The following is a 55,021-nucleotide window of genomic DNA, read 5'->3' on the forward strand; positions in this document are numbered from 1 at the left end:
ACTGTGGAGACCAAGAATCAAAGATGAAATCAGCTTAAACTAAGTTTGTCCCAGCTTTTAATTTCCATCAGACACAGTTGACCAAGTAAATAAATAAGAAAAATCATGTTCTAGATTTTGTGGATCTTGTCCATGCAGTCTTAAATGGATCATATTGTCACAGTGGTTGACAAAATCAATCAGCCTCAAACCAAAAGAAATGAATTTGTTATCAACCTAAATAAGTTAGGAACTTTAGATCAGATGGAGGGTACAATTAAGCAAACAAGTATCAAAATGATTAATAAGAAAGAGAGAGAGAGAGAGAGAGAGAGAGAGAGAGAGAGAGAGAATTATTTTAATAAGAAGTGTCATAAATTTGGTATAATTGTTATGGAACTTAATAATAAGCCTAAATGATTTCCAATAAAAGGGATAAAGCTTTTATTCACCAGATGCTCTCTCTATCACAATTGATGTACTAGTATCAACTTGTGCCTCGTTGATATATTTTTATTTTTAATAATAAGAGAAGTATTCATCTTCAATAAAAAAAAAAAATCTATTATATGAAATATTTCCTATAATTGTAAGTGGCCAGGGAACTATCTATGAAAAAGGTAAAATTGGATATGGTAATTGATTTCTATTATCTCTCTCCTTGTTACTTAAGTTACATCAATCTAACTTGTCATCGTAAGGATCACTCATATCAGGAGTCCACTTCCGACATTGATCTTTATAAGCGAGCAAATCAAGATTATATCATCTCAAAAGCTTCCAACTTTGGACGTGATCAAGAAGATTATATAATAAATTGAAAATCTTATATGACTATATATATATATATATATATATATATATATATATATATATATATATATATATATATATATATATATATAGACTGAAATGAAAACTCTCACAGCAAAACATTATATGTACTAAAAAAAATCCTAAAAGAAACAACAATTGCTGGTCTAACCAAACCCTAAAACGGATATATTTTTAAGAAAAATAACATAATAATTGTAATATTATAGAAAATTATACTTTTAGAATGGCCTTGACAATTATGTCGCTCGTATTCTCTTACTTCGGTTATCCGGTCTTTCTTATGCATAGTGAATATAATCCAAAAATGATGAACAATTCCTTCTCATATAATTGATATTTGAAATTAAAATAAAAATAAAACTTGACAATTTCTTTAGATAGCATCTCAATAAAAAAATTCAATGTTTTTTTTAATTAAAATGATCATTGTACCCCTGTTGACCACCATCCTCCACCCAGCTTCTAGTTGTGCCTCCGCCACATCGACTACCCCATATGTTGGACCCTTCAATAACAGAAACCCAATGGCCCTCGTTAGATCCCATTGGACCAACGACAAAGGTGCAGCCTCCACGACCAGTGACAAAGGCTATGAGCAAAGACGGGTCGAGCCCGAGGGGAGGGAGGAGAGAGAGGAGGCTCACTATGAGCAACAGCGAGGGTGCACCCCACCCTTCTTCATCGACGATCGATGATGAGGAGGCTACATGACTCCTTCACGGCTAATGACAGAAGCTGCGGGCAAGGGTGAGCTACCCCTCCTTCCTTGACTAATATGGAGGTTATGTATCCATCGTTGGATCTGATGAGATCGATGAAGGGACTTGCTAAAAAATAAGGATGATCGACGACGGTGTCGATCCAACAAAGTCAATGGTGGATTCGATAGAGGCAATGGTAAAATGATCTTTTTACTTGACTAGGGAGTGCTCTGCAAAATTTTTTCAAAATTGTGATGATCTATGATAAATTCTCAAACTTAAAGGTTTTTTTTCAAAAATTCATCCATTAAAATAATCTAATAAAAAATATTTTTAAGAATAAAATAAAAATTAAAAAATTTAACTTAAAAAAAACTTTAAATAAAAAATATGCATAAAATATAAAGCAAAAAAAAAAGATGGCTTTAAGTAAAAAAATTTATAAATATTAAAAAAAAACAAAAGGTAAAAAATAAATTAAAACATAAAATTAGATTAAGCCATAATGTGGGATTCTATTATACGGCCTCGCTATTAGATATTTCTATGAAATGATCAACATATTGTTATCAAACGTATATTGTGCAAGAAATTCTCATATTTAGTAGATTTACTTTTTTTTTTCTAAGATTCTATAGGAACTTCTAAATTGTCCACTTGTAATATATTTAAGGCCACCACATTCGTACATAAATCAAGTGCGTTATCATAATTTATTATCTTTTCTCTCAGCTCCATGATTCCATTAGATTTGCACCAAATCAGAAACAAGCCAATGGCTCGAAATAGAGAAAGATTAAGGTAATGCCGCCTTTTGACTCTTCCCACGTAGTTTTCAACGCATTCTCCAAGACATGCAAACGACGCACAGCGCGAAGCGAAGTGCCCGTAAGGTTGAACGTCGAACCCCGAAGTTTCACCTCCAATCACATTCGCGAAAAGCTGGGCTCCACTGAGTGTGGGTCCTACCCATTCTCTGTGCCCCGAGTGTTGGGTGTCACGGCGAGTCCGCTTCCACTGGTCTCTCTCCCCGTTGCGTACTCGTACAGGTACGTAATGTATACGTGCATGCATGTGTATGCGAGCATGGCGTGAACGCAGTTAATGACGAGGAGTCCGCTTCGTCTCTCTCTCTCTCTCAGAGCATTGCACACCACCGCAGCGGCTCAGAGCCATTAAATGTGGGGAAGTTGAAGGGAAGAGGGAGAGGGAGAGGAAGAGGGAGGGAGGGCTCTCTTCACAGGAATGCGGCACGGGCTCATTTAATTGGGGGAGTTGGGGGTCTCTCAACAGGAGAACAGGAATCCCAGGCAAACCCCACGCCACCTCTCTCCACCACCACCACCATCATCATCATGAGAGTTGGAAGTCTTTTAGGGTTTGTTGCCGTGCTCAGAAGAACTAGGGCAACCGACTGGTGAAGAAGCTCTAGCTTTAGAAGCTTAGTACAAACATCAAAGCCACCATCTGTAGATGCTAAAGATAAAAATCCTGTATTATTCTCAGAATGAGAATGAAATATTAGCAATCTGTTGATCTCCCTATCAGTTCTTACACTATAACATCACATGATTTGCTAGATGTATGTAAATATGGACTCATACGACATTCTCATTTGACTTTGTTCCAGAAATTAATGTGTCTCACATTTGCTGTGAAGCTCATAGACAATAAGTCTTGACACAACAACAAGACTTGGTAACATTTGTTGTAGCTCGATCACATAAATGATCTCTTTATCTGTATGCACTCAAACAATCAGAGACATTGAGTTGGATATTTCTAGTTTATTGGATCAAGACATTACTATAAATCACTTGAGACTGTGTTCTCTATCTTCAACATTGTTTCTCTGATAGATGTGATGTAATAAACCTGTATCTCTTACGTAGTGCCTGGTTCATGTTCTTAATCTTCAAGAAATGGTAATGAATGAGCAGCTGAGTTTGATTCAGATGTCGTTGTTCTTATCACTGCATGTGTATATCTTCCAACAAGAACACTATAAATTCCTTTAGCAGCACATGATGCAGTAATTCTAGTTTCTTCAACTTAGTAATCTCTAGAGTTTTGTGTATGGCCAATCGTCCCTTTCATCTTATGCCCATCTTGTGGAAGAATTCAAAGCACATAGCTGCTCTCTCTCTCTCTCTCTCTTTCTCTCTCTCTCTCTTCTACCCTAATAACACCACCCTCTCAATAAATGCAGTTGCACCCTCTCAATACGCTCTGCAATAACTCCTCCTCGCCACTTCCTCTCCACCTGTTCCCTTTCCTCCTTTCTCCCTTTCCCTTCCGCTCCTTCCGTCCCTCTAATGGCCTCTCCCATGGTGCCTTCTTCCCTGAACCCACCTCAACCTCTTTCTTGCATGCACTGAGCCCTAATCTCTTTCAGTTGCTCTCCGCCTGTTGGAGAACGAGGAGAGGAGGAGAGAGAAATGTATATGTGCGTGTGTGCATGTCCCAGGAGTAGATCTTAGTCATATGAGCCTCTAAGCTTCGTTCTTTGCTTAGATATCAAGTTACATGGCGTTAATCGCCGTGTATCTCGTCTTTCTCTCTCCTCTGCGTCTATAAAACTTGCAGGTAGTTCAGAAACCCAACCATAGTCCAATCTGCAGTCCTCTGGCTAAGAGGAATCGACACCGAGAGAGAGAGAGAGGAGGGGGAAGGATCAGGGTTTGGTCAAGAGAAATATGCCTGTGGGGATCATGATACCAGCAAGACAAGCACCGTCCATGATCGGGAGGAACGCCGGCACCAGTTATGGATCCTCATCAGTGTTGTCGCTCAGCCAGGTCAACAGAAACTCCATCCATGCCTCTCTTCTCTATCATCCTTTTGCTCTAACACTCTTCGTAAGTTGTATTCACGATCTTGTCCATGATACGGTGAGAAGTGAAAGATCTGAGGACTCCTGTACTGCACAGGTTTTCCGTCTTTATGTTCTTTTTCGGCTCCTAATCTCCTTGCTCCCTTGAATTCTCTCCGTGTTGCCTCTAGCCTTATCTTTCCTTGACAGATCTACAGATTACAGAAGAAGAAGAGGATTAAATGACTCCTTTTGTTGCGTTGCTTGCAGCCGAACTTGTTGGAGGGGCAGCAAATCCCACTTCAGTACCAGCATCACAACCAGCTGATGGAGCTCGCACCGACGACCACAGGAGAGAGCGAGATGCCGAGGGCACGAGAGGAGGACTTCGAGAGCAAGTCGGGAAGCGAGAACATCGAGGTTGCGTCCGGCGATGACCAGGACCAGAGCCAGCGGCCACGGAAGAAGCGCTACCACCGCCACACACAGCATCAGATTCAAGAAATGGAAGCGTAATGCCCTCTTTTGCTACTGCTGCTGCAGCAGCTGCCTTTTTATGCACTAAGAACACCACCACCAAGAAACCAGAATTGGTTTCAGTCCTTTCTACTAGTTTTCTAGGGTTTGATCCTCTAAAACCATTTCTTTCTTTACATATGATATCCAAGGGGAAAAAAAGAAATTGCTAGTGATTGTTCTTGTTCATGGAATAACACAGAGGACCTTTTGTTCCCCATTGTTCTTAATACCTCCTTTTTCTTGATTTGCTTATATTATCTTTTCTAAGAAAATATGCTATTTAGTTGTCTTCTATGTATATATATATATATCATCCATTTTCCCCCTCATTTTTTAAATGTATTTTTAACAATTTCTTGATTATATTATACTGAAAATTAAACTCATATACATATATGAATAGTTTTTTATAAACCATTTTTCATAGTTTTTAATGCTTTTATAACAAGTCCTTGACATATCCCACTAATAGTTAACCTCTCTCTCTCTCTCTCTCTCTCTCTCTCTCTCACACACACACACACACACATTGATATATGATATCCAGGAACAAATACAAATAAATAAATCCTAGGTGTTCTTTTTCATGGAATAACACAACAGACCTTTTTGTTTCTTTTGTTGAATTGTTTATATTATTTTTTCTTAAAAAAATACTATATTATTGATCCTATGATATATGTATATAAACCAATTCTTGACATATTACACTGATTTATGAATGCATATATAGGTAGCTTTCTTCTTAGATCTATTAATGGATAACAGATCATATTACATGCTGCCATGTTGCTTTCAGTTTCTTCAAGGAATGCCCTCACCCTGATGACAAGCAGAGGAAGGAGCTCAGCAGAGAGCTCGGCCTCGAACCTCTCCAAGTCAAGTTCTGGTTCCAGAACAAACGCACCCAGATGAAGGTACACCTCCATGTCTCCAAGAACTGCCACCGTGATACCTTTGACCTTCTCATCGACAACCCCATCATGATCCACTAATCTCTGGTTTCCGAGTTGTTTCATGGGTGCAGAACCAGCACGAGCGGCAAGAGAACAACCAGCTGCGAGCCGATAACGAGAGACTCCGTGCTGAGAACTTACGGTATAAGGAGGCCCTCAGCAACGCCTCGTGCCCCAACTGCGGCGGGCCTGCCTCCCTCGGCGAGATGTCCTTCGACGAACACCACCTCAGGATCGAGAACGCTCGGCTTAGAGAAGAAGTAATCTTCCTTCATTTTCACCACAAGGCTTCGATTGGCGCCTGACAGGGCTAATTGCACCCTTCCTTCCTTGACAGATCGATAGGATATCAGGGATCGCCGCCAAGTACGTCGGCAAGCCGATGGCGTCGTACCCGCTGCTCTCGCCTTCCGTCCCTTCCCGCCCGCCGTTGGATCTCGGCGTCGGAGGCTTCGGCGGCCAGCAGGGCGTCGGCGGGGAGATGTTCGGGCCGGGAGAGCTGATGAGGAGCGTGTCGGGTGCGGCCGAGACGGACAAACCGATGGTCGTCGAGCTTGCGGTGGCCGCCATGGAGGAGCTCATCCGGATGGCGCAGCTGAACGAGCCGCTGTGGATACCCGCCGGGCTTGACAACGCCACCGAGGCCCTCAACGAGGAGGAGTACGTCAGGACGTTCCCGAGAGGGATCGGTCCACGGCCGTTCGGGCTCAAGTCGGAGGCATCGCGGGAGACGGCGGTGGTGATCATGAACCAGATGAACGTGGTGGAGATCCTCATGGATGTGGTACGTAAAGTCGCAGTCTTAGCAGGTGTTTCAGGGAAGAAGGCTCGATCGGATCATACATGCGCCTAATTCTCGTCTTCCACAGAATCAGTGGTCGAATGTGTTCTCGGGCATCGTGTCGAGGGCCATGACGCTCGAAGTGCTCTCAACTGGAGTGGCAGGCAACTACAATGGGGCTCTGCAAGTGGTATGGCTTCTTCCCTGCCCTGGAAAAACTACATCTCCATGAAGGGGGGATTGTTATTATTTACTTCATGGAATCCTCAGATGACAGCAGAGTTCCAAGTGCCATCTCCACTCGTCCCAACTCGACAGAGCTTGTTCGTGAGGTACTGCAAGCAGCACGCTGATGGAACCTGGGCAGTGGTTGACGTTTCCCTCGACAGCTTGCGCCCCAGCCCAGTCCTGAGATGTCGAAGAAGGCCATCCGGTTGCCTGATCCAAGAGATGCCTAATGGTTACTCGAAGGTGAAGAATCTAGTCCACTAAAAGTGGATTCCACCCCAGAATGCATCTGTCTGTAACATGTTCAACTTGCTTCTTCTATCGTGCCGCAGGTTACTTGGGTGGAGCACGTCGAAGTGGATGACAGGTCTGTTCACAGCATCTACAAGCCATTGGTCAACTCGGGCCTGGCGTTCGGTGCAAGGAGGTGGGTCAGCACCTTGGACAGGCAATGCGAGCGGCTCGCGAGTGTGATGGCCAGCAACATACCCTCAGGAGACGTCGGTGGTAAGCCAGCCATCTGTTGACATGATCATCGACAAGCTTGAGGTAGATTGAACTCTCTGTTCTTTGCGCAGTGATAACTACACCGGAGGGCAGGAAGAGCATGTTGAAGCTGGCTGAGAGGATGGTGATGAGCTTCTGCGGCGGTGTCAGTGCTTCGACCACACATCAATGGACTACTTTGTCTGGAAGTGGTGCGGAGGACGTGAGGGTTATGACGAGGAAGAGCGTGGATGATCCCGGTAGGCCTCCTGGTATCGTCCTCAACGCCGCCACCTCCTTCTGGCTTCCGGTCCCGCCGAAGAGGGTCTTCGATTTCCTTCGTGATGAGAGCTCGCGCAGTGAGGTACTCGAACTTCAGCGTGGTTCTCTTGGAATTGCTGCAGTTGCAGTGAGTTCGTCACTCACATGGTGTTGTTGGTGCAATTGCAGTGGGATATCCTGTCGAATGGGGGTGGCGTTCAAGAGATGGCTCACATCGCCAATGGCCAGGATCATGGGAACTGTGTCTCCTTGCTGCGCGTCAACGTAAGCATCATCTGCATCTTTTGCCGGCCTCTGATCACTGTGGTTGACTCGATGGTGGTTTGCAGAGCACGAACTCGAACCAAAGCAACATGCTGATACTGCAGGAGAGCTGCACCGACGCGACGGGCTCGTACGTGATCTACGCGCCGGTGGACGTCATCGCCATGAACGTGGTGCTCAACGGCGGCGACCCCGACTACGTCGCCCTCCTGCCGTCAGGGTTCGCCATTCTTCCCGACGGGCCATGCGGCGGCGGAGGAAGGGTGGAGGAAGTAGGCTCCGGTGGCTCCCTGTTGACTGTGGCGTTCCAGATCCTGGTCGACTCCGTCCCCACTGCCAAGCTCTCCCTCGGATCGGTCGCGACGGTGAACAGCCTCATTGCTTGCACCGTCGAACGGATCAAGGCTTCAGTTGCAGGCGAAGTGGCTCGCTGAGAATAGCAAGCACGCGGCATGGATAGGTAAGAAAGAACCCAAGCTTACTCATCTACCTCCTCGTCGACCTACTTGGTAATCTGCGACTCGCTACCATGAGCAGGAGGAGAGGAAGTTGGGGGAGGGTGGAGATTAGGACATCATCTGTGGGAAGTCAAGAACGCACCTCACGCTAACCTTGGCTCTCGGCCACCGCCGCCGCCATGCAAGGAGGGCTGGTTCGGGTATTGACTTCCCCCCATTTCATGACTACAACCACAGTTCTCTCGCTCTGTCTGTGTCTCTCTCTCCTATCGATCCTTTTGTGTTGCTGGCCTTGAAGTGTTCGTTGAAGTGTTCGTTTTGAGCTTTGGTTTAGCTTTGGTGTTCCTTGCTTTCAGAATCTTGTTTGCTTTGGAACCTGCATTGGTGTGAAGGATAGTATTGAAGACATGCTTTGGAACCTGCTACATCTTAGTCCTACTTGAAGCCATGAGTGTTTTACTCTTTATGATGCAGGATACCATTATACAAAATAGATAAAGCCAGTAGGATTTTTAGTCCAGTATAAAAATATACAAAATTTAAATACCAATCAGTAAAAATATTCCACCATAATTTTTGGCTAAAAGCATGTCATCAACCCTAATGTATTCTTTAGCAAGGACATCACTTGAAAGAATGTAACTTACTGGATACTGTAGCGGCTTTTGACTCCAAGTTAATGAGATGGAAGTCCAAATCATGAGTTCCTACAGTACCGATTGCATTAGGTCAGCAAAGAGAGAGCCCACCAGTAATGCAACAATAAAGTTCCATGCAGCAGTAAAGTTTCGGCCAGAAAATAAATTGGAATGGAGAATATATAGAGGTGCTTCTACCCTTGCAATTTGTGTTGGAAGAATACATTACATTACATTGCAATTTGTATCACTTCTCACAAATACATTTGCTGGAACATGTATCATTTGTACGCAGCTACAGACTGCACCATCTCTAACCCGAGTGATGGGGCAACTATAGCTTCAATCATTTGTATGCAGCATCAGACTGCACCAGCTTTTAACTCGAGTGATGGGGCAACTGTAGCTTGGATGGTGCTCCCTCTAAAAAACACTCGCACACATGCCTTTCCGATTAAAATCCTGCAAATCTGATCTCTGAAACAACAGCAATATTAGTTTATTCTGCAGAAACACAATTAAAGAAATAATGATGCATTTGACATTTCTAAAATGGCCATACAAAGGCAGAAGGATGTCTCTTAAGGAAAAATATACATTGAATCACTATTCACAGAATGTGCAAGTATTGTACTGTTATTTGTTATCCTGAAAAAAAGCTTGGGGTCATAGAAACTCAATATTTGCTTGGGCATACCTTCTGTGTACAGCATCTCTCATTTTTCTGGGATGATATCAGAGAAAGAAAAATCATGAAATGGTGGACCTGCAACAAATAACTTCCAAATTGTCAGTGTCATGGGTAGAGAAGGTTGATTTTATTAACCTCATCTAGCAAAAATAGATGAAATTACAGACAGCTCTACTTGTAATGCAGAACTGTGGATAATTCAGTGTTCTCTTTGAGAAAAATACAAGCATGACATTTGCTAGAGTTGTGCCAGAATTCTCTGAGACCACTGTATGTATATTTCACTAAACACTTCATGCATAACCAATGGAACCGATAATGAGACATGATATAGTGCTGGGTAATCATCAATCTAGCAGGAGACAAAAAAAGGCTCAACAGTGTTATTTGCTCTCGAGGAGTAGAAAAGTAGCATCTGACAATATCAACTGAGTCGGGGCCAAGACCTGTTGGGTTCAATGAATGATGATATCCGCATAATAAAAATTCTTTTAAAAATATCCGACATCCAAAATTCCAGGAGAACACCACATGCTGCCTGGTGGTTGGCACATTTCAACATGCCGCAGGCCAACATAGATGCACTGGTGGCCAATGGAAAAGTGAGGAGAAAATATAAAAGGGGGAGAGGAAAAATAGAAGGGAATCGGGCAGATTCTTCTACTCTGTGGTCTACTGTGGACGCCAATGCCCTAATGCAGCTGCCAATTCCAAATCTTGAAGGCTAATTTGTTTAATTTAAATATTATCAGGTCAACTCAATGACTCAAACAGGTTCTGCGGCAGAAGATGCAATTAATTGCAGATGGTTCTTACTTAGTATGATAAATTAATTGGTACTAGTAACAGATCTGTAGCAGAAACACTTGAATCAACAAAAAAGAAGCACCACTTGAAAGATCCAGAATAACTTTAAAGTTTAAACCACAGGTTGCTGATATCTGCTGTCAAAAACTTTAATCATTGTTACATATGCATGAGAGACCTTTGACAGGCTCAGAAATGATAGGTAAGATATCATCATATGAACAATAGATCCCACAATTTTTCTCAAGATTAAAGAGGGCTCACAGGCTCTCATATAGCAACTATTTAACAAAAAGAAATGTATGGATACAAAAAAAAGCATGATTGTTAAAGTGGAGAAGCACCTAAAATGTTTTTCTGATTTCACCCTTATATTAAGTAGGTTAACCTGCATTACAGGTTCACATATAGGGAAACAAAATGCCAGATGTTAGGATAGATAACTGCTTTTGATAGGACAGTATTAAATGGTTGCTTCGGTATATTGGAAAAGGAATGTCATTTGAGATGCTTCAGACATTACAAAACTAACGGGAGGAGGCAGTTAAAAGATGAGTGCCGAATATAAAAGACCAAAGAAGACTATGGCTTTCTGTTAATGCAGAATGTGGCACTTGATAGAGCTAAATGACAAAAATGGTGATAATAATGTAACCAACTCCCTAATAGTATGAAGTTAATCAACAGAAGTTTGCCCGTATCATTGTTAAAGCATGTTAATTCGGAACTACTATTCACATTAACAACTGCAGATTACTCATATTGATAATCACAATCAGTTAGAAGCCTGCATGGTCTGAATACACTGAAATTGACCTTCTGGAAGGGTTTATAGGTATAGTTATCCAGGTGCTGGACAGCTTGTTAAATAATTTTTTTGTTTATAAACTCTGACTATGTTGCTATGTTCTAATTTGGCCCACACAACCCTGGAACCTTTTTTTATTACCTTAAATTTAACAATCCAACAACACCCTTGGGACAAAGGCCAAGCCAACTCATTAGACAGGCTGCATCCTTTTTTGTGAGTTGAATAAACTTATCTCCCTCATCCTACAAATTTGGCATTCGTACATGCTTCACAAATCCAGAGTTGTCAAAGTTGAACTCTACATAAGAGCTTGAACAGAGATTTAGTCAAAGCCAACAAAAGATACATATATGTGTAAGAAAATTCTGTATGCACAAGAAACCACATCTAGAAGCAGAATAAACTGCAGATGTAAGTACATGAAAGCTCAAATCACTAACCCTCTTGTTCGCTAAGAATGTAAAATGGAACATGAGCAATCATCTTGGATCCTCCCTCACTCCAATTGATAATGCCAGGAACTTTGGGCTTCTCTGTTGAAGGGCCCAAGATAGACAAACATATTGCTGGTTCACTCATCAACCCCAGATAGTCACAAGCACGTCTCCAAACCCTCCTGTCTATATTTCGAGAGCGTGCTACCTAACAAGTAATAGAAACAAAAGTTTGTTAGCAATCTGACCATATAGTGGAGTAAACAAAAAATCTTATAAGCATTCTGCAGTTTTATAAAAAGTCCAGCTTATTATTACATACAAACCTTAGCTAAAGATACTCGAGCCCTTGGAAGTAACTCATTATGGCACGTTGCTAACTTTGCAATGGCTGTCACCACAAAGCAGAGAAGCCTAGCTTGAGAAGATTTTCTAAAAGCCACATTGTTTGGCTCTATATCTGATTCCTGGCTCAAGCCCAAACGACTGCCCCAGAGAAGAAAGAAATGCATCAAAATTTACTCTTTACATTGCAGTGTTTTAGAAAGATTACTTTTGGCTATGTCAAGACAGACCTAGATAAAAGATTCTCATATAAAAGCAATTCTAAGTTTTCAAAAAGTTCTCGAGCCACATCTTTGTAAGCTACTCCTCCAGCTCCATGCTCCCCGATAGCCCAACATAAATGCAATGCCAACTCTGTCTGATTGAACCAATCAAAAAAATTAAGAAGTGCTTGGTTTATTTAAATAACTTCAACCTGAAAGGTGTTGATAGATTAAACGAAGAAAGCAATAGGATAATCACTTATCATAAGGTCGAAGTATCTCTAAAGTAATGGAACTATATTTGACATTCTATGAAGTATGTTCTTGCCTTCGCAGGATTGTCATAAGCTTCTCCTAGTCTGTCAGTGATAGGCTTCTGCAAGTGCATTAGAAGTGGACCATAAAAAGTAGTTGCATAATTAGTTCACATGAATGAAAAATGTCAATAATTAGTTCTAATGAATGACAAATGTCAAGTAACAAATAAAATGAAATTCAGTAACTTCTGGTATGCATACTAAGTATGTTATTGCCAGTTGGCATATCTTTATGCCTCGAGGTTGCAGAAACTGCCGCAGCAATGTAAATACAATTTTCAAAAGGATAGACAACTTTAATATCATAGAGATCTTAATAAGATTCTTCCTTCTCAGAGTGTTACAACTTCCAAGTAATTACATGCTACAGAATTATGGGCCCTCAATAGGAACAAAAACCTAAAGCATACAGAACATATGCCATATGTAAGGAGCTATGCTAGAATTGCACAAGTAAACAAATATATGAAAGCAAGCTTCGACTTGTCAATGAAGATGGGCTGCAGTTGTACCTTCAGAAGTGCAATAAATTTAGGACATTGTTGAAATGCAGCTAGCATGAAATCTGAGAGCCTCTTCTGAACCTACAAAAAGAAAAGGCACTGCTGATTGAGGAAAAAAAAAAGACGAAAGCTATTTCATTCTGTTTTAAAACATATTTTCTAACCATGAAAACTAACTGGAAACAAAGGAATGACTTACCATTGCTGATTCAGCAAATGATATGCATCAAATTAACTATGAAATCCATGTTAGCTAATTTATTTAATTAGCAGAATCAAATGATGTATTAGGACTACCAAGACAAACTTCAAGTGGGGAATCATATTTGTATATGATAGTTGCAGCTAGAACAAAAAGCAAATCATTAGTATAATGACCATATCCCACTGAAGAAGGTAAACATATAAAAGAACATAAAACTAAATTTACAGACATTAAACTAAATAGAGAAATCTGTGAATTCTTGATTATTTAGTTTCACATTATTCGGCTAATGCTTTTAATATAGTAAAGGATGGCTTAGTGCATGTTGTGGGGGAGTTACAATTTTGATTCTAAGACTATTTCTATCAGTAGTGAGATAATAAAACATTTCAATTCAATTCATTGCTATTCACCTACCTCATGAGAGAAAACCTTGTCAGGGAATGTTGTAGCATACCTCGACATAACCAGTGGAATTAATGCACACAGCAATGCTGCAAAATGATATGCAAAAACAAATGTCATGTCCACTAAAGAAAAAGCAACATAAAAAAGAAAAGACTACATGCAGATATATGATTCAGCCAAGGTGAAAAGCATACAATCATTAACATCACGCAAAGCGATTGAAAAATACAGAGCTAAGAACTGAGGTGTCATATGAAGCACTTGTTTTAGCCTTTCAGATTGTGTATTATTTATAGCAGCCTGAAACATTGCTGTCATAGCAGGAGATGTCCAGGGGCGTTCCTGAAATGCAAAATGTGATTACGTGTAAGGTTTGATCAAACATTTATACAAAATAGGCAAATCAACACGAGATCATGGAGAAAAGGGATAACTCAAGAAATATCCAAGCACCTTGTCATGAAAGATCTTTATAGATGATCAGAAAATGATGAAAAAAACTGAGCACGTTGTCACTAAAAGATCTAATAGCAGCTAATGTAAAACAGAATATTGTCACTTATGGTTGGGTAGATCCAGCATGATTATATTCTCAATTTATGCACAACTACATCAATGCTCATCAAATCATGAGGACTCCTTAGAAGTTGGCAGTCCATAGCTCATAATACCGAGGCCTGAAACAGCAAAACATGTTCGGCTAACCAGTTCATAGATCTAATCAAAGAAGAACAATGTTCCATAATATTGAGGCCTGTCTATTCATAAGAAAACATGAAAATGATCCTTCTGCTACTTATTTCTGAAGGCGGCACATTACATGCAAGAAACCATTTGGTAACATTTGTGGATTAGACAATAAACATAATACAATGTAACTAATGATATCATATAACTAACTGATGATTCTAGTTCCTCTCTGCAAGTTACAAGGCCATGGATCTACCAGCCCAAATCGTGAGAATTGGTACCGAAGCACTAGGTTCAGCCGATGGGTATTAGAGGAACGATGGGTATTTATGAAACTGGTTAGAGCTGGAAATGCAACATCAGGATTACCTTGCACATATCAAGATGCTTCAGACCTATGATAATCTTAAAGGGGGAATATCAGGCCTTGGTGAGTATATCAGGCCTTCGAGTGAGAGAGATTGTGATGCCACATAAGTCCATATTGCAGATAAACGGTGGATTCTAGTATATAAAGCTAGATTGCTACTACTTGTAAATCGAAATTGCATTTCCAGCTCTAACCAGTTTCATAAATAAGTAAACCTGTCAAGCCGAATCATAATAGTTTATATGATAAGTAAAAAATATTGAACAAATAAATCAAGATGGCAGAACTTTATTGAATATGGCTTAAACTAAAGTAATCATAAGCTGCAACCTTAAAATAATCATAAACTGCTCAGATTCTAATAATCTGATAGAATAGTTATCTGAAGAACCTAAAATAAGCATATAGCCACTACCCATTTTTTTAAGATTGAAAAGAAACCATGTATGATAACTTAAAGAGATCCCATGTTAAATTTTCTATTGCAAGTTAGATGAAAACTTACAGTGATCCCATCATTTTCATCCTTAAGAATGTCAAGGAACACCGGATCAGAAACATCAATGTCGTTATTATCATCAGATCCAGAGTCCCCACCTCGATCTTCTATGGCAGATCCAGTATAAGCTTCATCCATCAGTGCAAGTAGCATCTGCCATACAATTCAAGAAACGGAAATCATAACCATCCTCATCGCCCAGATAAGTATTTTATTCTCTGAAGCACAAGGTTGTAAGTTAACAAGTTGAAAATATATAAATATGACCTCAGGTGCTGCACTCTTCTGTATTGAAGCTATGCTGCTGCCTATCAGAGACCCAGAACTCTTTTCCACTTTTTCCAAAGATGCCACTAGTACTGATTAAAAGAAACATAAAAGCATAGAACATTTCAGAGTTCTCAACCTTCCACTGGATGCTACATGGGAGATGCAAATCTCTGCCACAAATCATAGAACAATGAAACTGTGCTTTCCAAGCAAAAATATGGAGGCAAAGATATTACAACTCAAAGTTGAACATGGTCTAACTCTAACTACAGGATTCAATTTTGGCACTGATGGTGAAAGAAGGAAGAAGAAGAAGAAGGAATAAGGAAGAAAGGAGAAGAAGAAAGAAGAAAGGAGGAGATGAAGGAGGAAGAGACGATGTACCATTTGGGCAGTTTCCAATTCCTAAGTCATAATTACCGTATACAGCCAACTTGTAAGGTATGAACAACAAAAGAAAAATTGAACTCTTTCATCATAAACATTGATTGAAATTGCTTCCCCAAAGAATTGTATGAGCATAAGCTTGAGCTTATTGTAAGGGTTGGATTCCAAGAAAGTACAAAATCATAAGCTTGACATTTAACACCTACAACTTCACATCTAAATAAAAATATAGCTGCAATTCTTGTGAGCCGAATAAATTGTTCGGTAGATATTCTCATGTATCAAGAAATTTACTTAAAAGCGAATATGCATTTTACAACGAATTTGAAGAGTAAAATATGGACATATATTAAGCCCTTAGGGTATGAACCCAGCATATTATCATAAACTGTTAATTAGCACTTCATAAACTCACATTTCATAAGAAGATCTCATGTGGCTTGCAAGGTAAAACAAGAAATTTCTAGCTAAAACAGAATTCAGACCTACACTTACGGTATATGGGCACACACTCCTTTGATAAAAGAGCAATCATCCAGCAAACGGTCACATCTTTTGAGAAGCTACATTTCAAAGCTGAAAGTTTTCTGACTTGTATAAAGTTTTAAATTGTAACAAGGTGATTTGACCCTAACAACCATGCTACACTTTACCTTCATAACATCGATCAAAACCCATGTGTTAAAATTTCCACTTCCAGTGTGTACTTTGTGCTTCTTGTAAAAGGAGTTTTGATATGAACGTTATAATGCTGGCCAAGGTCCACAACAACACGTCATCATCAAAATATTTCTTGTTATACGTGGGAAACCTCCCTTTCTTCTTCACCATCACCACCTTTTCCGACAACCATCCTTCATCCTCCTTTCCATCTCAACCAAGATTGTTGTTGCCCCTTAACTATCCACCACTCTCTAGCTGTCCCATACCCCACCAGTTAATTAGTTTTGCTTGCCTGCCTATCTCATACTGCCCCAGCCCTCATCCGACTAACTAACCACTCTGCATCTCTCCCATCATCCTACCAGTAAGTATCAATACTCCATTGCCCACCACCACCAGATTCTCACATCCAAGCAGCAGCCTACAAACTGTAGGTGAACTAGTTAAAATGCAAATTATTCCTTAAGAAGCATTCCTTAAACTTCTTCTACACATGCATGGACCATCTTAAGAAATCTTTCCTAAACTATCTTCTGTTACCGAATAATTTACCATGATAGCAATAATTTCTTACCAACTTTCTTTGGCATATAATTTAACTAATCTCAAAGTCCTTTTCATCCATGCTAACCTTTTTTGTTCCCATTTTTTATTATAAAACAACATAGAAATTCACAAACTATGCTGGCTCTGTAGATGTCTAATAAAATTTAATTTCAACCAAATGGATTTTCCACTAGTGTATAACACAGAATATACACCTCCTTCCATTCCAATTCTGTTAGCAACTACGAAGCAATATGCATCTCCCAAATTCTCTATTCCAATCTGATTCTATCAGCTACTATGAAACAGTGATACGTGAAACTGCTTGCCAGATCCATAACAGAAACCAACACCAAAAGTATGTTTGAATTAGAAATATTGAATACTTTATCATATTTGAGAGATACTTCATATATAGTTCATGACTTAATTTATTTTCCTTGAATGTTCATCATTTGACTATGACTTTCTTAAATGTTGATTGACTATGACAAGATGGATATATAAATACTAACATATTAAAATATTTGCTTTGTTTTGAGATTGCAATTAATGGAATAAAAAACAATTTTACTTTATTGTCACAAGTTCATGGTAAATTCTTTAATTTCTTAAAGTTACATGTTACTAGCGACAATTTCTTTCATGATAATAAGTAACAGGTAATAGTGAATTACTTATCATTTTATCATGATCTATAAGTGTATAATCTAACAATTTAAATGTCAAAATTTGTCACGTAGAATATTATATATTTTGAAAGATTTGTGTTGTACCTATGCAGTTCGTGTCCTGTTCCCCATGGTTCGAATCATGTCCTGTTTCTTATAATTCGATGCTTCAGTGTACCCTTAGCATGTCAAATTGATATTTTCACATGTCAAATTGTCAACTATCCTTTTGGTTCCAGTTTCATTTTAGTAAAGTTGCCTCACTACTATTTTTCTTATTCCTTAATAATCTTCATTAAGTTTATTAGATCTAATGGATACCTTTTCCATCAAATCTAATGGATACCTCTTCCTTCAACCACAAAGTTAAACATGTAGAGACATATGTGTTTTTTAGATCAACAAAAATCATGTACAAGTCTCTTCTTTTTTAGAACTCCATCGAACTGGCTCTTAGTAAACATGTTTCATATATAAGTCTTTCTACAATGAATCCCTCCTAAGTTCGTGATAGCCTCATAGCAAAGTTCCTTTCCTCCACTGATCTAACATTCATAGGTTCAGTATCATCTCTGTATATATATTGCATATCTTTTTCTTGACCAGTTCCAAGGGATTTTGCTAAAAAACAACAAACAAACATTCCTAAAAGGGAACAGATATTGCACATCAGAGAATCAACTCATAGAGGGTTGCAACGGTAGCTAATAGCTGACATAAAGCATTGTTAGGAAAAAGATAAACATAAGGAATAACTAGAAAGAAGCACAATTTAGTATGCAAACAGTAATTAAAAACAAATCATTAAGAAAACACATATTAATTATTATCACCCTTCACCCCCTTGAAATATACAGTTATAGGTTCACTGCAATAAGCTTTGGAAAGGTTCTCTGTCTAAACTTATAAATGAATCACACTACTCAACAAAGAACAATGAAGAAAAGCTAAACTCACTTGGCAAATCCATAAGTGAATGGAAAAGTGGAAGAAATGATCCAATTGACATCATTGCTGGAAAAAGCATCATAAATAATTTTTCCAATCTGAAAAATAAACACAGATACATGTCAGCTATCCATCACAAGGGAACTTTATGCAAACATGACGTGTTACTAGCAATGTCTCAAATATGTCATGTTATAGAGACTACTTGCATGTGGACTGGACAATTTTGCATGGTCCGCTTCAAAAATGGGATGTAACCTACACACATACAAACTGGGTGATAAGCTTACCACCTTATTTTTGGAACACCACTCAAATTTAAACCAGTCCAATCAATTTCCCCACCCTTTTTCAGATTTTCTCCCAGATTCACTTCCCAAACTCACAATCTGCTTCAAGTCTTAGCATATTGAGGATCAAACTCAAGAAAGGAAGGGTATTTATCTTAAAATCAAGGTAAATCTGAAACTAAAGCTAGCGTTTTTTTATCATTTTTTCTCGATTAAAGCTTTGTCCTTGGGATAGTTATTTTAAGATCATAGTTTTTGCACCTCATTCCAAGCTGGATCTATGCAAATATTGTAGATCTAGATCAATGCTGGAGAAGCTTGAATCTGACCAAGATCCCTTCGGATCTGGCCGAGATCCTTGCAGATCTAGCCTAATTTTGGTACATATGGCCTTCATTTGCAAGATTTAGCCTTATCTTTGTGAATCTAAGTTAGATTCATATGAATCTAGCCTAGATCTACATATATCTTTCATAAATTTACGTGGATCCGGCCTAGATTTGTGTGAATCAAACTTAAATATGCACATATCTGCCTAAATCTAAGCATCTAGATTCAATCCATGCAGATCTGACTTTAATTTTTAACATTAAACGTAATTTTATAATTATGCCTCTAAATGAGATTGATATTTTTGTAGAAAATGAAACCAAAGCAACAAAGTATCTATATGGTTTGGCAGCACCTCCATTCCCCTTACATAAATGCCAAATCTACTGTGATTAAGTTAGAGTGAATTTTCTGGCATGCTCATCCACAACAGTACCACAAGTGATAAGATGAACTTTCATGACAAAGTTGGAAGTCCAAAAAACATAATACAGAAAAAAAAGTAGAATGGAAGGACATGGATAAGCTAACATCTGAGATAAGTAGTAAAGCCATGAGAACGCTGTCCACGATGAATGATTCCAAGCTTGCAACTGAGATTTGTGCATTCTTGGAGTATTAGCACATGCATGAGCATGCTATGAGACATTTACCCATGAATTTCAAGTATAAGTATGGCAACCACAGTGATAATGGGTGGTGTCAGACAGTTCAGCCTCTCTTCCACTATGATGCAGTTGATGACAGCAACACACAGGGTTAGGGAGGAGTGCTTCAGTAAGCTAGCTTAGCAGTGCACATGAGCTAACCAGGACAACCAGAATGAGACAATCCCGATCAAATGGCATACAGGATTTCCTTAGTTCATGCAGCATGAGACCAGCTCCTCATATTGTCATCCTAGATTTCATGACTTTCCAACCATGGATTACAAAGCAAAACAATAAAAAGGATGCCTATCCTAAAGAGAAGAAAAGGATATAAGAAAAACAATTGCAAACTGGTTCAGTTTTAAGATTGTAACTACATCCATATTAAGACACCTCAAGGCCATTATTACTAATCCATGATGTCCACCATTTAGAAGCATGGTCCTGGAGTTAGCCTCCAACTCCATACAAGATTACCATTAGATACCTTGATGAGGTGGTCGTGGAGATTGGAGACTGGATTAAAGTATTTAAGTAACAAGGTCTGAACAGTATGACACACGTATGATTGCTAGTTTGGCCCTACCAAGATGAGTATCAATTAAGTTATGTTGACTGTTGAGAGCCTCAAGACACCTCCCATGGACTTATTAGCAAATCAGACGAACTGTCGTCAACTGATACAAGGTGTATTGACACATGCTAGGTTCAAATATACTGATACCAAATGATCCACCCAAAGATTCTGATACCAATACCAGATTGAAACTTAAAACCTTGATTTTTACCAGGACATATGCAAAGTGTATATTTTCATGGTTTTTTAAATGGTTGACACTGTATATGCTATTTTTATTCATAGTGCAACAACTTAAAAATTACAAAAGAAATAGTAACTATTAAGATTTACAAATCAAACCATTATAATAAGCAAACAACAATCTATACCTCTCACCATTCCATGCAATCAACTTTAACAATAAAGGAAAGAACTGCAAACAAAAACAAAATAGAAAAGTCAATGTCATGTAGCCATATAAAAATTATCATATGAAGATTATGTGCAGTAAGTATTTAGAGTCTTAGACAGTTATCGTACTCATTATTCAAGGTGTTGTGGAGTAAAAAAATAATCAAGCACCATGGACAAGCTGATAGTTCAAACCGTTAACATCATGAACTAGTCTTTGACCCATATTGAACAGGACAAGAAGTGCTAAGTCCTATTTGGTCTCTGAGAGGACCAAATGCCCACCTCAATTCCACATAAAATGTTGGAACTCTCCAATGACCCAGTACAGCCAGTTGAACAGCAACAGCAAGAGAAAATTGTAGCATATTTTATGGGCTTCTTAGTGCAACTCTATTTTAGCTTAATATCTTTGTAAGGACAATACTAAACTCCAAATAAGACTTGTTCAGGACTTAGATTATTGCTTTGTTTTGTCCCTCTAGAATATCCAGCAATTAATATCCTTTATATTTTTCTTTCAATCCTCTCTTGCAGGCTTCTTCTCTTAATCAAATTAAAAAAGAACCAGTTAGGGGTTGCAATCCTTCACAAGGTCACTATGATTTTACTTCCACTTACATAGCATTCTACAAGAATTATATAAAATCTGCCAATGAGAGGAATTGTAAACATTTAGAATTATACTTGGAATTGTTTAAAAGATCAAACTACAAGCATATTTTTCCAATTTCAATAACTCAATCATTGTCCAAGAAAATTAAATCAACGTAACACTTAAGTGTGATTGTGTGGCACTTATTAGCTTCAATTAAATGATGATACCTGCGGAAGTAGGGTTGGAAAAGAACTCAGGAGCTTTGCTTTGTTCAGATTGAGAAAATCCAGGGTAGCTTTTGCAATGACAGGATCAGCAAACTCCCTAAAAACAACAGTGACAGTAAATAAAGTTTCCATGAATATATTATTTAGCTACTTTCTACAGGAAAAACCTTCAATAAAACCTAACAGCAAATTCATGGCTCTCACAATATTAATGATATCTCTAGATGGCACAAATTGGTTCATTAGGACAGCTTTGTTCTTTTCTCATGCATGGCAATGTAAAGGGAAATCACCAATTTCAGGAACTATGTGCTAGTTCAAGGAATCAAACTCAAATCTGAAAAAGCACCAAACAACCTTATATCTACAATTGAATTGATTTTTCCACTCATAAATGTCAATCCTTTTAGTTAAGAGACCTTGATTTATGAAAGTGCAATTAGCAAACTCATTATCATTAGCATCACATCCCTAATTTGTCTTAGTATAAACTCAATTTTTGTAGCACAACTAATATCTCATGAAAAAATGACAGTTACAAAATGCAACAGCAAGGACTAAAAAGGAGATATATAACACAGAGTATATCATGTTAGATAATTACAACACGGATTTAGTAGGTAAAGACCATGTTCAATAAAGCCCAATTGCAGGATGAGCGATGTAGCAAAAGGCCAAACAAATAGGATTAACGGTGTTTCTCTCACTGACGGTTTGACTTTAGATTTCAATATTCTCAAAGATGCATTATAAAACACAGCAACATGAGAAGTCTGAAACCTATTTGGCCCAAGCCCTTAATCTATAGCCAATGACCCGAACTATAATCTGGGGCCCTAGCCGCACCCAATCCGAGGCCATCAGATTGGTGTATTCACCATACCTTCTCCCATGTTAAGGAGCTGATGATCATACATTTAGCAAAACCAAAAGCACAGAAAAGAAGATAGATGCAATCATTGAAGAAGAAATATACACTTTTTGGATTCTCTCACCTGACATGATGTGGTGCTCAAGAAGGCAACTGATAACATATAAGAAATTAACAAAGAAAATTTGAAAGAGAATTTTGTAAAGGCTGGTGGAATTAAATGGCACATTGCATATATATTTGAGATGACCACGAGAGATTGGCAGCTCTATGGGAGTTCCCTTGAGAGATGAGAGAAACTGAAATGAAAGGGAAACCTTCCACAAGGTGAAGGGAAAATGCTGACGCAAAGGCAACAAATCTGACAAAAGCTAACTAAAATAAAGATGTGGATCACTAAAAAACATGAAGAGGAGGTTGCCAATAATTTTGAATTAGAGTAGAGAAAGAGGACAAATGCATTGAGAAAAAATATAAAAATTATATAAAGCTATGTAAAAAGGATTATGATTTATGCACGGAGTGATCTCCTTGAGGTTCGATTAAGGTTAGACCGAAACGTGACTGAGATGGTATGAGAACCAACCTAGTGTCAAACATGATGAGATTTCCAAGGATGAAAGGACTACTATTGGGACTCTAGGGCACATCACAGCGTGGAGCCACCAACCACTATTGGGTTACGCTGCACATGCACGGTTTGATTCTATGGTGTCCTTGATGCCTAGCCCTTTAGTCGCAGAGGTTATAATACCTTGATTTATACTCTCATCTCAAGTGAGAGAAAATTTGAATGGAATTATAGGTTAAATAGATCAACTACTAACAACTTGGGCTTCATCATCTTGGACTAGTGATTTAGATTCATCTTTCAATAAGTTAATGAATCAATTATCCTACCAAGCTGGGTCTTAACATGAACGATGGCTAGTTAGAGCTCAACTTGAAGCCATTCGACATGCACAAATACCATATGAACCATGTTAGGCTAGGTGAAATTGCCCGACACCTTAAGCTAGGTGATTCAAATAAGTCATTAACCTAATCTCTGCCTAAATCTCATTCAAATAAGTCATTAAATCCAAGAGAAGCCCACGATTGTAAATACACAAACCAAGCTTGGCCATAATTGACTTGTGTCTTGTTTCACGTTGGGTCAGCCTGTCCAAGTTGCAACCCTAGTATAGAACCCAAAGGCGTCACCTCCTCTCATCACATTTAAAATTTATAAAAACAAGGGTGAGTGCATGGCTAGCTAAAACTCATATGTTCCATAGGGATGACATGAGAGTTTAGATACTCATGATTGAGAAAGGTTCATCAAATATTCACTAGAGAAAATCATCAACTTGACAACAATCATTTTAATTTGGCAACAAGTTTTCATCTAAGGCAAACCTGGCATAAGTGAGGTTGCTCGAAAAACTAATGTGGAACAAAATAATTTAGCTCTTTGGCATATATTCATTGAGATATGGAACTGTTCAACTTTAACAAGAATATTTCAAGTACCAAACAAACCCGGAAGGATAGAATGATATTGTCTCAAAGAATCGAGGAAAGAAAAATGTTCAATTAGGTTAGCTATCATAGAAATAAATTTTAAATCCCTAACATAAACCTAGATATTTTAAAAGATATATTTTCTCATAACGGCTTTTAACATGACATTTATTTGTGTTCATTTTTTCTACAGAGACTATCCAAAATGCTGACACCAAAATAGCCAAAATTCATGACAACTGAAAATGATAAATATGAATGTAGATGAACCAAGCTAGTTCTAGCCGATGTAAAATTGATATCAGGAGTCCAGGACAGCAATGGCTTTAGACAAACAAGTACTAAAAGGATGTTATTATAGAGGGGCAATCCCTTGATTTAAAGAAAAATGACAAAAACATTTGTGGTGTCCTTACTGTAGCTAAGTACTTGCCTGCAAGAAAAATGAAGATTTTTAGCACCTAGTTGTCAAAACTATTCCCATATGCAAAATATGTCCCTTTCATAAATCAGGACATGATTCCATCACAAGGATAACCGATCCAACCAGAGGCAACAGAAGGTGGCAATTCAAACTGAACTCTGAAACGATTGATGTTCTCCTCCAAGATAACCATGCCAACAATAGGCTGTAACGTGCATACCACATAAATAAAGCCAGTCTTTGAGCAAGAAGTACAAACTCATGCATCTACATAGTAAGAACGGAAGGCTACTTGCATGGAAAAAGCCAAGACAGAAATATGTAAGATTGATTTAGAATACAACAACTCTTATGCACAAATTTGAAGCTAGGAGCCAAATCAGAAATGTGACTTAGAATCAAATGACAATCAACATTATGCAAATATTGACTACATAAGGTATATACAATGGCATTGCAAGATAACAGACATTTATCAAGTTCTGATCACAATCAAATATGCATGCAAGACAGCAGATATATGGAAAGAGAAGTTTTACCTACCAAAGCATGAAGAAAACTGTTACCTACTTAAGCATGAGCGGAAGAAGGCCTTTAGACTAGGATCAGCATCATGTAAAACCACTTCTCCGAAATCAAGAAAAAATTGAAGAATGGTCTGCCTTGGCAAAAATACAAGAAATATATATCATGTCATCATTCCAAACCAGATGCAAAAAATAAGAAAAGTTTGCAACATTGCAAAGTAAGCAGTCTAGTTTAAAAACCATGAAATTGTTTGATGATCAAAAGATCTTCCATAATCAGAATCCTAAACAATATCCTAAGAAACAAGGACACTAAACTTGAAGGTGCTGGCTAGCTTCGCCGGTAAAGCCGGTAAAGACGTAGTTGATCACCACAAGTACAAGAAGTACAAGGCAACTTGATAAGGAATAAGACCCTAGGCAACTGAAACTTGTCTGGCATGGGTAGGCTATGCAAGTATAAAAAACAAACAATCTATTCAAACCTACGATCGAACTATCAATGCAAAAAACAAATTATTTTGTGACACTCATGTCAACAAGAACAAACATATCCAAGGGTCAACTTTTGTAAAAAAGGAAAAAAATTTCACCGCAATCTTGGAGGAAAAAAGGACTTCAAGAAACCCATCTTCAACCAAAAACTGATGAATTTGTTCATCGATATCTAAAAACCTAGTATGTCGAAGAAAGGACATGCAATTTACCGAATCTTGGACAGAAAAAAACTTCAAGAAACCCATCTACAACCAAGAACAGACGAATTTGTTCATCGTCATCTAAACACCTAGTGTCTAACTTTCGAAAGAAACTTTAACACCGAAATCCACCAAGAACCTAAAAACATCAAATAACCAGCGTTTCAGATGTCCCCAAAATAGAACTAAGACGGCCAAGCCAACACCCACCAGCAAAAGAACCCCATTGGATGTCTGTGACTGCGGCAGAGCCGAAACGCATCGTTGGAAGAGCTTGTTGATTTGTGGGTACGCCCGCGCCACCAGCTCCTCGGATCCCCCTTCTCTGGCGATATCGTAGATCTTCTTGACCTGCAAGAAACCAAAAGAAAATAATATAACGAATAAAGAAGCACAATGATTCCACAGGAAAGTCTTGAGGAGGCCGAATCAAAAGGGAGAAGGAAGGGGGCATGGAGACAGACGGATTGGAGGATGTAGGGGTCGGACGCCGGGTCGCTGGCGGAGGATGAATCTCTGGCGTTGGAGGAGAGCGATCGGAGATGGAAGTCCCAGTCCTTTTCACGATCGACCCTCGAGGAATCGGCAGTCGTCGTCGTCGCCATCGCTCGGTCGCTCGCTCGCTCTCTCTCTCTCTCTCCTCGTAGTTTCGGAAACGAGTCGTTATATACGGCTTAACATCATATATACCGTAATAATAATTGTATTTAATTAATGGTGAGATGAACATCATATTTCCGATTTTCCTAAAAAAATCTTTTTTTGTCATTTTTTCTAAAGATATCTTTGGTTTTTAATTTTTAATTTGATGTCTTTTTTTTTTCTTCTAGTATCTTAAATAGATGATGTAATTCGAACGATGAACATCACAATGGGATGGAGACAATACGATAAGATAAAAATAATAGATCACAAGGAGGCATATTTAAGGTTGTAAAGTTTTAATAAAAGCTAATAAAAAATATGAGCTTTTTTTTTTGGAAAAATCGCTCTTAATTCGTTTAATTATGAGGGGGGAAAATACAGTTATACTGTTGATTCAATATGCATTGGTAAAGCACTACTGGCAAATTGAAATTTTAGATTCCTAAAGGTTTGATCTATTCTATCTAAATATGTTTTGTACCGGTTTAATCTATTTATCCCATTAATCATAAATAAAAATTAACATAAATCAAATATAGTATTGTATTAATGTTTTGATGTTGGCTCGATACGGTATGGTACGATACCGATATACCGAATAGTATATTAAGACGTATCGAACGATACATCAGGATTCATCGAGTGATTTCTTTTACTGTAGCACTGTAGCATGCTACAGTGTAGCACTACAGCATTGTATTATAGTTTATCCCGTAACAGACGATACACATATCGATATACTATCGAATCGGTACATCCCGTTCGTACCGGACGATACTATTCGAAATTACATATCATGACATAAATACTATCTACAAGAAAAAAAAAAAAGAAAAAAAAAGAAAGAAAGAGACTACTTGAATTTTCTCAGCTTTATTGTAAAATGGAATTGGTTTTATTTGGTTCCATTTCAGTCCGATTATCAATTAGGTTCGTTATTTCGGTTAAATTTTTCAACAGTACCAACAATACATATTTAGATTTTGATAAAGAAATTAATAAAATATAAAATGGCGAAACATATAAGGATAAAACATCTTAAGAACTTAGAGGCACATAATCATCGCAATAAGGTGAAATATAGTCCTGATTGATCAAGATTTTTATTCCAATACTTAATTGGTATTATTCCTCCTACTTATGAAACCAATTATTTCAATTTCAAGATTGCAAATTCTAGGTTTTTAAAATTAGAAACAAAAAATGAACCGACAAGGTTTATTTTGTTTATATTTTTTTTTTAAAAAAATAAATATAAAACATTTTTATAATTTATTTTATAAAATAATTTAAAATTAATTTCAAACCACGAGATTAATGGTTCAAATCTAAACTGGAACCAACGATTTTAGTTATTAAACTATCAATTCTGGAATCGATAGTTTTAGTTTATTTGATTCGATATGAAACCGACAAACCATTGGGTCAATTCGATTATGATTCATATTGAATCGTCTACATCAAGTAATTTAACTATCTTTTTGAATGATCAAATAGGAAAATTAAATTAAATAATAATATATAAATGAAAGAAATGAATTATATTAATTTCATATAAAAAAAATCATCAACAATTCAAAATCCTAATTGGGATTTGTCTCTTTCACTTTATTTCATAATTTATATTTTCTTCGTAAAAACATAATTGGCATACCCTATATTACTTGAATATTTTAGTAATTCTAATATCTACCATTGCAATGGAGTATAGTATGCCTTTATTTATTTAATATTAATTCTTAATTAATATTCCTTATATAATAAACTAAATATTTAATAGTAGATTCGAAACGATATATATATTTTGAAGAGGATAAAGACGATCATGAATTAATTAATATATATTTTAGTTTTAATAATATTATTTATTTTTAAAATTTAATTGTTAGATACTTTATACGTTTTTTTTATTTATGTAGGATTCACAAGTAAAGAAATCGAAAAAATGATATTAATAAAATTTATTAATTTATATATTTATTTGGATATATTTATATTTATTTAGTTATAATTATGTTTGGATATACTATAATTAAAGATATTTACGAACCCAATAAGTTAGCGTCACAACGTTACGCGTGGCGTTGGAGCAAATCTGGATCGTTGGATCTTTGCATCCAACGGTAAAACGCGGTAAAGATCACCGAAAGATCACCATCAGGTTCTTAAGTAATTTTCTCAACAAGACAAGGAAAATATCGACTTTCCACTCCCCACCACGCGCCTTCAAGGAACCTCCACTTTCTGTTGGTTTGCATCGTCATCCGCCCGCTCGATCCTCCACGCCTCCGCTACCGTCTTCGGTGAGCACGGCCTTCCTTCCATAGTCTCCCGCCTCGTGACGGAGCTCTTCGGCCGCGGGTTTGGCGACACCGGCGAGATACGCAGCCTGTAAGTCATGTCGTTGTTCTTCCCATTTTAACCTCCGATTATGGACGGCCGTGATGGATCTTTCTTTAAACTATTAATATTTTACCGTTGTCGTCGAGCCCAGAGTACTTTTCTGGTCTCAGTGAAAAGGGCGAAGAAGAAGTCGCAAGCGTTCGCATCGACCTGCGACCTAAAACGCCACTCCTTATAGAGGGCGACGGGGATACATTGGAGATCCCATCTCCAGCTAAGGGAGAGCTTCCCTCTCTCTCTTCGTTTCGCGTGACCCTTTTCTCATTCGGCGTATTGACTCTCGGTTTCTCTTCGTCCGCCGGGTGATCTTGTCGCTCATCGAACAGATCTGGAGGTACCCTAAACGAATTTTCTTGAATTATAATTTTCTATGGCGTTTTCTTGTTTTTGGATCGAGATATCTTATCTTCGAACTCGATCGATTTATGCGTTCCATTTGTCACCGATGCAGCAGTGATCAGTAGTGTGACGCCTAGGGTTTGATTGAGGGTAACCGTTGGTAGTTTGGACGCTTCCTGAATTGTTTCTTGGGTTTCGTAACGAAATGTTTATTTGATTCACCCAGGTCTTGAGCTGTTAAATACGATGAGCTCCGGAAGGAATAAAGGGATCTTCGATGGGTTGCCAATTCCTGCTGATAAAGCTGTAAGTTAACGGATGATGAGTACGAGTCGTTCTCCTTGTTCGTATGCTTATGTGCGATTCTTTTACTTTGCTTATTTGTGGTTTTGTAACGAGAAGGAAACAAGAATGTGATAGTATAAGATAAACCGTTGGTTCTTGAAATTGATGAGATGACTACTATGTTGAATTAGGCTTGTAGCCATTTGCAAAGAAAGCGGCAGTCTAGTCTTCCTAATTGATGAAATGATCGATTCCAGTTCTGCTTGTCCATCATCCGTGGTGATGCATGTTGAGAAGCTCTATAACTTTCTTTTCTTACAACTTCTATTTCAACGTACACCACTTCCTGTGTCTCAAATTTGTACTGACCCAACAGAAGTAGCATCATATTCTAGATGATGCTTCTTTGTTAAAGTTTGTTTTATCATGTTGATTTTGTGTTCTACTATGAACATGCATAAGGATCTAATTTGTTACCCTATTCTCATCAAGCTTAACAAACACAACTAACAAAATTGTAGATACACGCCAAGTCTATTTTGTGAATGGTTTGCTGACACAAAACTATGTTATAAATATGATTTTCTGTTTTTGTACCATCAGTCTGATTGGTGTGTATTTTGTTGTTTTTCTACACTTTTTTGTGCAGTATCTGAAAGAAGGGCTTTCCAGGATAGATGAAAGTTGGGCAGCTGCCCGTTTTGATTCATTGCCTCATGTTGTCCATATTTTGACATCAAAGGATCGGGAGGGTGAAGTTCAGTTCTTGAAGGAACAAAGTGATCTCGTCGAGGATGTTGTGGATGAAGTTGTGCATGTTTATCATCATGGGTTCAATAAAGCAATTCAAAACTATTCCCAGGTTAGTCATACCTTGGATAAGCTATTATCTGATGTTTACGAGTTGAAGAAACCAATAAATAGTCATGTTTTTTATTGCTTGCAGATCCTGCGGTTGTTTAGTGAATCTGCTGAAAGCATATCTGTTCTTAAGGTTGATATGGCAAATGCAAAGAAACTTTTAGGCTCTCGCAATAAGCAATTGCATCAATTATGGTATCGATCTCTTACTCTGCGCCATGTACTAGCTTTGTTGGATCAAATTGAGAGTGTATCAAAGGTATGTAACTTTGTGTGAAGGCTATACAATAAATTTGTGCCTGAAATCCTGCAGGGTATTTGAAAAAAAAATGTAGTAAGATTCTTTTATAAATTTTCTTCTTTATTTCGAATAGTTTATTTTAAATTAAGAAGTTGAGCTTTAGTGGCTCCTAAATTTTCTAAATCTACCACCTGACCAGACCAGCTGGTTATTATTTATCATCTTCTTCCACTGAGTTATAGGCAAGGTTGTATTGAGTTAGTTAATTAAGGACATGATAGTACCTTCTGTACTTTGTTAAATCTTACTTCTGTGTAATATTTGTCATCGCATGCTATTCCTTTCCTGTTGTAAGCTCTGTTGGTTGGTTCATCTTTCATGACATGAAGTTGAAGCATTGTAGCCATCTCCAAACTTGTAAATTTACATATACATATACTAAACTTAAGTATGGATGTTTACAGGTTCCTGCTCGTATTGAGAAACTGATCGCAGACAAGCAGTTATACGCTGCAGTCCAGCTGCATGTGCAGTCAATGCTGGTGCTTGAGAGAGAAGGCCTTCAAGTGGTAGGGTACAAACTCCATTTCTTTGTATTGAATTTCAATTGGAGTTTATATATGTTTCTAGCTAGTATGCCCTCCATCTTGCCTCCTATTACCTTTTTTTTTTTTAAGTAGACTGCCATTGATGTATGTTAACCTAGTTCTACGTCAGGATCTTTCTTCTTGGAAAAACATGACTTGTTATAGTGTTATGTACAATTTGTTTTACATCTGAATTATCTTAATTTTTTCAATTGAAGTTATTTGTCTGCTCAGCATTGATTGTTTATTCCTGAGTTTTCTTGAAATTCTGAGTGGCACAATTTGTTTCTTGTGATGTAATTTTCATTTATCTGTATTTTGCTCATTTAATACAATTTATGTGCTGGTATTTTTGTGCAGGTTGGTGCTCTTCAAGATGTTCGATCAGAACTAGCAAAGTTGCGTGGGACACTGTTCTATAAAGTTTTGGAAGAACTGCATAATCATATTTATAATAAGGGCGAATACAAGTAGGTCTTTCTTTTGTATCTTCATATCTTTGATGAAGCTGTCCTAAAATCTTCTATTTAAGATCTCGAAAGCAAAGTTTGCAATACCAAATGATATTGCCCGTACCGGGCGGTATATACTAGTCCGTTAGCAGACCGGTACACGGACCACTCGCTACCGAGCGGTAGCATCGATTGAGGCCGTTATCGTCGACGGTGATCGAGGGAGAAGAAAGAGGGAGAAGGTGAAAGAAGAGGCAAAAGGGGAAGAAAGAAATAAGAAAAAAAAAAGGAGAACCTGAGATCAGCGTCGCTGTCCTCGTTTGCGGCGACTTCTCGTCCGCGCACGGGGAGAAGAGTCGGCGTCACGAGGCGAAGAGAGGCAATGCCTTAGTGAAATTTCTTTTTTTTTTTTCTGCGATGTCGGAATTTTTTTTTTCTACGACGTCGCCTGAGAAGAGAGGTATATATATATATATATATATATATATATATATATATATATATATATATATATATATATATATATATATATATACCGAGCGGTATACTGAAATATATCGCTCGGTATATAATACCGTACCGTATTGAGCATTTTTCGAAATTCCGCTACGGTACGAAATTTCAATCCTTGTTCGAAAGTAATCAACATGTTTATAATTGATAGTGTTGACAATTCTTTCTGGTAATCTATAAATAGCAGTTTTAATTTAGGAAAGATCAGTACCTTGTATCTATACGTGCTATACTACTAATTAGTAATTACCAATATTATCTTTCTTTTTTGTGTTCGTCTGTCTCTGAAACTTGTTGAATACTGCCTCTACTATGAGTTTAAAAATTTTGCAATTAGTATATCACTATGAAGTGGATTATTCTTTCAGCTCGGCTACCATAAGCATATCAGAGAGGGAGGATGAAGTACTAACAGCTACTGGACTTGAGTATTCAGTGAACAGTTTGCAGCCTTTATCAAGGAGAACAAGATTAGTAAAAGTTGATAGTTACTTTGGTGGATCAGTATCTGCTGATGGCTCATACAGGCCAGGTTCTATTGATGATGGGTAAGACGCAGATTGTAAATCTTGATATTGGCATATTAACATTTCATACAATATCTTATAAAATGACATGCCAATTTGGTGATTTAAAGATATGAGATATTAGATTGCATAATATCGGTTAGCTAATGCTATGTTGGAATGACCAACCTTTGCGCTAGCAGAGGAGATCATCTTGGAAATTCTTAATAGTTAAAACCTTATGCTTTCACTATTTCTTTAGTGACTGAGCTGCTACCTTGTGGAATTTAAGAATGAAGCCTCCAGAAGGAACCTAGTGGAATTTGAGCTATCTTCAAAAGTTTATCAAAGTCTGAAGCAAGGACAAAGTCCTTGATTCAAAGAAGTGAAACACTTATACTATTTATCTATGTAAATAATTTTTAACCAAAACCAAATGCACAGATTGAGAATTTTTTATTCCTATAAACAAGGTTCTTCCATGTTAGACCTCAAAGTTTGTTGCAGTGACAAATTCAGGATACCTTTTTATAGTAACCTGTGGAGTTCTTTTGAGTTATGATGATCTTTTATAGGCAATCTTTTACAAGTAGAGTGATAATTTATGTATTTGTTGACGTTGCTTTCTCAATATCAAATCACCTTCATATCATGCTATTTGATTTCCAGCATGTTTGATTTTGACCAAATGCAATGCCTCAGGAGATATGATACACATAACCAAACATATCATTTTCACAGTGACAATTTTTTTTCAACATGTTTTACCATAAATTCCTGATTTTGACTTGCAGGCTTCATAGATAACTACTATAGAAGGAAATTTGCCTGTCTCTTGGCCAGAAGATCCATTTGACTAGAATTCTGCCAGAACATATTCCTAATAGTTGCTCAACTTTTTCCCTTGTCTTTTTCTTCAGCTCATCCTTTGATGGTCACGATGATGATAGTGTAGAGATAGCTGAAAGTGGTGCCTCAGATGGTGCCTTTCCGTCTGCAAGAGTTCATGCTGAAGGACATATCAGAAGCATTTCTCGCCAAACTCCGGCATGGCTTTCAAATGCAATGCCTGATGAATTTCTTGTGAGTCCATATTTCTTGACAAAAACCATAAATAGAACAAAACTGTTGCTTATGTGGTCTTATCATTTTTTGGTAACTTGAGCTGAAACTTTTAGGCTTCCTTTTTGTTGTAGGAATCCATGAAAAAAACTGATGCCCCACTTTATGTGAAGTATTTACGTACATTAGTGGAGTGCCTATGCATGCTTGGCAAAGTTGCTGCTGCTGGTGCCGTCTTGTGGTATTCTTTCTTTTGAGATTCAATGCTCCCATTTTCTAGCTTTTAAGATGTAATATATTTTTCTTGTTCACATTGGAATTTTGAATTATGCCATATATGTCTCTCCATATCATACTTCAGAATTTAGGTTTTGCTTGATTGGTTCATTTATTCTCTGAACTTCTTGGTGGAGACTAAGAGCATATATGAAGAAAAGCCTTATGTTGATCTGGATATAATTCAACTATTCTCAGCACAAAAGAACATTAATATTTGATGTTTTCTTGAGGCAAAATGAGTTGGATTACATGCATTCACCTTGGTATGGCTAAAGCTAAAATATCACTGATGAACTAACATATGATGTGGACAATATTAAGCACAACAAAAACACTTAGAAATGATATTTGACATTTGATATGAAGGAATGCAAAAGCATGATAAAAAAACTCGGAAATGATATTTGACACTTGATATGAAGGAATGCAAAACCGGTCAGGAATGGTTCATTACAGACGATATTTATCAGTTCAACTGGCAGTCGGGATGCAGAGCAAGCCCAACTGGACAGTTCAATTCTGGTACAAAGGTTATGCACCACTCCTTCACTTCTTTCCCCTCCCTTCCACACACCCTCTAAAACACTCACTCATTCCTTTCTAGATCTCCTCTAAATCTTTCACAACTCTCATCCAAAATCATTTAAGAACATCTAAGGGAGTGTGATTTACTCAATAAGAAGATTGAAGTCCAAGATCAGATTCGATTTCTCTTCAAACCAAGGTAAATAGAAATCTAATCTCTAACCTAATTTAAAACAATTATGAAATTAGGTTAGAGTTTATGCTTTCTCTTTCAACTTTAGCCTAAATTTCTTCCATTTAGACCTCATTTAGGAATTAATTTACAATGATCAAACCTTGATTCTTGTAGATCTAAGCTAGATCCTTAATCCTCATGGATATTCGAATCTAACCTTGATCCTTGATAATCTAACCTATATCTGGGCGGATCTAGTCTTGATCTTTTAAGATCTCGCTTAGATCTACATTAATCTAGACTAGATCCATTTGTATTTTGGCCAATTTTTTACCCATTCCTATACTATGGTCATATCAGCCTACTTACTATGTCTGTAAACTGCTATACAGAAACCTGTACCAGCTGAGCATGGATTGGTACAAGTCCATTGCATGAAATTGAATTCCTAGCTTGAGATATGACTTCTGTGTAATGACCCTAATCAATAATGTTACTCGAAGACCAGAGCAAAGTTGGTTGGTCATGCAGAGCATGACTTGACTGTTACAGTTGTTGAACAGAAAATCATGGTTTGGAGTTTCAATATTGATTTTGGCTTTAGTTGTTGACTTGTTGTGAAAATTAATTTTGGTAGTTTTGATTGGACATAACAAGAACTCAAGAACAAACAGAAAATCTAAATCAATGAGTAAATACCAGAAAGAAGGAAAGTTATACACCATCTCTCATAGGGAACAATATCAGATACAATTATGTGACATATTCTTGGATCTTCTGAGAAAGTACTGGACACATGCTTTGGGCACAATTAATTAAAAACAAAGAGATTAATTAAGATATGTAAAAAAGTAATAAATCTACCATAAATAAGGACATGTTATAGTGCTTTGTATTCATTCGATGTAGTTGGTGTGCTAGGGTATTAAAGGGACATCTCAGCCACTGGAGGCCTTGGTGCTACTGTGATGCAGGGAAGGATGAAATATAGCTTATATTTATTGAATGACATGACATATAGTACTAGTCTGTTATTATTACCACATTTTTCCACAAAAACACTCGTGAGATTTGTTTTTCTTTTTTTCAATATAGAGTATAAAATATGTGCAAAGTAGAAAAGAAGGATTATGTTTGTGGGTGACAATGTATTGACTTGCCCATCTTCATCTCTTTTGTTTCATGCTTGAAGAGATCTTTAAGAAAGTTATTAAGTTTACCTTTTGGAACAATGTAATGGGTTGGAAAGAGTAAACAACAAACATTTTTTTTATTTCCTCAAGTCTTTTGGATCTTGATGATATCTGCATCTGTTTCGGGTTGGATCCAAGGAACTTCAAAGTTCAAACTATGGTCAAATCAGCAGTGTTTTCATAATAGATGCTAAATCAATATTGTTTGACAGGGCTGCTTTTGGAATTTACTTAATCAGTTAAACTTGCTATGCATTAATTCTTAGGTACAGTTTTTTTCTCCTCCGTCTTTAGTGCAGTAGATATGTTGATATTCACAAGTTATTGATTATGTTTAAGTTCATTCTATTTATTTAGCTACTATATTTTTCAAATTTAATGTATAATCTTTCATTTTCTTGTTTTCTTAGATTATCGTATTGGTGCATTGTTTTTCAATTTCTTGCTTGTGATTGTGATTCTTTTTTTTCACTTGTCTATAACCCTGAAAAAGCCAAAGACTGCGGCCTACTATCCATGATATTATCACTTCAAAGATCAAGGTACATGCAGCACGAAAGTCATCAAGGTCAAGCATAGATCCTGTTACCAAGAAAACTCAATCTGATGTAAATGATTCAAAAGGAATTTTCGAAGGATTTCGAGTTCTGAAACAGAAAAATAAGAATAATTCATCTATTTCGGGAGCACAAGTGGTTGTCAGTCCTGTGTCACCAGTTATGACACCAATGGGAGCAGCACAAGCTGCTGTCAGTGAATTTCTCAACTCAATATTGGATTATGTCATTCATATACTTGGTGAGTCACTGTATCTACTAGAGTAATTTTTGTGCTGTTGGAGTGCATTCTAAGAATGCCATCGCTCTTCAAAATGATCAGAAAACCATGTCGTTGTTGGAGAGCTTTTGGAATCAAAATCATCTCAACAAGGTGACAATATGGTCACACCAAAGTCTGCTAGTGGTGATACAGTATGGGGTGCCGATTCTGAATCTTCTCAAACTGGAGGCTTCAGTGTGGGTTTCTCCCTGACAGTTATACAGGTAGAATTTAGATACTGTGTTGTTTTTCCTGTCGTCTTTCTTCATCTTTTGTTGTTTGTGTTTTCCGAATTTGTGATACATTCAAATTTATAGAAGTTGCAAAACAAGTTCATGATTATACCTCTGACTTTTCATTGTTTTTCTTTCTTGAGCAAAGAGTGAATGCCAACAGCTGATATGTGAAATTCTAAGAGCAACTCCAGAAGCTGCAACTGCAGATGCAGCAGTCCAAACAGCTAGGCTGGCAAACAAGGGCCCAGCAAAGGAAAAGAGGCAAGTACAAACACATAAAGTGATAAAACCATTAAGTCCAACAATCATTCATTCTTCTTCTGTTTTGTCCAAGATGCATCTTCTTCTAGTTTCCTAGGCAAATTGTAAAGTTATTTGGGAGACTTAACATAGTATTGCATTTTTTCGGTGATTATAATGACCTTCAATATGATGTTTGTAAATAATCTTTACAAGAAAAAAGAGAAGGAATAGTAACATTTTTGTTTTCAAAATTCCAGTTAAAAAGTCATGCATGGTTGAACTTTCAGCATTATTCCAGTTAGCTACTTTTGGAACCTAGGGTTTCTTGGTGGAACAAATTTAAAGTATAGAAAAGTGACATTTAAAGTGCAAGTGAACTAAATGAAGCTAGAGAAGAAATTTGTATCCTGGTATATCAACATTGTTCTGGTCTGAGACGTTATCAAAACCAGTATCGGATCAGTATCCAAAATATTGGTCTTGGATCCCACCCATCTTGGGAACCCACAATTAAAGAGTAAGATATATGCATGATGTATTTACATGTTGCCCTTGCTCGTACATGTTGGCATTAATTTTCGAGCTGGTAGGTTTTAGTTTATTTCACGTGCAATCTGTTCACTATGTACATTGATCCAAATCTGTTCACTATGTACATTGATCCAAATCTGTTTACTATGTAGGTTTTAGTTTATATGCATGATGTATTTGTTTGTTGATTATCAGTTGTAGCAAGCTGATTCTTGTTGATCTTCCAATACATCACTTTGCTTTCATGTCAAACAGAGATTTGAATGTCACTCTCAGCTAATGCAGCTGGGTTTTCATGTTTTATAGTACCTCCAAAGTTTTCAACTGATCTTTCTTTAATTTATATGCTGCACATGTTTTTTTAATTTCTATTCTTATTATGGTATCTTTGACTATGTGGTAATCTGCCATTGGTTCCAGATTTTCTTTTCATGCTCTGAAGCACAAAATTTAGTTTTTTCTTGGTTATAGTTTTCAACATCATCCTATTTGCCAATTCAAATGTGGGCATCTGCATTTTGCTCCTGTATGATGACACGTAAAATATCTCTTGTTTACAGGAATGGATCTGAAGGACTTTCCTTTGCTTTTCGTTTTACAGATGCAGCTGCATCCATACCCAATAGAGGTATACATCTAATGAACTCATGGTTGGAGGACACTTTTTTACTTCATGCTGCTAGCTTTTGGAAATCCTACAAAAGCATGGTTGACCACATTTTAAATTTAATGCTCTTTATTATGAAAAAAATCAACAGTATTTTGGTTTAGGATAATTGATTACATTTATTTGTTACTGTAGTGGATCTCAAAGCTTATTCTTTGTCTTCACTGAAGTTTGTCTTTGCTTTCAACCATGGATTAAATTCTGGTCCAATGTTGGTTTATGAACCTGTCAAACTGGCATGTACCAGTTAATATGCCCCCTCTAAACATATTAAATTGTTAAATGATGTCAAGCTTCAGACAGTACTGCTGTGAACAAGTGTACTAGTCTCTGGTCAGAGCAGCATCTACTGCTCTTGTAAGATGAATGTAAGAGATGAGTGATGAGTATATCATACTTATTATTGTACTTTTCCCTTAGTTCATAACTAGTAGACATCACCAGCGTATCTTCTTATTTATAGATAATCTTAGGCATACTTTTAAGCTGGAAGTATATTAGTGCTGGAGTTCCTGTAAATTCTCCATGCAAATGAACTTCATGCAACACAAGTTTTATGGTTAGCAAGAACTTTATGGGTGCCTCTATCATTGGAATTCTGTTTTCAAGCTTTGCATTTCTGAATTCCATAAATTTCTCATAATTCTAGGATCCAGCCAGGGATGGCAAAGGGTCCCAAGTGCACAACAAGAAGGATATGGAACTTCAGCTGTGCTTCCTGATCAAGGAATTTATCTAGCAGCATCAGTTTATCGTCCAGTTCTTCAGGTTAGCTATGTACATAATTCTTAGCTTTTATGCAATTGTGCAACATCTTGTCTTTCCTTCTTTTAAGTTTCCTTGCTGCACCCTGATTGTGTGACATCTGCAGTTTACTGATAAAGTTGCATCAATGCTGCCCCAAAAGTATTCACAGCTCGGGTATGCCAAAAGTTTTATCTTGTGCTTCCTATTTTCTTATTATATGCACAAAAACATGCTAAATGAAACATATCAGAGTATTTTGCAGATAGTTATATTGCCCTTGTTCATGTCTCTGATCGTAAAAATGATTTTTGTGATTCAGATACGAGGTTTATTTTCATTACTTTTAACCTCATTGGTTCTGTGAAGCAATATTTATTGCTTTTCAAATTTTCATAACTTAATAAAGAAAAAATCTTTCCTGGTTCAGCTTTTCAAGCTTAAAATTTGCCAGTTCAGTTCTCATATATCTATAAAATGCTTTTATATATTTAAAAATATCTTCTTTTAAAGGCTTAAATGAAATATAAAAAGTTAGTTATTGAGAAGCCTGCATAAACTAAATAAGAACTTGTTTGAAAAGAAACTGCATAAACTAATGTAAGGGTCACAAGCAGATGTTCCTGACTGATGCTTGGGTTCCCAGTGGATCAAGGTGGTTATTATTTGTTTTTCATGTAATTATTGTGCAATTTAACAAACTGATAACTATTTCATGGTATCCAAAACTTCTAGTTCTAGCTATATATTGTTGCTGCAAGGATGCAATTCTCTTTGTGTTTTATTTCCAAGTTTCTACTAAGTCCTTGGAAGCTTTTAAGAAGTAAGAACCATCGCTTGCTACAAAAGGTTGAGGTCTTTGCTTGCAAAACACTAATGCAAATCAAAGTGATTAAGTGAGCAAGTGATGACATTTGACTGACATCTATTCTGTCCTTTGTTGCACAATCTAGTTATTACTAAATAAAACATGGAACCAGATATAGATAGGTTGGGATAAAAAAATAACTGATAACAATGGAAGTAAATTTACTTTTTTGCTTATTTCATAAATTCATAGTCAAATGTCTATCTTGCTAAATTTTAGATACACACATCAAAGTTTTTCCTAATTGTACCAGGTGTTGGTGGTTAATCAATTATCTAAATGGTCTTCTCTGTCCACCACAGTTGACTGGATCCATTTTTGGTTTTTGCATCTGCTTATTGTTCTAATATGCTAATGTATCTTATATAGGAATGAAGGCTTGCTAGCATTTGTTGAGAAATTTCTAAAGGATCACTTTTTACCAGCCATGTTTGTAGATTACCGAAAATGTATCCAGCAGGCTATATCAAGTAAGTATTATTATCCATGTTACATGAGATTTTGTTGATGTACTCGTGTAAAATTTATATTTATAGACTTGATTGGCAATGTGGATTCATTTATATGGGAAAGCCTTACTAGTGCATCATATTCCTAGTATGTTGTAATTAGGAAGTAATTTCAGCTTCACTTTGTTGTTACAAATCATATATATGTTGTTCAATAATTTTTAAGTATTTTTTTTATGGGCATGGTTGTGATCCTTACAGAAAGAATTTTCCTGGTTTTACTGGCTTACAGTGTCAGGAACTACTTGAAGCTAAAATGCAAACTCTTGGTTGCATCTTGGAGTGCTATGCCTTTTTAATGCATATAGACATTTTAGGAGATTCTACATCGGAACTTGGATGAGACACCTTTGTTGATCTTTTCTCATTCCTGTAAGACCCACAAAAGACACCTTTCTTGATCTTTAGGTTGATCCTTTCTTATTCCTGTATGACCCACATTTAAATGGCAAATGGTGTTACAAGGGTCCAAATCCTTAGGACTGTTCATTTTCTATCTGGGACAGAGGATTGCCGAGTCCCATTGTCATGTTCAAACACAACATTGGGAGGTTTCTCAATTTGTTTAAGGAGTCAATGACTCCCAACAATAATTGGGATTAGGGTAGTTGATTCCTTGCATGGCCCAATATGCATTTAGAGTCCTTTTCCGACTTTGTTCTGCTTAAAAAGCCATCAGATAGCATAAGAACAATGAAATTCAAGGACTATTCTGCCAGGCCTTATACCATATGCTCACTCGCTGATTTTAGTGTATATCATTTATAAAATGTTGATTAGCCTATATTAGGACTCTAGCTAGGAGAGTCCTAATTGAGAGAGACATTCATGTAAAACCTACCTAAGCCGACCTCTATTAAAGAGGTGAAGAGGCTGGCTAGGGTTAGGAGGTTGTTTCTTAGAGAAGAATTAAAAGTTGTAAAGGAATAAGAGTATTGAGTAGGAGTCCTATTAGAAGTTGGTTAGAAGTAGGAGTCTTGAGTAGGAGTCCTATTAGGAGTTAGGGTTTAGAAGCCCTATAAATAGCCATGTATTCCTTCTCTTTTCAAAAAACAATAGATGAATTTTTTCTGCAGCCTATGAGCAGCAACTTGGAGGAAGGAACCCCTATAGAGTTCCAAGGAGGCCAATCCCCTAAAAAGATCAACCCCAAGCTTAGAATCTGTAAGAGTTCTAACAGCCTACCCTAACTAGGAATATTGAAACAATTCAATGAAAGGTATTCTGAGCCTTTTGGGCATCACTTTGGTATAAATCTCTTTATTTCCAGCTATAAACCCTTTATTGTTTTTGGTTTGCTTTTGTGAGGTTACTTCTCCACCTTGAATTAAACAGGGCACTTTAGTGGCGTTAGCCAGCCCAATGGCCCATGGTTATAAAAAGAACAAGAGGAATGTCTGGAGCTTAGTTATAAAATCCTTGTTTTCATTTCAAGTCCAAACTAGTATTGGGCTTATGTTTACTCAAAGTACCACAAGCAGGAATATGCTCAAATGTAAAGTGATGATTGCATTTGCCATGTATGCCAGCTGGTGGCAACCAGTATATATTATGACTGGTACAGTGTCAGTACAATAGCATGCTGCCACAGTACCCATCATGATCTGTAGTTCCTTGTCCCGCTCTAATGTTTGCGATCATGCTTTTGAACTAAGAACCTTATAAAATTACAAATGAGCCATCACGTCTTAGAACTTATGGTGTCTGTTTGAGCACTGACCTGAGTGAATAATCTTGCACAGTTGCACCTATGACTGGACCAATGGCTGATATAAAGCTGTAAAGCCTTAAGCAGTTAGCACAGAGGTGTTGCAACATGTGTTCGCTTTTAAATGGACAAGAAAAAAGATTGTGTTTTCGAATGATACGTATTGCTGGTACCATTTTTTTGCCGGAACTTGATACGATGAACTTTTAGCATTAATAGTCATGTCTAGCATTAGCAGCATGAGCAGGTGAATATATATGATTTTGGCAGAATAAAGCTTTGCATTTAGTAAGTGAGAAGTCATCAAAATATGACCTTCTATATGTCTTGTCCCAACGATCCTTAGCAATTTAAATTATGTTTCAGATTTGCCATTTATTAAGCTTGCAGAGTTTTCCTTTATTCAGAATATAATATTTAATTTTACTCAAATGAAGTGGAAAAGAAATTGGAAGATCACAAAATCAGAGGGAGGAGACCAGACATGTTATGATGTGATAGATTGTGTGTACGTACTTCAACTTACAATATCATTAAAAACTTGGAGTCCCTGGTGACATCAGCTATAAGGATTGTCATGCTACCTCATTTTTTATGTTCTATATGCAGGACATATTAAATAATTCCTATTTTTTTTCTGTTTTAATGTCGAGTTGGATGGGCCCTGCCGCTATTTTTGGTTTTTTTATTTTTACTAAATTAGATTGGGCCACTCGAAATGGGGGTGGTCCATGTACTAGCCCACAAGTAGAGCGGCATACATCACTCATTTTGTACCGTTACGGGCGATACAACAACTTTGATTGGGCAAACCAGTACATACCAGTTGGTACTAGCGTACCTTGTTTCAGTACATCGATATGTGTCGGTTTTCTGAAAAAATGGCTAGAAATTCAAAAAACCATTTTTAGGATTTTTTTAATTTATTGGTATATAAATTATATTTAGATAAGAATAAAGTGTATTTAAGCCATAAATGAATAGAAAATCTGGGTTATAAGAAGACAAAATTGAATTATCTTTTTGATTAGTCACTAATTTAGAGCTTGATTCCCACTTATTGTTGATTAGGAGCTTTAATCATAGTGAGAGTGTGAGGAAGAGTGAGAATGAGATAGTGAGTGAGAGTGACTGAAAGAGAGGGGAGGGAGGGGGATTCAAAGCCCCAAAAGAGACCCCGACAGTCAATTTAACTGTTAGGGTCAGATTTGACCCGTTATGGGTTGGAATCGGTTCAAATTTGACAGTTAATGACTGGTATCAGTAACAATTGAGTTTCATTTGTATCAGCTGATACACCACCCATACTGACTGATACCAGACAAGTTTATTGTGTATTGCTCGAAACAGGCTGGTCCACATACCTGTAAGTTGGTGGACTGGTACGTAGTGCCCATTTTGTACCGGAGAGTATATCAAACCTTGATCCTTAGTCAATTTAAGAACATTTATGTCTTTATTTAAATTGAATGGAGTCATGGATTCTACAAAATTGTTCAGCTTGATTCAAATACTTGTGAAGTAGCTAATGATATATATACCATGTTCTCAAATACTTGTCACACTATACAACGAATGGCTCAGTGGACATTGAGGTGATTGTGTTCTATCTCTACAGGCACTAATTGGGTACCGATACGATTATTTGTTGATAATCATAGAATGGCAGCCAAGAGAAATATATGAATTCACCTAAATACAACTGTACCTATTTAACTAGAATATAATCTCTTAATTTTAATATCTTGCTTTCACATGAAAAAAATGTTAATATTATCATTTCACTCATGAAAAGTGATTCAGCTTTTCTCTGACTATCTGACTTGATTAGAGTATAATGCTTATTATTTTCTTTGCTGGTTATCTTTGATTGTTGCTTTATTTCTGTATATATTTTTTTGTGTCATCTGTTTCTAATACAATGTTATTCCTTCTCAGGTCCAGCAGCATTTAGGCCACGTGCAAATGGTTCAGTCTATCGGCCACTGGTTGAGATGGGACGCCCTGTGCTGCAAGGCCTCTTAGCTACCAATTGTTTGGCAAAAGAGGTAACTTCATCAATATCTCTTGGATGTTCCATTTAGATAAGTTTTTATTATGCTGACTAGTGGTTGTTTATATTTTAGGTGCTCGGTTGGGCACATTTAATGCCAAAATACACAATTGAACTTGTTGAGTTTGTGCAAACATTCCTGGAACGTGCATATGAAAGATGTAGAGCGTCATACACAGAGGTAAACGATCTATTTATTATAAAGAACTTAGTTCAACTATTACTCAGCATCCATTTGTTTTATGTGAAGCATCTAAGAGGATGATTAAACAAGGGTTAATTGGATGAACACCCTAAACTTATGTTCATTTCGAAGTCAACCCTGCAGTTTTGCATTATCTTTTTTGTCTTCCATTAATAAAGTATGACGGAAATGCTTATGCGGTTGATGTGTCATACTTGTGTCTGGAGTCAATTGTTACTCTTCAGTAAATATGACTGTGATTTATATAATAGGTTCTAATGCCATGAAATTCATGTGTTACCTAGATAGCATCGACGTGGATGCTACATGATGACATGAGATCAATGTGGCATTTGTCGGATCCATGAGAGATCAAAATTCAAGTCTTCTCATGCAATCACATATCTTCCACTTTGATGCCACATCATTGTGAGCCCATTAATGCTTTTGTCTGTATGCTTGCTGCATGCATATATAAGCACTAATTTCAAAAATCATAAGTTTTTATTAGTAATTGCTAAATTGGGATGCATATGCCATGGAAAAGGAAATTTTGAGATTTTAGACAACTAAGTATAAAAAGGATCAAATTGGAACTACAGTGGGTGACTTTTCAAATGGGTCAAAGTTAGAGGATTTTTATTTCTCTACCTATTTAACATATAAAGAATAAAGAACTAGGTCTAATATTTTGTAATATTTTTCTTAGGCAAATATTGTCAAAGTCCATTTGTATTATGCTAAAGGTTTCTACAAGGACTGTTACGTGAGCTGGCTTTAACATGGTTTTGCTTCTTTTGCTGTTAAATTTAATCATATCTCTTACTCCAAATCTTCACCTTTCCCTTCTTGGTGTAGCACTATCTTAGAATTTTGTATATCAAGAAGAGTGTAGACTAGGTCAGACAACCTTAGGTAGTCAATGGTCTCTGATATATCCATGCTAAATTCTATAGTTTTGCTTAATGCATATTTAGTTAAAGAGATTGATTATTATATCTGACTTCCGGTTTATTGGGCGAGTCACCTAAACATCCATATTTTTTGTTTCTGATTTGTGATTATGCATATGTAGCTAGTAAGATCACACAACATTATGAATATCTCTTTTAGGGGGCCAACTTTCCATAGTTTTACCAGAACTTATGCACTACTTTGCAGCATAGTGTGGTCTGGCTGGGATGATCAACATTGAGACATTTTGGCTGAAAAGGTTAAGTTCTCCACCTAAGATGCTGAAACCCAACTATATTTCTTCATACCTTCACAGTCTCCTGCCTAAAAAACTAATTAGCTAACTGAACTTCCCCCATACTGTTGTACTCTTTTTCTTCCTAACTAATTTATGGTTCTATTATCTTAAAATTCTGTTCTTAATATCATTGTTATCCAAATTAAACAAGCAATTACTGCTGAAGCTTCAAGAATTGCATGTCTGTGTGAACTCTTTTACCATAGAAATCAGTTTCTTTGTCTTGAAGCTCATTCTTTAGATGTAAACATGTTTGCAAACAGTATTTTCTTGTATTGATGCCACCAACTGAATTGTGATACTCTTAGTTATGAGATATGAATTGAGATGCAGATAGTTGTCATTACTCTCAAGGATCACATTCTAAATAGAAGCCATTAGTTTAGAATAGCCTATGTAATTTTGGGTTCGAGTCATGATTTTATGTTGCCAGAAACCTATGTGATTTTGGGTTTCAGTGATGATTTTCTTTTGCCAAAATATCTATAACAAGGTTTTCAATTTCAGATATGGACCCATGCCAACTCATGGCCGAACTGGTAGGGGTCCAGTAGAGAAGAAGAGGAGCTAGAGGAGTTGGCGGTGACATGGAGGAGGAGGCGATGATAGCATAGGAGGATGAGGAGAAGAGGAATACTGTAGGCGGCATGTGGCCTGCAGCAGGCATCAGTGTGCAATGGGTGTCAGATTATGGGAAGTGTGGGTGGAGGGATAGCGAGTGGCACAGGGGAGTGGACTGGGTTTTAGCTTTAGGGTTAAGAATGAAAAAAGTGAGCTCGTTGCATGATTGAAGCCCATTATCGGGCATGGACAGGCATAAGCCCTCTATTGAGTACAGACCATCTGAAATTAGGTAGTCTGTGTGCTGGTTTAGGTCCAGATGATAATTGCCGATAGGCACATATTATTCCTGGCAAAATTGCATTCCTTGATCTATAGCTATTTTCGTGTGTCATACTCGGACTTACTGTACATTCCAGAGACTCTGGCAGCAAAGGAATAGGGCACCTTTTATGGTGGCACCATATTGTGGGATTATGATGCTGTCACTTGAGGACAGAACAGATTTTGTGAGCTTTTAACAAATTCTTCATGTCCTTAAGATGACGGAAACTCTTGATGTTTGGGTGGATTGTGTAAAAATCACACCTCATTAGTGAGATACATGGCACTAAAAATATATAGTATGAAATCTGGACTGAAAATCTGGGAATTTAGAAGAAACTTTGGATCTAGGCCCACAAATAGCAAATGATGGATTACATTGATTTTAGCTTGATGTTTGTGGTAAAATTCAGAACAATTCAGCGCATAGGTCCAGAAGAGGACAATAATCAAAGGCAAAACTAGGATTTTCGAGAAGGGGGCAATTTACTAGTGGAATTACTACATGGAACTTGAAACTTTCTAATGCACGTACATAACAATGATATCATTGTAAAGTCAATGTGTAAAACATTTAATCATTAATTCAAATTGCAAATTAGAATTATGTGTAGTTATCTTGCCCTAATTTTGATGGATTCTTAAAAGCACAAGTCAAGTTGAAATTACCTCTATTAGCATTAGATAATTATTTGCAGTGCTTGACCTCTTGTACTTGTTTCATAAAGCTTTTACTTAGATGCTATATCTTTGGTGTAGTGTTGCTTGTTCTATCTTTAACCTCAAGTTGAACTTATGATGGTATTTTCTTACTGGAAACTTCTCAGGCTGTTCTAGAAAAGCTAAGTTATATGCTCATTGGAAGAAGTGATGTAGAAGGCTTGATGCGACTTCACCCATCCAATGTTTTACTACAAAAATCTCATGATGAGTTCTCACTTGAAAACAATGTTTCAGATGCTGAAACTGTTGAAGTAGAGATTGAGATGAGTGACCTACTATTGGGTCTGCGTCCAATTAAGCAGGTATTCTAGTATGTCATATAATGTACTAATATTTGGGAAATTCATGGGTTTATTCATAAACATATGTGCATAACAATACAGGCTTGCAAACACCCAGGTCTTGTTTGATTTATTTTTTAGCCCCCTGATTGTCATTTATATTTATACAAAAACAGATAAAACAGTATTCTTCAATTACAGTTGATGTTGATATTGTCACAAGTATTGGGAGGCCAATAGTTTGATTACCATGTAATAGCAATATCATTAGATGCTCAAAGCTTGATGTCATTTCAAAGTGTCTTATGCTATTCTTTAGCTTTATCTGGATTGCAAGACCATGATGAACTTAATATAGTTGAGTTCCTCTACAAATAAAGTTTTGTTATCCCATCATTGTGTTACTTCACACTACCTGATGCGTTTGTCAATGCACTAGTAGATGCATACATATACTTTAAACTTTAAAGTTTAACAGACTGCGCATCCTTTAAATTTATCTTCTTCCCGCTTTTTCTGTGTTGGGAACGGAAAACACAGGGATTAAAAAGATTCTGGATCATGATCATCTGTGGGAGTTTCAGATTTACTGATGTTGGTGGAAGATTTCATTTTAATTTCATGCTTCTCCCTATTCCATGCATATGCAAGTGTACATATCTTTTCTTCCCTTCCCTCTCCAATGCCCACTAGCAATTGCAAGCATATTGAGCCAACCACTTCTTTTTTTTCTTGCTCCCCTGACAGGGACCTATAATGCTCCCAGTGAATCCATCTGTACAAAATTTCACTTGTGGTTGCTCATCAAATGGCGAGCAAGGGAACATGGAGATTGTTTAGTTGGAAGGTGGGCAGAGTTCATAGTTGAATTGACATAGTGGCATAGTCTAAGAGTAATGAGATCTATATTGGTGGATTCCTATTCAGATTAACGGAATCACTTGTGAAACTTTTTAGCATTATTTGGTCCACTAAAATAGCTTTTCCTTCAGAGGTTGATTCATCGTAAGTAGAAAGTTAAGTTGTATATAACATGGTTGGTGGAGAAGAGGTACTGGTCGGCAGTAGAAATGGGTGGATGGAGAGGAGAGGAGGTAGGGGGCATGTGGTATCCTTCTTAGTCGATTGAGACTACTATGAAATTGTTATTTCCCTGGTAAACTGCTACTGGAAGAATCAAGTGAGGTTATTTCACGTTTGCTTTATTTTCTCTTTCTTTTGGATTTTTAGTTGATTCCAAATCCAACTTATCTAGAGACACAGTCAAGTGTGACATATATTGAACTTATTGCAGGAAAACTTAATTCATGATGATCATAAACTCATTTTGCTGGCATCACTTAGTGATTCATTGGAATATTTGGCAGATTCTGTTGAAAGGTAAAAAGCATCTCAAAATTTGTGTCATATTCAATAATGTATTCACATGAAGTATTTGGTCGAAGAAACCTGTAAATTTGTTGCATTACACCATTTTGTGCAAATATGGACTCTCTTTATGTTAAAAAATATATGAAATCTTTACTGAATTTCTTAGTTTTTTATGGTTCAAAGTTCGAACATTATTTTCCGATAGTACAGCATGTTGAGTTCCTGAATTGACCCAAACCCCAATTTTTGTTAGCCTCATCCTAGTACAGATGACACAATGACAGTAGCATCCCTGTTTTTTTTCTTTCCATTTTCATACTGGTAGCAAATTTGTGGACCAATTCATATATGACTGCAATATCATAAGACAAGAACTGGAATTTTATAAAAAGATACTGGTGAATCTGATATCAGTTAGGCATGCGTTCTTTAATCCAAATTTGTATACCTATCTGTTACCTTTCATTATGAATTTAAGTTTCAATTTTTCTTTACCAATTTATGAAATGAATATTTTGCTTGCACTTTTTCTAACTGCTTTTATCCTTTTTCGTGTGTATACTAGTCACCTTTTTGTACTATGGTTTGCATAAGTTGTTGGTGATATGGTTTCATATTTCAGAAGAATCTTTGTACTGACAAGGGAACAACACAAAAAACTGGTAACGAGGGACCAGTTCCATGCATACATTGTGTTAGGTTAAATCTTGGTTTTTGAGAAAATTAGTTATTTTTGGATGAAAAAGGACCCCTTTTGGTTCGGCTTTTAATTTAAATCTGTTGCAAATATTCTCGGTATGGTTTGGAATTGCCTTTAGCATGGTATGATTCTACATTGTGTCACACTTCCCATCTGATGAGAGAGATGTCAAAGGAGAAGCTCAAGGAAATCGGAAATTGATGCCAACATAGAGATTACATTGCTAGAATACAAGTTTCTCTTGAAAGTTATGGTCATTTTAGTCCTGCAATGCTACTAGGTGTCACCTTAAGCAACGCTTCAACATGGTTGTCATGCTAGCATGTAATTACAATGGTGCACCATCACAGGTGGTGCTCATAAAATTTCAAACTGCCTTGTAGCAGTGTAAAGTTTGGAATGGCATAAGGAATCATTCATAAGACTCTTATTCTAAAAAGTAAATAAGTTTGCATATGCATCTCCATTCTGACCAGGTAGTCATGACTGATTGGACATTTGACCAAATAGAGTGTAATTTATGATTCTTTTTTAATTCTCCAGTACTTGGAGAACTATTGTATGTCTTATTGATGGATTGTTCCAGCTTTGATTTTATCTCAATTAGTTTAGGTATTCCAAGTCAAGTAGTCTAACGTAGGAAAAGGAGCTAGCTAAATCCACACACACACACACACATATATATATATATATATATATATATATATATATATATATATAAACTCAACTCCTATGGACCACCCTTATATCTTCTTCCCCTAACCCTTGACTGTCATCTGATTCATCCCATTATTACCAATAACCCACCTCATTTTACTGCAAGACACGTCACCACCCTTGCCTCCAGCCAATTTCCCATGCAGATCGACATTGCTCCTGCACTACCGTGACCCACCAAGTGTTGCATCATTACTTCATTCTCGGTAACAACTTTTCCAATGCCTTAGTGATACAAATGTGGGAGGACTATTTCTTGTGAAACACTTTTTGTTGATTCCTTTTCTGCTCAATTTAACATTTGGTGATCAAAATTCTGCTTCATTTTGTTCTTTCTTGATGTTCCATTGGATTTAGGTTTTGAATTCATAGAATTACTGAAAAAAATGGTGGTTTTCTTTTCCTTTTTCTGTTTGCTGTCTCTTCTTTCTCTTTCTCCATTTGGTGTTTATCCATTCCTCTTTGTCTTCTTCTTTCCTTATAGTTAACTAGGGCAACCAAACTGGTCAACTGAACCTTAAATGCCCTGCTATTAGCTCTTTTTCTTTTATGCTTTATTTTACTTATCTAAAATTCTTGATACTTACATATCAGAGTAGAGCACTCAATGTCTGCAAAAGATTCATGTTCTACTTCCCGGATTTGCCACATTGCTATTTGCTTGTAATTGTTTTTTCTCTTTCAGGCCTAAGTTGGTTGATTTCTTATTCCAATTAGTAGGGCTCCAAGAATAGCTATTATAACCTACAATGAGATCATTGCCAAATATGAAGCTGAAACAAATTTGGAAATTGATTGCTTCATACAACATTGGAGAATTTGATCAATTTTAAAGAATTCTCCTGATGACTAATTTTCATGCTTTCTTTCTTTTGTGAAAATTATTCAGACTTGGAGAGATCTTTGGAAGACCACCAGCTAGCACAGAGGATAAAATTATGAACAATCAATCTCATCGCCATGCACGGAGTACAAGTAAAATTCCTAAAAGTTTTGCATCTATAGCTGATGAAAATAGAAGGCTGGCAACTGACTGCCTCAGAGTTCTACGATTGGAAATGCAGTTGGAAACAATTTTTCATTTGCAGGTCTGTTTTGTTATAACTGAAGTTTCTTATTTGTTTTTTTTTTTTTATACATATCAACTATCAAAATGGAGAAGATGAGAACAAAAGTCTTCTTGCAGGAAATGACCAATAGGGAATACTTAGAAGATCAAGATGCTGAAGAACCAGATGATTTTATTATTTCACTTACAACACAGGTCTGCTTCTTACTTTTTGTAGTGTACCTAAAATGGTAATTTCCATTTGTACATTCCATGCTTTCCATAAGGACAGAATGTTTTTATAGTGGATAAGTTATCATCATGTGCTTCTTATAGGAGGCTGACACATTAGGGGTACCACAATTAGACCATATTTTATAATATACTCCCAAGTAGGGTTTCCAATTTCGATGTGTACTGCCCCGGGTGGTATGTATCGGTCCAAGAGGGATACTGGTACGCGGACCACCTTATACCAGACGATACCAATGTTTTGACTAGGCGGCAATGGTCGAAATCTGATCGTTACCTAGGCGTACCGGTCGATACGCCTTAGATTTCGACCGTTACCGAGGTGTACTGGTTGGTACGCCCCGGATTTTGACCGTTATCGGTATTTTTGGACCATTACCTCCAGATATTTTTAGAGGTTTTTCAGTTCTTTTTGGGCACACCGTCGGTACACCTCGTTACGTACCATACTGAGCAGGGTTTGATACACCAGTATGGACTGAAATTGAGAATCTTGCTCTCAAATATTTAATTGCTTTAGTTTCCAAGTTGGCGGTTGCTTTATCAGCTATCATGGAGGAAAATTATTTTTAGTTACGGTTGCAGCTTACGGAGGAAGTACAGTGGCATCTTTTCTTGTTTCTTGTTTAGTTGCATTTCAACATAAACAGCTCATAATTATTTATTTGAGGTTGTGGTAGTTTATTGTAGACTTGCACATAGATGTTTCAGCCTGCCTATGTCTTGATAATTAGTAAAAATTTTCAATCTAAAAAAACAAATGATTGGAGGACCCCTCACCCATTAGGTAAAATACTTGGGCATCACCTCACCAAGGATATGAACAGACCCCTCTTTGGCTCTTTAAGCTGGAGGGAAACCAACCACCAAGTTGAGTCCTAGTAAACATTTTTTTCTTTGTTGATTCAAATCCTCTTTTGGCTGCCATGTTACTGTAGCTCTCTCATCTCTTGTTGAGAGGTTAATACTGATGTCCTTTTCCTGCATTAGAGCAATGATTGTCTGTCATTAATTAAGTTCTGTGAATCAATCACACTATTTTATAATTATTCACACTTCTTTATAATTATTATATCTATTTCCATTTTTGCCTTTCCTACTAAGTTTTACTGATGAAACCCGCCATATGCAAACTGTATTACGGTATTACCTCAATATACCCAAACGGCTTTCTACTTCCAGGCAATTGAAGTCTTATCTGTTGTTTTGTGTTTCACAGTTGACATGTACCTTTATGTTGCCTAATTTGCAGCCTTGGAGATACTTTGGATCTCTTTTTAACTTTAAAACATAAGGCCCTTATTTTGGGTGCTAGCTTCAGCGTTTTGTATAAATAAAAACATAAACTGGATGCCAGTCTTATTGGTAGTTTATCTGCACTCAGATTGCACGTCGGGATGAGGAAATGGCACCATTTGTTGCAGATATAAAGAGAAATTATATATTTGGTGGAATATCTAGTATTGCAGCCAATGCTTCAATAAAGGTTTGAATACAAATGTTCACTCCACATATTCTTGTACCTTTTAATTTGTTACAGTTTTGGGTTGTTTCAGTTTTACCGATCTAGTTGGGTTATCTTAACAGGCCTTGGCTGAGATAAAATCCATTAACCTACTGGGGGTCCAACAGATATGCAGGAACTCCATTGCACTGGAACAGGTGTTGGTTTGGTGGAGAAAATTTTTTATGTGTTGATGCTAGTGTCTATTGGCATGCATTAAGTCCATGGAAATCATGCTAAACTATCCATCGTAGGACACATAGTCGATGTTGTCAGCCAATTTAACCAATTTAAAATTGGCATCAAAAGTCTGGTTGAAGTTATTTATATTTATGTTACTTATTGATAACTATTCTGCCATGAGTTCCACAACAGATCTTACCTATAAATCCATCCTACATTGCCCCTGCTTTTCTTTGTTGTTGCATTATACAAAGCAGATAATCCTTATAAAGAACTGAAACATGAACTTCATACCAGTCAGAAAATATGGTAAAATGAGTTCTTATATATTTCTGCTTTTGCAGGCTTTGGCAGCTATACCATCAATAGATAGTGAGGCAGTCCAGCAGAGATTAGATCGTGTTCGGACATACTATGAGCTCCTAAATTTGCCTTTTGAGGCACTCTATCAAACCCTTAACTAGTTTGTTTCCTTGTACATTCTGCACATCAGATTCTTTACATGATTTTCTTCCTATTTCCAGGCCTTGCTGGCATTCATTCAAGAACATGAGTACCTCTTTACAAGGACAGAGTAAGCTAGATTTTAGAGGAACAAACCTGATGTAGATAATGAAACCTGGAGTGAGTCATATTACTTTCTTGTTTCACAGGTATTCAAGCCTTTTGAAGGTCAATGTCCCAGGTAGGGAGATTCCAGTTGATGCAGAGAAGCGGATATCAGAGGTCTTGGGCAACTAGATTTCCAGATGAAACTGAAGGGTGGATTTCTGATATTTGGTCTGGATGACCTCAGATGTGATGCAGATTCATGTTTTGCTTCTATCACCATGACCATCCACCAGCCATGGTGAGCTCATGCAGATTTTTGGAACACTGAATTTATTGCTTTATCTCAATAGGCTACCATATTGCATAGGTCCGTCTATATTTACACTATCAATTTTAAATATCTTTTAACAGTTTCATCTATGATTGTTTTTTTCTTAATTTTCTTTTCTTTTGTAAAGTTTTTTACATTTGTCTGCTCTTCTGCTGTCAGTTTTTTTCTGGCTGGCTACTCCTGTTTGTTAACCAGATTGATAAGATTGTAGAGCCATGAGCCAAACTTGGCATCCAATTCTGCATGATTAAAGATAAAAGAGTCAACTAGGCTTTTACTTTTACGTTCTTTGTTGCATATTTTTAAACAATGTTCATGATGATGTGATTTTCTTTAGATATCACCTTTAGTCAATTGCTAGTAGTTTATTTGAAGTTAAATTTAAATAGTACTATTGCTTAAAGCCGCAGTCATTGGGCTCGGGTCTTCTTGTAATGACGTGCCTGTGATTATGATCTTTTTTTCAATGTGCATTCTTAATTAGGAGATTTTTTTTTCTTTTTCTTTAGCTTGGGTAAAGCACCATCTAGAGTTAGCTGAATTAATGATGATTCCACCAATGTCATCATTCATGGTAAGATCCTGCATGGCCTGGAGTTGGTTGTGGTAGGAGGATGTGAGGACGGAAACTGGAATGGGCCAAGTGGTCTTCTTGTTCCAGTTGTCGTTGTCACTGCAACCTAACCTCACCGCTTGACGGTGATGATATCACAGCACATTGGACCAAACAAAAAATATGACTTCCCAAACCACACAGACAAGCGGTGGAGTCGTCTGTTAGACCCACTGAGCGAGAC

General features: G+C 37.0%; 3 protein-coding genes across 10 annotated transcripts; 2 read left to right on the plus strand and 1 right to left on the minus strand.

Moving 5' to 3' along the window:
• Nucleotides 1-3,747: 3,747 nt before the first annotated feature.
• Nucleotides 3,748-8,728, plus strand: LOC135608108 (homeobox-leucine zipper protein ROC2-like). The gene is made up of 12 exons (XM_065100586.1): nucleotides 3,748-4,315; nucleotides 4,600-4,841; nucleotides 5,648-5,765; nucleotides 5,876-6,064; nucleotides 6,142-6,588; nucleotides 6,674-6,775; nucleotides 6,856-7,056; nucleotides 7,146-7,320; nucleotides 7,392-7,663; nucleotides 7,750-7,845; nucleotides 7,911-8,305; nucleotides 8,383-8,728. The coding sequence occupies exons 1-11, from the start codon at nucleotides 4,214-4,216 to the stop codon at nucleotides 8,277-8,279; spliced, it is 2,313 nt and encodes a 770-aa protein (XP_064956658.1). The 5' UTR covers nucleotides 3,748-4,213; the 3' UTR covers nucleotides 8,280-8,305; nucleotides 8,383-8,728.
• Nucleotides 8,729-9,076: 348 nt separating this feature from the next.
• Nucleotides 9,077-26,451, minus strand: LOC135585938 (uncharacterized). 8 transcript variants are annotated; one of them, XM_065100590.1, is made up of 17 exons: nucleotides 26,262-26,451; nucleotides 26,008-26,148; nucleotides 25,139-25,230; nucleotides 21,775-21,871; nucleotides 20,928-20,971; nucleotides 18,719-18,807; nucleotides 15,492-15,583; nucleotides 15,231-15,377; nucleotides 13,860-14,007; nucleotides 13,675-13,751; nucleotides 13,062-13,133; nucleotides 12,561-12,608; nucleotides 12,260-12,387; nucleotides 12,011-12,170; nucleotides 11,691-11,892; nucleotides 9,639-9,707; nucleotides 9,077-9,411 (listed from the first exon to the last, which is right to left on the minus strand). In XM_065100590.1, exons 1-16 carry the CDS (start codon nucleotides 26,400-26,402, stop codon nucleotides 9,658-9,660), a joined length of 1,728 nt encoding a protein of 575 aa, XP_064956662.1. In that variant the 5' UTR covers nucleotides 26,403-26,451; the 3' UTR covers nucleotides 9,077-9,411; nucleotides 9,639-9,657. The 8 variants fall into 8 exon arrangements, 7 of the variants coding, with proteins under 7 accessions (XP_064956662.1, XP_064956661.1, XP_064956663.1 ...); XM_065100589.1 differs by having other exon boundaries at nucleotides 9,077-9,418; XM_065100591.1 differs by lacking the exons at nucleotides 9,077-9,411; nucleotides 9,639-9,707 and adding an exon at nucleotides 9,738-11,548 and having other exon boundaries at nucleotides 25,139-25,234; nucleotides 26,262-26,393.
• A 2,250-nt stretch (nucleotides 26,452-28,701) lies between these two features.
• LOC135608109 (exocyst complex component SEC8-like) lies at nucleotides 28,702-54,507 on the plus strand. The gene is made up of 28 exons (XM_065100595.1): nucleotides 28,702-28,833; nucleotides 28,937-29,179; nucleotides 29,411-29,490; nucleotides 30,119-30,331; nucleotides 30,416-30,589; nucleotides 31,036-31,140; nucleotides 31,519-31,628; nucleotides 32,492-32,671; nucleotides 33,550-33,712; nucleotides 33,826-33,932; nucleotides 36,357-36,661; nucleotides 36,743-36,906; nucleotides 37,064-37,179; nucleotides 38,253-38,320; nucleotides 39,009-39,127; nucleotides 39,231-39,280; nucleotides 40,341-40,441; nucleotides 44,127-44,236; nucleotides 44,315-44,422; nucleotides 47,390-47,587; nucleotides 48,861-48,946; nucleotides 51,244-51,442; nucleotides 51,541-51,618; nucleotides 53,039-53,140; nucleotides 53,242-53,316; nucleotides 53,686-53,781; nucleotides 53,866-53,915; nucleotides 53,995-54,507. Exons 3-28 carry the CDS (start codon nucleotides 29,431-29,433, stop codon nucleotides 54,080-54,082), a joined length of 3,225 nt encoding a protein of 1,074 aa, XP_064956667.1. The 5' UTR covers nucleotides 28,702-28,833; nucleotides 28,937-29,179; nucleotides 29,411-29,430; the 3' UTR covers nucleotides 54,083-54,507.
• The last annotated feature ends 514 nt before the right edge of the window (nucleotides 54,508-55,021 follow it).

Source organism: Musa acuminata, chromosome BXJ2-3 (genome assembly GCF_036884655.1).
Source record: "Musa acuminata AAA Group cultivar baxijiao chromosome BXJ2-3, Cavendish_Baxijiao_AAA, whole genome shotgun sequence".
NCBI classification, from domain to species: Eukaryota; Viridiplantae; Streptophyta; class Magnoliopsida; order Zingiberales; family Musaceae; genus Musa; species Musa acuminata.

Bases quoted from the DNA above. Each gene is read 5' to 3' on its own strand.
- LOC135608109 (XM_065100595.1), top strand. From the start codon at position 29,431: ATGAGCTCCGGAAGGAATAAAGGGATCTTCGATGGGTTGCCAATTCCT. The intron at 51,619-53,038 runs GTCTGCTTCTTA...ATCTGCACTCAG, and splicing joins TTATTTCACTTACAACACAG to ATTGCACGTCGGGATGAGGA. The intron at 53,141-53,241 runs GTTTGAATACAA...TTATCTTAACAG, and splicing joins CAGCCAATGCTTCAATAAAG to GCCTTGGCTGAGATAAAATC.
- LOC135585938 (XM_065100587.1), bottom strand. From the start codon at position 26,402: ATGGCGACGACGACGACTGCCGATTCCTCGAGGGTCGATCGTGAAAAG. The intron at 11,893-12,010 runs GTTTGTATGTAA...ATTACTTGTTAG, and splicing joins CTCGAGTATCTTTAGCTAAG to GTAGCACGCTCTCGAAATAT. The intron at 11,549-11,690 runs GTTAGTGATTTG...GCTCTTATGTAG, and splicing joins CATTCTTAGCGAACAAGAGG to AGTTCAACTTTGACAACTCT.
- LOC135608108 (XM_065100586.1), top strand. From the start codon at position 4,214: ATGCCTGTGGGGATCATGATACCAGCAAGACAAGCACCGTCCATGATC. The intron at 7,057-7,145 runs GTGAAGAATCTA...ATCGTGCCGCAG, and splicing joins TGCCTAATGGTTACTCGAAG to GTTACTTGGGTGGAGCACGT. The intron at 7,321-7,391 runs GTAAGCCAGCCA...TTCTTTGCGCAG, and splicing joins ACCCTCAGGAGACGTCGGTG to TGATAACTACACCGGAGGGC.